The following is a 58438-nucleotide window of genomic DNA, read 5'->3' as shown; positions in this document are numbered from 1 at the left end:
TATTCCTATTTAACACTAAGGAATATTGAATGTTAAGAATGTTGGAAATCAGTAGCCTATGACATTAATAGTATGGATGTCAATGGCTACCAGTCTCCAACATTCTCCAAAACATCTTCTTTTGTGTTGACTGATGACAGGAATTCCATATCTGAGTGATCTGTCCCTTTAACATCTTCCTGTATTTGCATAATTAGTATGTTTTGTTTGGTAAGACATATCCAGTCTGGAAGCTTATGTATTTGCACACAAACCCAGTGACTCCTCCCTAAGACAGGCTCATACAGGAATCCGTATCTCAAGGCTATAGCGGAAAATAACAGCATCTCTAAGGAAACCCACATCACCGAGCAAACCTCAAGTCTCAACAGGTTGTGACACTTTTTATCTTTACTAAACCAGTGAACTGCCACTCCCTGAGAGGGGTCCCGGGTCCTGCTCTATTCTATTCTACTCTATTCTATTCTATTCTATTCTATTCTATACTTAAAAATCAGTTGCAAGAAATATATACCTCATTGAGTATAGAAATATTTTATTGAACTGTTCATTTTTCTTGTCCTCAAATGTCTCTGGCTTATTTTCCAAGTTGTTCTCAGTACTAAATCCTCACTGATTCATAAAACTACTGTTGGCTGTATTTTCCACTTTGTAGTCCACTACAGTGTGCTGCTGTATTTTCTTCCTTCTGGTCACAGAGCGCCATGGATTGGTGAGGACTTGAGTGGGTGACCAGGTGGTGCGTGGGCTCCAGCAAAATGACTAACGGTAATTATGGCTGTTTTTAGTTGACGCTGAATCATTCAGCAGCTCTCCGGACGATTATTAACATGCACCTCGGCTCCTCCGGAATTGTGTTCTTCTCCTGTCTACACTGCGATAACTGTGCTCTTAAAAGCATGGTTGAGAGAGGAACTTGTGGGTTCGTATTTGTGCTGAATTATTCAGTTTTTTGGTCAGTTTTAACTGAAGAAACTAAACTGGAATGCAACTTGTTTCTTATGTTACACAACATATCTACTTCAAGTTTTTATACATTTTTATATTATTATTTATATTATGTTGACACAACATGATACATTTTTATCAAAGTCATGCGCTTATCAAAAATCTAAACATTGACGTCTAAAAATACTAGCTTAAAAGAATCTATTTTACACAAAGGCCCCACCCTGTATCTTCATTTAATAAACCGTCTAATATCAAGCATAACATTGATTTATTTACTTTTTTATTACATTATTTACAGACATTTGACACTAAACATTTGCACTTAATTTAAAAGTATAAATCCCTAAATATATACTTAATATACACTCAAGGATTTCTACATTCTGAACCATTAGGTTGCCTCGCTTTTTGATTTGCTTGTGAGGAAAAAGTTTGAACTTTACCTTTATTTGCAGCTCTTTGAAAGAAGTCTCTAAGTTTCCTGCTGTTTGTGGTTTAGTCTCTTGACTTTTTTTCTTGAAGTTATTCTCCCACCTTGTGAAACCGTTACGTCCTTTGAAAGATGGTATGATGTGAGGATGTTTTTGTAGAGGAATGCAATGGGTGGAGAGAAATGAAACAGAGGCGGGTGCACGGGTAAAGAGGAAAAGGCCAGACTGGACTTGTTCTTTTTCTCCCTGCTGCTTTCTTTATTCCTTTGAATCTCACCTTCCTCGTTTTTGTGTCGTCCACCTTTGATATTTTCCCTCTTTTTTTTTATTTTTATAAAAAGTACTCTCACAGTTTATTTTCAAATACTCATCTTTGATAACTGCATTATTAAACCCCACATAGACTATATATAAACCGCTTTAAATTATGATCTCAGGTGATAATAAAATACTCTGTGCTTAAATTAGTGATATTGCACAACCATATTTTCATTGTACATCATGTTACCATGCTACCTAATGCAAACACATGCGTGAGGGTCCAACATCACGATACCATGAATCACCTCTGAAACGTCTGAGCCATGATGACGTCTCAAAAACACTCTGATCCCCTCTCCTCATAAGCTCTGCCAAGTCACTGCTGAAACCACATAGTGTATGACGAATAGAAACTGTCTTAAGTTAGAGTGGGTGGGCTGTAAGTTGTGTAACATTGGGATTGGGAGACACAACACAGACATGTTGGGCAAGAATGGACACATTCACTATGTGAATATGAGCTTGGAATAAAAATAGAGATTGGGATATTATAAAACAAAAACAGAGTCAGACTCAAGAGTAAAGGGAAGATCAAAGGATGACCCTGAGGCCAGAATCAAAACATTTTTAAAGTCTTGATGAAATCGTAAATTACAATGTCTTTTCTGTCAGCAAATATTAGTGTAAAGGTGAACTATTATAAAGCGCAAGTTAAGTTAAGCGCAGCGGATAAAATATTCCGTCCGCAACCCATCACTGGGAAACATCCATACACACTCATTCACACACATACACTACGGACAATTTAGCTTACCCAATTCACCTACCTTTTTCGCCACCGCGTCGCCCCTTTATAGTACAGTGTAAAACACAAGAAGTTATGGTAACTCAAACCGTTTGAGGAAACCGACTGCAACAAACCATTTAAGTTCAAACTATTCCTAATGAGTACTGTGAACTTAATCCATTTGATTAAATGAAGCAATTTGAGCACAGTAAAACCCAATAAATGAAGAGAACTCAAATCAACTGAGAACTGTACAACCCAGTAAGTTAAGGCAACTCAAACTATTTGAGGAAACTGATTGCTACAAACCATTTAAGTTAAAAAATTTATCTATATGACAACTGTGAACTTACTCCATTTAAGGTGAAGTAATGAGGGATTTAATTAACTCATTACCTTCAACATTGAGTTCAAAACTCGTTTCAAATGAGTAGAATTAACTTTAAGTAAATTTTGAGTTAACTACACTCATTTCATTTGATAAAGTTGGGTTTTAATGTATAAAATGCAAATATTTAGGTAAGTTTCCCTTAAAAAATAGTTTTAAGGCAAGATTTAAAAAAATAAAAGGTTTTACATTAATATTGTTCTGAATGATGACAGAACCTATGATGCAACTAATGATTATTTCACCACATTTTGCTATTTTATTTTCACAAAATGTATTTAGTAAAGTAGACTATTGGACATTCAAGTTACTTGCATTTAATATATGTCTTTCATTTGGTATTCCTCTTTTCACCTCAAGTAAAGTGAATGTGTTGTATACACATCGACCCAATGATGAAATATGAAATGTATATCTAAAATCATCTTTAGCCTAATAGTCTGCAAGAGACAGTGGTTTTGACTATAGGCTTTGACTGTGTCCAGGAAGAACAGACTGCGGTTTATGCACTGCTTCCTTCCTGCTGAACATTAAAAAACTGAATGTGAGTTGAGATGTCTCTAGTCTTTCTTGCAGATTATTTATTTATTTGTGTGTCTGTATGTGCATTTAATGTTTTGTTCTATGATAAATAATAAACTACACTTGTTCTCAAATGTTTTAAGTGCATATACAGCTGGCAGGAATTGAGAAATTTTGGAATTAATTAAAGCAGAATTGGCATCATGAAAACAATCTTTTATTTAAAGGGCATCATAAAAAATCTTTTGGAAGCTGTTTGGACAGTGTCCATTGTCATGTTGGAGTGTTATAAACATACAGTAAGTCATACAATGTTAAAATAGCATCCAAATCCCAGCAATTTTGAGACCCACTGCAGTGTGATGTAGCAGTGCAGTTTACAGTACCTGCCCACTGTTATTGATTGATGGGCACAGATTACTGTATAATATGTATAAACATGTGCACAAGACAGGATTTGCAAAGAAACTTGGATTGAAAGATCTGTTCCAATTTTCAGTGATTAAACTCAAGAAGCAGTAAGTGTTACGCTTTGTATTTTTATAGCATTTTAAACAATTTAGACTTTTTGAGCTACAAAATTCATGAATGCTGGAATAACCACAGCTCCATAGTGTACACAACTATGTGGATGCTACAGTCACACAACAGCAGTCCTGTTTGTGAACATTAAATGAGGTTTATTTTGTACAGTAACTTATGGCCCATTTCAACTAAGTGGTACAGTACAGTATGGTACGGGTCGGTAAGGGTCACCATTATCAGGCTTGCGTTTTCACTACCAAAAGGGTACTAATGATACGACAGAAAGTTTCAGTCAAAGTCATTTTCGCTTTTTACGCTTTCATAGGCTTTATACACATAAATACTTGTGTATAAATGTTCATTACTAACATTTCTATGAACATGATTTGATTATAACTGCAGATCAATGATGCGAAATAGCCTACTGTAATGATTGCAATTATATTAAATAAATAAATAAATTCAATATATATGAACACATAGACCCTTACAGTCTCCCATATGTTACCAATTACAAAAAACTACACAGCATACGTTTAGTCTTTATTTGGCTTCAAAAACAACACGCAACATATACGTCAGCCTACTGTCAGTGCAAACCTCTCATCTGTATCTTTAATCTACACCAGCACATGTAATCTCTGTTAGAGAGTAGTTCCGTCAATCCCAGTTCATAATAGTCCAAAAGGTGATGATAATTGTTAAACATGGCAGTGTGTTCATCTTTTAGGTTGCTGAAAGAATCATTCGCTCCTTTGTTTTTTCCAGCTTCTCCTTTTTTCGCACGTCAGTCTCGCGTTTGTTCGTTTCTGACAGGATTGGATGTCAGAAGCGCTTCAATGATCACGACCACGTTATTATCGTGAGCTCAAGAGGTTTGTTATTTCAAATATAGACACACAGCTTGCACTTTAGACGGCCTTGTAAACAACTAGGGCACAGAGTAGATTCTGCTCTTCTTCTTGGCTTTGTGGCTGTTCATCAAGACGACGACAAGGTTTGTTTGAGCTCAGGTCGACCATGTCTTGTTATTATATGGATATATTATTACGGTGTAATGTCTCGGCTGTGTATTTAAAACATGGCGCTTTCTTTGTTTGCATTCCCCTGCTTGTGTACATGCTGGTGACATTTCTCTGTAAACCATTAGCGTTTAGCTGCACGTCTTGCTCTGCCTTTTGTGTATCCGAAACGGTACACAAAAAGTGGAACGGTATGGTTCGCTTTTTGGTTACTTTTGACAGTGGAAACGGCTATAAAAGTGTACCAAACAGTATCGTACCACTCAGTGAAAATGGGCCAGCAAAATTTATCCAATTTACAAGGCGTCCTGTAAATTTGGGCCATGAGTAGATAAGAAAAAACACCACAACATATTAAAGGAGCATGTGTGTGTTTATGCACTTGCAGCGAATGCTGTAGCAGCATTTGTGTGTGGCTCATTCATATTACTCTGGTATTTGTGACTGCGGGTCTCTGTTTCATCATGTCTGAGTTCTGTTATTTTGCTGTGTTTATCTGACATCCGACCCTAGTTATCCTCTGACTAGAAAAGTCCCAAGAGTAGGTGGAGAAAACCTACTTTGAGAGGGCGGGGAGAACCAGCTCATTTTCATTTAAAAGCACAGGTGCAAAAACAGCTATAATTGACCCTTGGCAGGCAGTTTGATTGACATGCGATCTGGCAAATCATAACGCTGATATTCTGTCACTGCGTGCTGCTTAGACTAACCAGGTATAGTAGAGGAATTTCAGCAATTAAGATGGTGAAAATGTGCATGTATAGGTCTTACAATGCAGACAGCAAGCACCCAGAAAGGCTGTGCACATATTTAATATTTTCTTGAAACCTAGAAGTGAATGAAATGGACGCATTTGTGTGGATGTTAGCCTCAGCATCAATTGTCAATGAACTGTGCTGTCACTTGCTAATAGAATGACTCGAAACGCAAGTACTCAAGACAGACTAACCAAATTGTCTGGATTTAGACAGCCCACAAAGTTTTCATTTATGGAGATGTGATGTGACAATAGCCAGTGAATTCTCTGAGGACTCATAAAATGACAGGTGAGGTAAGCTAATTTAAACTGCGTAGCCTTGAGACCCAGATTAACAATGAATTTGATCAAATTGTGAACATTTCCTTCATATACATAATGCAGACCTTTATGTCTGCTTTTGTCTGGAATCGGAATGTAATTTGTACAGAAATCATTCACCATTTCCCTGGAGTGTGCACAAATTGATGGGGGAGCACATGGCTGAAACTGAAAGCATGTTGGAAAGTGAGAAGGGGCGGGGCTTTGCGAAGGGTCAATTTCCTCTGACCCCAAAATTGACATTTTCAACAGGGTAAAATAAAAGATCTGATGGGTATTTTCCCCTGAAACTTCACAGACACATTCTGGACACAAAATAAGACATCTTGTAAGAAGGCCAAACTTGAAACCCTTAAGAATAGTGGTCATTTGAAGGCATTTATTGTCATTTATCAGTTGTCTGGCTCTTATTTATATCAAAATGACAAGTTTATATATGTTGACACGGTGGTGCAGTGGGTATCGCTCTCGCCTCATAGCAATAAGGTCGCTGGGTCATTTGGCATTTCTGTGTGGAGTTTGCATATTCTCCCTGTGTACGTGTGGGTTTCCTCCGGGTCCTCCGGTTTCCCCCACCAAGTCCAAAGACATGCGCTAAAGGTGAATTGGGTAAGCTAAATTGGCTGTAGTGTATGAGTGTAAATGAGAACGTATGGGTGTTTCCCAGTGATGTGTTGCAGCTGGAAGGGCATCCGCTGCGTAAAACATATGCTGGATAAGATGATGGTTTATTCCGCTGTGGCGACCCCAGAATAATAAAGGGACTAAGCTGAAAAGAAAATTAATGAATGAATTCAGTTTATATGCTCTTGATTTTTTTTTTACCTTACAGATAGACAAAGGTGACACACAGTCTCCCACTCCTGTGTATTTTAAAATTTCTATTAGTGTCTGTGCATGACCTGTGATGATGTGTTAGCTCTTGTGTAGATGTAGGTTTGATACTGAAACATTGGAAGCAGATAAGAATGATCAAAAGACTGGCATAACAAGTTACTGGAAATGTTAAAATATGTAAAAAGGGTATAAAAAGATTAACAAAGCTTTGAAAATGCCAATCATGACTATTATCATTTATGAAAAGGGAAAAAATTTCACAAGTCTCTTGATACCAAGCCAAGATCAACTAGACCATGAAAGAATTCAGCCACAAATTCCAAACGAATTGTTCAAGAGACAAAGGAAATCCCACAGGTAAGCTGAAAATGGAAAAAAAAGTTTCAATGAGCTCAATACGAGGATACTTAAACAAAAATGTGCTCTATGGTTGAGCTGCCAGATAGAAATTCACAAGAAAAGCCTTTTTACCATATATCTGACTATTCCTTTGAATGTAAACTGGAGTTAAAACTATCCCACATGCCACATGACTAGTGCATTTCAAATGAAGGGCTCCGCTTCCAATTTGATGAACTTCCATTCAGAAGAACTGTAATCACTTCAGCTAATAAGGTTTTGCTACTAATAATCTATATACATATTGAAAATTTTGGCTTTATGCTTCATTTTTATATGTCAAGACATTTGTGAGAATTTAACTGCAACAAAAGTGTCATGCGGGAAATTCTGGGAAAGTTCATTTATGGTTATTCACATTATATATTTAGCAAACTTACTTTTAAAATCAGAGACTTATTTTTACAATGTACAGGTAAGAGATTGACTGGTAAATCTTTGGACTCAGCTCCTTCTTTACTGGAACAGACCAGTACATTGAACACATTACCAAGCTACAAGCTATATTGTATTTCCTACAGTATGGTAATATTCGACAGATTTGTGATATTGCAGGGGTATTCATGGTGCACTGTAAATTATTTACTAATTATAATAAGCTGTCTTTTAATTTTTAATGGATGAGCTGTGAGGAGAATAATGATAACTTGTTGCACCTGTTGTGCGAAATATATATATTGACTAACGGAGGGTCTAATATTTGTTTTGGCAATGTTGGTTTGTGTAAGATATATGCATGCTTCAGTAAAACACTCATATTTAATTCGATTACATCTCATTTTTAATCAAGCTTATTCATGTTTTCAGAGGTTTTGAGGCATGTATGCTGACCTACAGAAACCTTTGATTATTTGAACAATGAGATTCTCAGAGACCCTCTATTTTTTTAATTAATCAACTTGAAAAGTTTGCAGTCCTGCACCAATAAATGCATGACCAAAAAAAGATTGCACTTATTTTACTGTTTAACTTCCATGTGCCAGCGTAAAGTAGGTGTCTTATTCAATACAAACCATGGATATACTTTTAGGACATTACTTTTAGGCTATTTGTAGACAAAAATCCCTTTTTACAGTGACTATCTGTGTTTAAGATCTGCCGGTTTCAAACCGCTAACTGAATCAATATTTTCCCATGTATTTATATTATTTGTTATTTTAAAAATTAATAGTATTATTTAAGATAGATCAGAGCAAACTATATCTCACTAATGAAAGGCCTGACCCTCCAGAAAACTAAACAAAACTGGCAGACAATTTGCATTTTTTTTCTGGACAAAAGCTGTGTATAACAAGCTCTTGGATTTTCCATCTTGAATATGGCTCTATGTGCACAAGATGAATCTCTAGTTACACCAGAAAAAGATAAAGTTTCTGGAGTGGCCAACACAGTCTCCTGAACTTAATTACATCAAGCTGTACTGGGGAATATTCAGCTATACGGATCATGCAAGATAACGAAGACTTTGCATGACCTGGGAGGCTTTTGCCAGGTTGAATGGGAAGCGCCTCCCCAAAAAACAATTACTGTAAAATCAATAAACAAATATCAGCTCAAACCAAGAGTTTTAATTATGTCTGGCCATGCTAACCTTTAATGAAGTAACCTGATGATCTCATCTTGCAGGTCTGTTCGTGGAAAGTTAAATATATGGGTTTGATAATTATTTCAAGAAAAGATACCAATTTTGTACCTGTTGAAAAAAGAAACAACAAAAACAACCCTTACCTGTTTTGCTATTCTTGGTAAGTATAAGCTAGTCAGCTAAAAAGTGCCATACTGCACACTACAACCAGAAAAGCTAAGATCAACAAATCAGTACATGCTGGTTTAAACTGTTGTGTCAGCAAATATAGTCTCTAAAAATACATATTGGCTCATTTAATCACATTCCCAGTCTGAAACGGATAAGTTTTTGTTCGGTTTGTTTAACCTTCTGTTAATCTTGCGCTTGTGTGTGTGTTTGTAAAGTGAAATAATCCGTGCAATTTGCAAACTCTTTCTAGAAAAATGGTGTCTCGGTGTTCCGTCTAGAGGGCGCTGGTGTGTTAGAAAATAAAATCCCGTATAAAAATATAAACAAAACTGCTATTAACCAGTTAATATGGATAATGTGAGCGCATACATATTACATAATGTGCTAGTGAGCTATTATTTATCGTAATTGTATAGTCCAAAATCCTAAAGTACATTATAAGCGCCAGCAATTTCATAGTACGCGAACATCCCCTCACCCGCTCTTTCTTTTTTCACCCCATTGACGTCATTGCTTTACAACTCGGGGCGGAGCTCTGGAAATGAGATGTGTGTGAACATTAGCCAATGAACGACCACACCTTCGGTTCAAATGTTAGATGTAAGCCAATCATGTTCGTGTATTTAGAAGAGGGGGCGGGCCCTATCAACCTCCGTTGATTTCGCTCTTCAACAACACGGTCTTTTTTAAAGTTCCGTAGACGAAAAGAGAAAAGGGGCTGAGAGGACACCGAAAATAGGGACCGTTCGAGTATTTTAAATACTAACGGGACATAAGGAAAATCTAAGGAAGGCGTGAAGAGGTCTATCTGGGCGTTTTTGTACCACATTAACCGTTTCCTGGTGTTTAAATACGGGTAGGCAATTGCTAGCACCATCAGGCTAACGGCGTTAGCAGCTAGCGATCAACCAAATGACAAAGGAAATATAGCCAGTAAAACCACATTTCCGTAACGATATCTTTTATACGCGTTGCTTACTCGGATCGGGGCCTTATATTTTGACCGATCACCCAGATAACAGAAAACGGCACACACGATCTGTTTGAATAAACCCGACAAAAATCCACTAAAATGGCGGAGCCGGACAAATTAAACATTGACTCCATAATACAGCGTCTCCTGGAAGGTGAGAATTTCTTCACATCTCTCTAACATTGTTTCGTTATTCTGTAGATAAACGCACATAGCCAACAACACACGGAATTTGTGCATATGAGTTTGTGTGCATGCAAGTAATGTTTTGTCTTGCGTCTAAATCATATTTGTATCCTGGAAAAAAGCCGGGGAAGTGGGGCTAATTAGCAGTTGCTAGCCAACCATTTTAGGCTATTTTGATAGATTTTTGACCGCGAGTTTACAGCCAGAGTCACATTTCAGTTATTATATAGAAATGCTATAAATTACGATCAAATGTTTCCCCCACATACTCTTCATTTTAAGCCTGTTAGCGGAAAAGGGGCCAGTATTTCATTCATTGGTGTTCTCCAGGGGTTTCATTTCTTTATGTCCAGCTTAACGTTACATTTACTTTTTTGGTTACTGTCCATTACAGCAGAGGAAGTCCTGTGTCTAATTAAAACCTGCAGCAATAGGATTACTCCCAACTAATGAGGATGTAGTTAGTGGAGTGCAGCACTAACTAGATGATCTCCACAATAGAGGCCTTCACAACATGGCACAAGTCGCGGAAAACGTGACTTTATTTTTTTCATTGTTGCTGAAAAGAGTCTGAATTTGAACTTTTTGTTCAACGAAAAAAAAAAACGTATGTAAAAACAGAGATTTATTAATTTATAGCCTAAATGCGTTACCTCCCCAAATACAGGATTTCCTGAGAGTCCATGTTGTTCTGTGACAAAAGATGATTGCTGGGTTTAGTTTTATTGCTTTATTTATATAGTTTAAGGACTTGATTGCTAAGATTTAATTGCATAGTATTGTAGACCAGCTTGATCCTGTCTGATTTAGGGAGTCATATCATATTAGATGGTGCCACAGAGTTTCATCCATTTGGAAGACAACTCAACGCATTGTTGAGATTTTTTTTTTTCTTGTTTTGCAATTATTTCTGTTGAGTTAAAATATTTGTTTTGATCAAGAATTAATGCTACATCCTCCTCATTATTATAGCGGCCTTAAGACATTGGGAAGAGATTTTCGAGTCTCTCTTTGGTGGCATTAGGAATGTCTATTGTACTTTATGCTTTGCCGATGCTTACTGAGGGTAAACATTACAAAACACAGCACAGATGGGCTTAATAAACCTAAGCAAGCAGTTTATCAAATATCTGAATCACATCAAGCATGCGTGTTGCGTAATAGTAATGCTTCAGGCCTTTTTTTTTTTTGCAAACTATGTACCGTGTTTTCTGCCATTTCCGTAGCAAAGGGAGTAGTGCGAAAGGTCATAGGTAGGCACCCTGAAACCTTTATAGTTTCAGCAGAATTTATCATTCTTAAAATCTATAAATGCTCTCCTGTGTGTATTGGTGTAAAACATTTTTTTGGCTTGATTATGCTTTCAGTTCATGTTAACTTTTTTTTTTTGTCCAGGTCAAGTGTAGTAAAGGCTCAAAATTACAAATGGTCTAACTTTGCAAAATCTATTGACGTTTTTCTTTTTCTCCCCTATATTTTTATGCAAGAGAGGGGAAGGAAACGTGTAAAAAGGCACACAGACATCAAAAGAAAACAGATTTCCACATACCCCAGACCTTTTACCTTTTGGCGGCACTGGGTCCTGTTGGCAGGCTGTGTTAACCTCATTTTCTCTGCAAATTGTAGAAAAAAAGAATATAAACAAACAAACAAGCATAAATGGTTGTATTTAGATCACCTTATGTAATCTGCTGCTCTTTTTTTTTCCCTCAGAGCTTGATGTCTTTATCAGAAGTCCTGAACAACCTTAGGATAATATTACACATAAATATTATTTGAGATTTGAAACCAGTTTACTTTGAGGTGTTGAGAATATTTAGAAGATTTCTGGTATTTCAGGTCTAGGTTGTTGCTCATTTTGAGCAAAAAATATTGGCATTGTCAGTCTTTGCAAGGAAGTTGCACTCGACTCACAATTGTATTTTTTGAGTATATTTATACATGACACGATGTACTAAAAATGAGAAGTCCTATTGCAAAAGTTGCATACAGACAATATCACTGCAAAAATGATCCCTGTTCATACAGATCAATGACGGCGATCAAAATGCTTATTTATGCATGCCAGACCAGAAGTTGCCATGGGTTTTTTTTTTTTTTGTCTTCACAGTCCTCGAGTCCAGCGATGTTTTGGTGGTCAAGTTCTCAGCCTTGCTTCTAGACTGAACATGTAAAATGTATGCGCACATTAGGCATAGGACGATAACTGTTTTCAAGGTGTACCGAGGTTTGGAAAAGTGAAGGTTTCCGGTATTACCGTGCATAATAAAAAATTATGTTGTAAGGCTCAGACAACGTCACCAAACTGTTGGCTTGTGCCTAAACCATTCAGAAACTGAATACCGTATATGAGACCTTAGGTTCGTGGTCACCTGTTAATCTTGTTCATATTAGAGATCTGTGGGACGCTCCCTCTTACACACAAACTGCAGAGGTTGTGTTCTTTTTCGAGACCAGGTCAGTTGGTGCGCGACTCGACATTTTACCTAAACTCTCTCTCTCCGCCACACTGTCCCGTAATGACAATCACGCATACACATTTTTAGGCATTAAATAAATAATATTTAATATTTATTACTTGTCTCCTATATAAATGCAATGATTTTTATGATAGTATAACGGTATTGAAACTGACACCGTTGCTATTTTAAGATCCCGCGGTGTACCATATTACTATATTACCACCCAAGACTTATATATATATATATATATATATATATATATATATATATATATATATATATAATAAAATTATTATGCTTGGGTGGTAATACAGTAATATGGTATACCGGGGGATCTTATAATAGCAACAGTGTCAGTTTCAATATATATAATTATATTTTTTTTAGGACAACAGTATCTCCAGTAGAAGAGATATTCAAAGATGCTGTTTTAAATTGTAACTAATGAAGACCGAAGTCAATGATTCATTTTAATTATTTAGCCTGACTTGTTTTAGGACATACTGTTCCAAAATATTTTAAATGATTCTTAGAGTAAAATGTACTGGTCAAAGCAGAATGTTTTTTTTTTTTTTTAATTAATTTAACCGAGACATTTAAAACAACTTATTTAAGAGCAGTAATCACGATACCATGAAACCGTGAAATTTGTCTCCAAGGTTATCATCAGGATCTTATCCCGGCCCATGTCAAGCACACATGGTGCTGTCATGCAAATGAATGGCCAAAATATAGTCAGAGTTTTCAATTAAAAACTGTTTCAGGAAAATGTACATAGAGCTTCCTATTTAAGTTCTTTGTGTACTTGGGTTACTGTGCTTGTTGTTTGAAAATAATTACTATATTACATAACTTAATCCCCATTTTTAATGAACCCAGCGGTGCCTCTTTTCACAGGCAGTACCCTTTTTTTTTATTTAAATCCAGATCCCAACACTTCAGTGTAGAATGCTCAGAAATTCCAGCTTTTAACTTTTAAGTTGAGACCCTTTTGGTTCATGCTGTTCTGTACCGCAGCGCTGTTGTGCCCAAAGCCTCATGGCCAAACAACTGAAAATCAATTGTACTGATTACAGGTGACCTGAAGGAAACTTTTGCACACAGTCGGCTTTTTTTGGTTAGGTTTTGCTGGTTCATTTGTTTGACCATCATCTACTTGTGTTTGTGATTTCTGTTGAGGTGTCACATAAACAAGTTGTTTTCTTCTCCTCAGGTTGTCCCTCTATCTCATTGCCTTCATTGGATTAAGTGTAGAGGGTATCACCTGAAAACGCATGCATGTCCGTGTGATGACTGTCTGCGTGCCAAACTGATTAAATGTCGGACTGTTGATAGGAATTTGTTTCCCCAGTGCACGAGATGGCAAACGCGCGTAGACAGTTGATTGATTACTTCTGTTGTTCTCTGCACTGATATTTAAGGAACTTAACATGCCTGTGAGTTTGAGTGTTTCATGTGAACCACCCGAGGAGTTCTGTTACTGTTTTTAAATCTCTTCTTAAAACCCGCTTTCTTAATTTAGCCTTTAGCACAGAATTATATGTTAACATTTTGTATTTTATTTATTTGTATCTTAAACATATTGTTGGCACATTTGTACAACTTTTTTTTTAAGTGCGTTAAAAATATAATTGAACTGATTGTTAATCAACCAAGTACACCTCTAGATTTGTAGGCAGTTGAACAGTTCTCTGCCACACCTAACTTGGCACACCTACTGGTTATATTTGTGGTTTATTTGCTTGTTTGACATATAGGTCCACCCCCCAGCGTTGTGTTGGGTCTAAGCTCTGTGAAGCTTATTGGCCCCGTGACTAACTTTAGAGCAAGTGCTGTTAGGGCATTAGCCGGCCTTAATCTGGGTTTAAAGTGACGAGTGGCTGGATCCTATTTATACCCACTTTTCACTCTCTGAGCCGATGGACTTCCGGTCACTCTCCAGGCCCTCAGATCACTCATTTGCTTTTTTAAAGGCCACCTTTTTAGTGACCCTCCACACCTAACTATTAGACCACACCATTGATTCTTAATTGTATGGTAAAATCTTAAACATTTTATTAGTGGACTGTAATACTGCTACTTGTGTTTCATTGATATATTTTTCCAAGTAAATTCTAATTTAAACTAGCTTTTCTGAAGTTGTGATATGAATACAGTTTCACCAGATGGCTTAAATAGCTCTATTTTGAAAGAATTCCTTAATTTAAAGTAGTTTTGTAGTGGAGTGAATCTGTAAACATATATAATAAACGAAGCACAAGCATAGATAAATGCACTAATACTAAAATGTCCAGTCTGAATTATAGTGGACCATTAGCCACAGAATTGTAATTAATCACAGTATTTGTTTGATTTATGCAACAAAAACCTCTAAATTTTCACTTATCTCTTCAGACGGTGAAGACCAAACAATATTTCTACTTGGTCTTTTAATATTTGGACTAGAAACAAGACAAAAAAAAAATAACACCAAGTAAGAAAAGCATTTTTTTTGGCATTGTGATTATTCAATTTATCTACCTGAAAACTTTTAGACTCCACAGAAACGTGTCAAATAGAGCTATTCAAACTATTTTTTTGAAACTGCAATCATATTGCAATATTTAATGCAGAAAAAACAAATTATCGCAATTAGGGCTGTGTGATTAATCAAATTGCAATTTGAAACATTGCAATTAGTTAATCGCAAGAGGCTGCCATTTATACAAATATGTATTAAGTTGTTATTATTATAATTTTTTTTTTACAGACATTTAAGGGTGCTTTCACACCTAGATTTTTGTTTCCGAACCTGGCACGTTTCCCCAGTTAGGGCGGTTTGTTTTGCATATGTGAATCCAGCAATCGCGTTCAAATCCACGGCAAAACTATGTGAAAGCAACCTAAAAATAACTATTTTTGGAGCATTAATCACAATACCGTGAAACCGTGATATTTTTATCCAAGGGTATCATACAGTCAGAATCTTATACCGGCCCATGCCCATCTTTGTGTGACAGTCTTACTAGCCAATTGAGTGAACACACTTTCGTTCTGCCCAATCAAAATTGCGCAACCAAACTATGTGGAATGCCCACAATAAAAAAAGAAAACAAACAGGAAAGTGCGAACAAGTGGGATAATGGCATCTGTTTCTTCAGAAGCAATAATAGACGAATTAATAGTGAAGAAAAACAGCATTGGTAATTTGGGAATATTTTGGTTTCAAACTCATCGAACAAAAACAGGCAATTTTTAAGAGCTGTCGTGGAGAGCTGAAGCTTGACTACAAAATTAAATTGCAAATCAAATTGCAATCGCAATATGTCAGCAAAAAAAACACAATTAGATATTTTCCCCAAATTGCACAGCCCTAGTCGCAGTATCAGATTCTTCCAATAAATTATACAGCCCTATTTTATCGTCTTCTGTGAATCTAACAGTATTTGGGTACAGAAATTAAATTAATTAAATTGAATCTCTATTAAAGTTAACAAACATTATAATTTTGTGTTTGCATGTTTTAAGCTCACTTAAAAAGCTCATACAGTCACAGGCCTTAAAAGCACATGCAAATGATTAAACTTTCACACCATTATGTTTAAACTCTGAATTGTGTCTGAAGTGTAATCCGAACTTGACGTTGCGTGTCCTGCAGTGTGAACATTGCAGATGCACACCATGAATACATCCATAGAAGTTGTCATTATGCAACGATGGATGAAATCAAGGAAGCCAATAACCTTTAAAAGTCACCTATTAAATTTAAACGTGGGTATTTTGCATTAGTTATTGGTTCCGTATTGTGGAACAAGTGATTTGCATTTAAGGGAAGTCCAATTCAGGTTATTCAGTTCACTTTCTTTTGTTGTGGAACAGAGAAATTGAATTGTTGCTTCCCAGGTAACTTCAATGCAAACATAAACTGTTCGTGACAGGGCAGTAAACCATACAATGTACAAACAATAAACCTGAGGCAAGATAAATACAGAGCTGAAATGCAAATAACCTCATCAGACTATTTATTACTCTAATTTTTTTATTTTTTTTACTTTATTGTTTTAGACATTCAAACACGACTTACAAATTTGGACCAACTAGCATTTACACAACAATTGACAATAAAACATGCAATATACAAACAATACCTACAGAAGTGATAATAGATTAAAACAATAATAATAAAAAAATACAAAAAGTAAACGGTAATAAGTAAAATAAATGCATAAATAAACAACAAAATACTCACCTTCTATTTTAATCTAATCCTCTTCAATGTAACTTTCTTGCAGAATTAGTTTTTTGCCAGATTTTATAAAACGTGTTGCCAGAATCAGATTTTCTCTAGTTCCAAATGTTTCATTACATCCCTCATTAGATGTATATATGCAGGAGCAGCTTTCTGTTTCCGGTTTAGTTATATTAACTTCCGTGCTAGTAGACAGACAAATGGAACATTTTTGTTTTGTACTGTTCTCTGCAAAACAGTAATGCCTAGAACTGCGATACGGGGATCTTTTGGTTTTTTTGAGAATGTTAAAAATATATTTTCTCAGTACAATGATAATTTTGGGCAGCTCTAAAACATATGAGAAGTGAAGTGGTTTTAATTGTGTTCTCAGTAGGTATTGGAAAAAATTGACATGGCAATATTTTTTTTGGTTTGCAAGTAGAGCTATTCAAGACTACTAGTGAATTTGTCTTCATATCGCAATATCGCAAAGTCATTTATTTAGATTTATTGGGATGATTTTGTATTGGAGTGAAACATAAATATCTTTATTAAACTACAGTCATAAACCCAATGGAGCAAACATTACAGTAAATAACCACTGCTTTTTCCATTATGGTTTTCTGGGAAGAGTCTAACAGTATTCGGGTACAGAAATTGAGTAATAAAATGTAAAATAACATTGCATAGTCTTCATTATACAAATAGTGCAATAATGTTAATCTTTATTAAACTACTTTTATGCGCTATTAAAATGCTTTTAAACTCAGTTAAAATTAAGGATGCACCGATACCATTATTTGGATCTGATCCTGACACAAATTCTGAGTATCTACCGATACAGATCTGATCCTAATACTGTGCCAATAAAAAAAAAAACATAATCCAGTTTCTATAGTTCTTGTGATTAAACTCAAATAACATATCTTTAGTAAAAATAACAGACCCATAGGTACGCCCACACAGAATCTGCGCACGCAGATTTTTAGCCCATCTTTAATTCTGTTTATTTATTGAGTAAATGTGTGTAAATCTATATTTGTTCAGTTTTTAAATTAATTACAGTAATATTATTGACTAATATGAAAATGTTCATCTGATTTATGTACAATGCAGTTTGTACAGTAATATTTTCTGTCTTTTAGTAGATATATGAGAGACTTGCTTTATTTACCAAATAAAGTGGATCTAATTGTATTTGCAATTTAATCATTAAATAAAAGTAAAAAAAAAACTATTTAATCATAATTAATAATATCCCAAAATAATTCCGCAGAAATCCACAGATTTTAACCAAACTTCTCTGCAGAAATAGCAAAAAACAGCTGCAGATTCCGTCTGGCCCTACCCATAGGCCTACTTATGAAACATAAGTAAAAATCTAACTAAAAACATGATGCATGCTACATTATTTGAGCATTCGTTATGACATGGATGTGATCTGTTATGGTCCAGCTTATGTTTCCTTTTTTTAATACTAAGATTTAAAAAAAAAAAAAAAATTTAATCTGTAATAGTCTACCACTATTGACCCTAATTGTTGGTAAAACAACCAGCCTTGTAGCAAAGCCTGATATTTTCCTCCAGGTTTGATGCAGACTAAACTGTTTGAGGCCAGTTTAACTTAAACACTCCCTCGCCAAATCTCGCCGTCGGTGAGATGGAGAAAATGAAAGCACATCACAGAGAAAAAATCAGATGCTCAAGACCTAATCTTTAAAATAATGCCTTATATTAAACATGTAGCAAACATATGAGAGGTTTGTGATACAACAATTGCAGTGGAGCATGAATGAAATCTTTATTTTCCATGGAGCAAAGCAAATAATCCACCCACACAGTTGTTCATTGTTCATCTATTTTTGTCTGAAAAAGTATCTTTTTGGAACAAATTTAATTTGGTATAATTTGTATCTTAATTTCGGTGGTCAGTTATCTACAAAATAAACAAGAAGATTTGAGGTAAAGAGCTTCAAAACAAAGTCCTCTAATATGCTTCAGCGCCAAAACACAAACTGCTCTGTTAATAATAGGCTCCCTTTATGGCTTTTGTTGGCTTATAAATTACACTGAATATAGCGCATGCGCAAGCTTGGATTTGGATTGGTACCAGCTGTCCGATACCCGATCCAGCAAAAATATGCTGTGTCAAATCAATATCCAGTCCAAGTATCGGGATCAGTGCATTGCTAATTAAAATGCTCACATAGTCACAGGCCTTAAAAACACTCTATCTCACTCTGTTATACTTAAATCTGCTGGGACTCCACCAATTTCATGAGTTTTAACTTGTGGTTCCTGCTCATCTATAATCCCAACTCAACATTGCATATCTTGTCATGTGACTTGTGGACGTACACATTGCGGTATTGATGCTAAAGCGATAAATTGTGTAGCAATTAGTTTTTGAATTGCAAATGTTCAATAATATGTGATTACGTATAATAAATTGATATTGAAAATTGTGAAATTGCAGGCATCAAATTCAAAGGAAATGTGACCAGCATTATTGCGTACAGATATTTGGCTTTTTGCACTGTGACCGGCCGTCTTGTGGGTCTCTTTAAACAGCTGCACAAATATGTTTGTTGTGTGGGTGAAGATTCAGTCAGCCAGCTGTTTCTCTTTAGACTGTCATGATGAATGAGACATCTTCCGTTCTGCTGCTTTAAATTGAAAGGGATGGGTGGATGCAGAAAAGCATGCTCTCTTTCCCAGCCCTTTGTCATGCACCGTAAAATTGTTTTGGCGGTAAACATTGTTTGCTTAGCATGAAGCTGGCATTGTGATGTCACAATTTTTTTTTCAGCGCTGACTATTTGTGTCCTTGGTTAATCCGTGTGAAACTGCATGCTTTAAACATTTATTTAGAGGTGTAGGCCGGTTGAATCGATTTTGCGACTGCACAAATAAGCCATCTCTGAAATCCTTGCATAACCGCCCGATTATGTGAGTCACCGGGATACGCTCTGTACTATATTTCCTGCCTCAAGCCAACCATGTGAAATGTATATTTAAAACCCAGCAACTGCTTGAATACAACTGCAGGGCTGTCTCTGGGGTTTTTTAATCTTGCCGTTCTGAACATCTCATGCATGGATGCAGCACTTGTGATGTATGGCCACTGTGGCCTCGCAGACGTCAGCTTCAGCTCTGGCCTGTCCAATATTTCTCCTCTCCAGATACATCATACGGTCTTTCTTTCATCTGCCGCTGCCAGCTAAGCCCCCTGAACAGCGTGTCATGCAGCCAGTCTAAAAGGGCATGTTTGAATAATACCGCAGGTCTGCGTTGTGTGAGATGACAGTCTGTTTAGACCCTGCAAACCTTCTGTCACAGCACAGCAGCAAATCTCTTTGGGTCTCTCTCTCGCTCTCTCTCTCTTTTTTTAAGGGAGTTCAAGAGCGCAAGATCTGTTGACCCATGTTTGGTTGTTTTGTCATGAATATTTGACTTAATTCTGTCTGAAGTTCAAAGGCACGTCATCTGCCGTCCTTCAATATAAAGATCTTAACCTGTATTGTCGTTTGTTACAGTCGCATGCATAGTTGTTCTAGTTTGTGTTTGACGAGCACAGAGGAGTGCTGTAACAAATCTGCTAAATTCTGTTAATACTTCAGGGTGTCTGCAGGATCTTAAAGTATTAAAAGTTGATAAATCAGTGTAGAGAAATTTAAGGCCCTTAGTTTAAAGTCTTTAATGCTATTTTGCAAGGTATTAGGTTTTATAGAGGTGTGAACCTATACTAGTCTCACGGTTCGGTTACGATTTATCATGTCATCGATTTGGTTCAATTTGATTTCACGGTGCACTGACGATGCTTTCAGTCTTTAATTTTACCTGCTCACAGAAAACAATCTTTTTGAATGCATCTAACAAAACTCAAGTACACACACAGAACAACATCAGCATGTAAAGCAAATAAACAAACGTAAATCTTATCCTACTTTTTGAGCATTTTCGAGTGAGTTGGTAATATGATTGGTCACGCGCTCAACATAAAGGGCTACGATTGGCTCTGGCGCTGCCCACTGATAAACGGCAGCAGCAATCACAGCTGATCCATGGTAGCAGCTGAGAGGAAACATCATGCCAACAGGTCAAACGGATCTGAGTGACTGAGAAATGGAGTTTACTTTCATTTTCTCCAGCAGTGAAGGGGCTTCTGCTGTCACTTCAGTGTCAGTAAATGACTGTCCAGCAAACACACACAGTGAATTGTGCAGAGTTTCTGCGTTTGAATTCCTTTGCTCGCCTCCCTCGCCATAGTATTCTACCGCAACATACGCATATGAGATTAATGACGTCAGAATATAATAGCCGGTTAGGAGCTTTTACTGATCTAATACCGAATTGACCACTTCTGCATCGCAGTATACCAAAGAAACAATTCTTTTTGACACCCCGAACATTTTATATCATTTTTGATTATGCAATGTATGATTGTATGCTAAAGTTTGCCTGAATTAAATCTGAGAATATCAGGATGCTGTGTAGTTAACCATTATAGACAACACCATTATTTCTGCAGTTCTATAGGCGCCAACCTGCTGACCGTAGCAAGATTTAATAGATTTTTATTCAGTATATGAATGATGTTTTAGTTTCTTATGTTAATGTTTAGTAAATATACTGCAAGTTAAAATCTCGCCAGTGTTTTCGGTTGAAACCTAAAGTGCTTTTAAGGTCTTAATGTATGGAAAGAGTCTTAAAAGGTAATGAATTTCACTCTCTTATTCCTGTATATACTCTGTTGTCCAGGGTTAGCACGGTTGGGGTGCATTCTTTTAGTAGAGACATGTGATACACTGTTTGGGTGCGCTGACGTCCGTGTTGGACATCTCATAGTTTCAGAAAGCTTCTTGAGTTATCTTCTAGAAAGCACACGGTTTTCCCAGAACTGGTGCATATGCTTTTCTGTTTTGGCTTGTTTCCTGCTGTTCTCATTTTGTCTGTTTTTGTTTGTGTTTCTCCAGTTAAAGGCTCCAGGCCAGGCAAGAACGTACAGCTGACAGAGAGCGAAATCCGTGGCCTCTGTCTCAAATCGAGGGAAATTTCCTCAGCCAGCCAATCCTGCTGGAGCTGGAAGCACCGCTCAAGATCTGTGGTATGTTTAGGGTCAGGGATGGAATCTGCGCGTGCAGAAGTCTGCAGATTTTTTTTTTGCCAATCCTTGAATCTAATCAATTACTTGTGTTAATGGGTGTATTTTATATTATTCAGTTTTTAAATTATCTTCATTTTATTGACATATGAAAATGTTTATATGGTTTATTTACATTACAGTTTGTAAAGTAATATTTTCTGTTTTGTAGTAGAGATATTATATGAGAGACTTGCTTTGTTTACCAAATAAGTGGATCTAGGGATCTAGTTGGATTTTCATTGTAAACATTAAATAAGAGTATATTAAAATATATATTTTTTTTAGTTTCCTGTAAGTTTTTAGTTAAGATGCTTTCAAAATCGTTCTGCATAAAACCGCAGATTTAAATAATCTCTGCAGAAATAGCAAAAAAGTCCACAGATTTTGTCATGGGATAAGGGTAATTAAGGTCTGAAAGATTTGTGGAAATATCCAGACTGATATTTTTGTTTTTTTAAATCTGCAGGTGATGTTCATGGTCAGTACTATGATCTTCTTCGTCTGTTCGAGTATGGGGGCTTTCCTCCTGAGAGTAACTACTTGTTCCTGGGGGACTATGTGGACAGAGGGAAGCAGTCCCTAGAGACAATCTGCCTCCTGTTGGCCTACAAAGTCAAATATCCTGAAAACTTCTTCCTGCTGCGTGGCAACCACGAGTGCGCCTCCATCAATCGTATATATGGCTTCTATGATGAGTGTTAGTATCAGTTTAAATACTGAATTAGATTTTCTACAAAAGACACCCTTCAGTATTCACATGTCATATTGATCTGTTCAGGTAAGCGGCGGTATAACATTAAGCTGTGGAAGACCTTCACGGACTGTTTCAACTGTTTACCTGTGGCTGCCATTGTAGACGAGAAGATCTTCTGTTGCCATGGAGGTGAGTGCAGCCGGAGGTCTTCTGTCCCCATGACAATTTTAATGTCCGCCATAACTCCTTTATTGATTCTTGCAATTTCCCTGGAGAAGTATAAATATAACCGTTTATAGCCACATCACTGGAAGATCATAAAGTTTGGTTCACTTGACTTTTACAAAAATCCAGGGAACCACTAGGGGACTTAGAGTCCTCATAAAAAGATGTTGAGTGTACATTACATGTGAACTGCTGTGTGCTTTGTCGATGACGTGGGAGTAATCTGTTCTGGAAGTGAACCATAATTAATTTTATTTGATTTTTCTTTCTTTTTTTTTCTTTCTGTGAATCGGTAGTCGTATCTTGAAAATAATGGCTGTGCTTAGCAAATGAGATGCCGCAGACAAAGACCTCAGATGGGGGAGGTAATTCTTATTGCTTCAAGCAACACATTAAAACTATTGATGCCACTAAAAGGGCTTTTAATCTTTAAGAAACTGGTGATAAGATGCACGCTGTGATGTAAGGGAAAACACAAAAACTTATCCGAAAACATGCCTTTATCTATTATTTTGGTCCATATCACGACCATATGGGTGTTTATAATGTGTGTGTGTGTGTGTATATGTATATATGTTTGTGTATGCATTAGGGCTGGGCCGATAAACGATATTATATCAAATCACGATAAAATCTTTCAACAGCAGTGATAGGCTCTGAACTTTTTTTTACTCTATATTGATGGAGCAATGTTATGCGCAACCAATGAATGCGAATCTGAAAGTGTGTTGATATTAGAGATGTACCGAATTTCTGGCCAGCAAAAATTTATCCGTCAAATGTTATGCCTCTAAATGGACCCTCTAATTTTTGTGGCTTCAATCATTGTTGGGGTACTCTTTTAAACCTGGAAGCATTAACAACTTGTATTGAAATGTATATCGTTATCGTTCAATATGGAAAATGATCAAGATTGAATTTTTGGCAAATTCGCCAGGCCTAGGATGCATTTATTCTCATCTTTTTAACCAGTGCAAAAAAAAGTGTTGCTTCCTGTTTATCACTTAAACACTTATACCATGGCAAAACCATCTAGCCTAATCAACAGACTTCAAACATACTCACCCACAACATATACAAAAATAGTAGCTGAAATCTACTGAAGTTGAACCATCTGAACTGTGGTTGGCTGGATTAGTTTTATTAGTATTTACACAATGAGGATGGAATCAAACTCATTGTGGCCTCAGATCATGCCACTAACCTGTTCATGTTTGGTGAACTTTGTGCAACTGCAACAAGCACCAGGTTTATCCATTGACCTTGAAATTGTTTGCTATAGTGGTGTAACGGATCACAAACCTCACGGTTCGGATCACACTGCGGTTTTTGAGTCATGGATCGGACCATTTTTCGGATCAATTTTGATGGTGGTTAGTCGGCAACTTTTGGCTAAACAATGCAAGTGCTTCATCATTCACCAGTGTCAAGTTCCATTTAAACAGTGATTTTAATCTTTACCGTGAACATTTGAACTACAAATTGTTGTCCCAGTACTTCTGTGTTATTCAAAACTAAATCTCTCTCTCTCAAATGCAGATTCGATTACATCATTATGCATATTAATGAGTCATTATTGTTTATCATGTTGCACGAGTTTGAATTGAGATCACGATCTTTTAATGTTTAACTGTGCAGCTTTACACTGAATGCATTAGTGCAGGCTAAACAAACAGTGACAGAAAACTTCAATAACCTAAGAAATCATTTGGGTCCCACCGCACCTTTTTCTGTCATCATATTTTACAGGGAGACCAAAATGCTTTCAAACACATGATTTGAATTATGCGGGAGGCGATCTCTCGGCAATTGTTATAAATGTTGGATTAACCTACAAGTTTAAAAAACTACAAGTTCTTAATCTGCGGGACAAGTGCGTTCAGAACTGTGGGTTATGGCAACTGTGATCCGTTACACCCATGGTTTGCTATACTTTTGTTTCCAGAAGTTGGTGGTTCTAATAGCGTTTCGTTTGTCAGCAAAGACATGAAAATAGCTTTATCAATAGTACCAAATTAAGGCATAATATATTTTGATGAACAACTTTACAATTACATTTCCTTATCAGTTTGCTATGAGTGAATCCGGATCTGGTCATACAGTGTCCGAGTCAGTGTCAGTGCGAGAGAGCTGAAATGCATCTCATGTAATCACTGAATCAGTGTTTTAACCACAGCAAGATGTACATGTCGGTTAAATAAAATAAAGCTTTAGTTTACACTGCAGAAAGACAATAATTATAAGTTTTATTGTTTCACTGTATAATTATTTACGATAAAATGTTAGATTTGATCTTACATTGTCCCATAGCAACATTAGTATAGAATAATATACAACATTGTCATAGTGTATTCAATTTAGTACCCATTTCATTGAATATTGAAAGTATCCAAGCATCTCTTGACACTTTTCTTTTGAAAAGTACCATTACTTTCCCTGTTATTTAGCTACTTTTCTAAGGATGTAATTTGGTTAATATTTGTGAAACGTAACAGTATTTACATAAAATAATGAAGCAGTTTGTAAGCTGATATGCTTTTTGACACAACAAACAGTCAAAATGTCGTAATTTGACACTGTGAATATCATAAATACAGTTGAAGTCAGAATCATAAGCCCCCCTGTTTATTTTTTTTCCTTAATTTCTGTTTAACAGACTTTTTTTTTCAGCACATTTCTAAACATAATAGTTTCAATAACTCGTTTCTAACAACAAATTTATTTTATTTTTGCCATTTTTGACAGTACATAATATTTTACTAGATATTTTACAAGACACTTCTATACAACTTAGTTACATTTAAAGGCATAACTAGGCTAATTAGGTTAGGCAGGTTAGGGTAATTGGGCAAATTATTGTTTGTTCTATAGACTATCGAAAAAAAATAGCTTAAAGGGGCTAATACTTTTGTCCCCAAAATGGTATTTAAAAAATTTAAAACTGCTTTTATTCTAGCCAAAATAAAACAAATAAGACTTTCTCCTGAAGATAAAATATTATCAGACATACTGTGAGAATTTCTTTGCTCTGTTAAACACAAAATTCAAAGGGAGGCAAATAATTCTGACTTTAACTGTATGTCAAAAATAATATGTAGTCTAAACCTGACCAAAGAAGTGCACAGTGAAACATGAAGCATTGTTTTTGCTGCAGGCCTCTCTCCAGACCTGCAGTCAATGGAGCAGGTGCGGCGTGTCATGCGGCCCACGGACGTGCCTGACCAGGGGCTGCTTTGTGACCTGCTTTGGGCTGACCCAGACAAAGACGTGCTGGGATGGGGAGAGAATGACCGCGGCGTGTCCTTCACCTTCGGTGCAGACGTGGTGGCCAAATTTCTTCACAAACATGACATGGACCTAATATGTAGGGCGCATCAGGTTCGTATACATTCTGTGATGGTTGGACTGCTTGCGTAAACAGTTGCAGCATGAAAAATCCAAATAAAATGTGACATTATCTTCATGTGCAGGTGGTGGAAGACGGTTATGAGTTTTTCGCAAAGAGACAGTTAGTCACCCTGTTCTCCGCTCCTAACTACTGTGGCGAGTTTGATAACGCGGGGGCCATGATGAGTGTGGATGAGACACTCATGTGTTCCTTCCAGGTGAGTGAAGAAGAGCTTTCATTTCCTTGACTTTACAAGACCTTTCAGTTATTCTGCAAGTATACAAACCATACAAGTCTAAAAGGCATAGTTCACCCAGAAATGTAAATCATCATTTTCTCACCATTCACTTGTTCCAAACCTGTCTGAGTTGGTTTGTTCTTTTGAATACTAAAGATGTTTTGACAAGCTGAAACCCTGTAATCATTAACTTCCACAGTGTTTTCTACAGACTACAGATGTTAGTGGTTACAGGTTTTCAGCTTCCTTCAAAATATCATCTTCTGTGTCCATTAGAAGAAATTCATTCCACTGATTTGATTCCAAATTCATTCCACTTCCACTGTAAGTTTGAATTAGATCAAGGTTTGGCTTCACGTTTTTTTTCTTCCAAAACCTAGTAGACTGCCTACAGATGTTTTAAAGCATCATGGGAAGACACTCAGTGCAAGCCAAAAACCTAGCTATTTAAATAATTCTTAATTTTACTTTTGCAATCATATGAATAACATTTCTGTGATTTATTTTGTGGCAAAAGGCAAATCATTTGTCTCTTCATTTTCTCACTTTATTGTAGTATTCTATTCCAGTGTTTTTTTAATGGGAAAATTGCAGATTTTATTACTTTAAGAACTTTTACTGACCCTATGCACTCATCTGCCACTTTATCAGGTACACCTGTCCAACTGCTTGTTAACGCAAATTTCTAATCAGCCAATCACATGGCAGCAACTCTGTGCATTTAGACATGTAGACATGGTCAAGACTATCTTCTGCAGTTCAAGACGAGCATCAGAATGGGGAAGAAAAGTGATTTAAGTAACTTTGAATGTGGTATGGTTGTTGGTGCCAGATGGGCTGGTCTGAATATTTCAGAAACTGCTGATCTACTTGGATTTTCATGCACAACGATCTCTAGGGTTTACAGAGAATGGTCAGAAAAAGAGAAAATATCCAGTGATTGGCAATTCTTTGACCTGGCAATTAAGGCATTTGCGCGCAGAGGAGAAGGGCCAGACTGCTTTGAGCTGATAGAAAGGCAACAGTTTTTCAAATAACCACTTGTTACAACCGAGGTATGCAGAAGATCATCTCTGAACGCACAACACGTCCAGCCTTGAGATGGATGGGCTACAACAGAAGACCACACTGGGTGCCACTCTTGTCAGCTAAGAACTGGAAACTGAGGCTACAATTCACGCACGCTCACCAAAATTGGACAATAGAAGATTGAATAAACGTTTCCTGGTCTGAGTCTTGATTTCTGCTGCGGATGATGGGGTCAGAATTTGGCGTCAACAACATAAAAGCATGGATTCATCCTGCCTTATATCAACGTTTTAGGCTGGTTGGTGTTAATGGTGTGGGGGATATTTTCTTGGCACACTTTGGGCCCATTAGTACCAAATGAGCATCGTGTCAATGCCACAGCCTGCATGAGTATGGTTGCTGACCATGTCCATCCCTTTAGGACCACAGTGCACCCATCTTCTGATGGCTACTTCCAGCAGGATAACGCACCATGTCATAAAGCGTGAATCATCTCAGGCTGGATTCCGGAATATGACAATGAGTTCACTGTACCCAAGTGGCCTCCACAGTCTTCAGATCTCAATCCAATAGAGCGCCTTTGGGATGTGGTGGAATGTGAGATTTGCATCATTGATTGTGCAGCCGACAAATCTGCAGCAACTGCGTGATGCTATCATGACAAATCTCAAATATATAGGTCAATGGACCAAAATCTCTGAGGAATATTTGCAGTACCTTGTTGAATCTATGCCACAAATGTTTAATACAGTTCTGAAGGCAAAAGGGGGTCCAACCCGGTACTATTAAGGTGTACCTAATAAAGTGGTTGGTGAGTGTAATCCAATGTATTAAATGTATTTGTAAGATGTCTTCACTATATTTGATTCAAGGTAAGAACTATTACGCTGCTCTTGTTTTGAGTGAGTGCATTTTAAATATTGGTTTTATGCAACTGTTGACATACAAGTACTCCATATTGAGCAAGACACATTGGTAAAAGTTTTGTCAATGAAATTGTTTCAAGCAAAGAAAGATTAGGTTAATAAATGAAATCATTTGAGTCAATGCTGTGAATTTCTAACCTATGTGTTGGCAAAAGTGTGGTGTGTAATGACCCAGGATAAGATCTCACAAAAGACTGCTGTTGTCTCAGCTTGAAAAATAAATCCATTTAACATGTGGAATGTTTGAGGGGTGTAAAGTGAAATAAATGTGAGGGGTGTAAAATGTATTCTACATATCTTTTGTTTCAAATTTGGTTTTATCAGTCTTAAAATGTGTTTTGAGTTGAGTGCCCTTTGCTGTGTGTCCAAAATAATTTACTTATGGTCTCGCTCAGATTAATGTCCACAGAGCTTTCAAAGGAGGCTTGGCCCTGTGGGATTGTGTTATGAGTTTGACAGTTGCTCTTCTGCCTCACCGTTCAACTTATCCATATGCTGTTGTGCACTGTTTGTGTGGACACATTTGGCTTCAAACAGGCATCCCCACAATTCTGATTGGGAAAAAATAAGTATTAAAATCAGTTGTGAGTCTTTGAATTGTACTTTAAAGGTTGGTTCACATGTGGTGTTGTCAAGCAGCTCAGCATGAAAGTGTCTTTATTGACGGTAGATATCACTGGTGCTGAGCAGAGTATATAAAAGTGGTCAATTGTGAGATTCCATGACGGTTAAGTTTTGGAGCAGATCTTCTGCATTGCTCACTATATGTACTGAAGCTATCTCTCTGTGGGCGGACGCATCTATATTTGGAAATGCGCTGTTGCTTATTCTCATCCTCTGTCTTTCTTCTTCAGATCCTCAAGCCAGCCGATAAGAAGCTGTACTACGGTGGAGGTGGAGGAATGGGCTCAGGTCGCCCGGTCACCCCGCCGCGAAATTCAGCCAAGAGTGGAAAAGCCAAGAAATAACACCCGCTGGATGACCCCCACCACCCTCCCAACGTCCTCTCCTTATATTCCCTATTCTCACCCCACTCTTTTTCTCTACCTCCCTCCTTTCTTTCCGTCTCCAAACAGCTATAAAGCGAAACAGTACCCAGGGTTGAAGTCCTTCTCTCTCTCTTTTTTTTTTTTTTGGTTCCTCATGTATCTTTACAAATGTGTGTTTATATATGAGACTGCGTGTGTGAGCGTCGGTTCTGTTTGTTACGCTCTTTGTGTTCGTCTTTCCACCCATCCTTCCCTCCACCGCTCATCGCCCCCATCTCTCCACCTGTCTCTGTGTCAGGGAGTGTCCGATGAAGCCTCCATGCAAATGCCCAGCCAGACTCTGTGAAAGATAGAGACAGACAGAAGGGTTAAAGGGGCGGGCGGGCGGGTCGAGAGGTGCGGGTAAAGCCCCCCTCACTGTTTGTCCTAAATGGTTTTAAACACAGAACTTGCACATCCTGCATTAGTTAGAGAGCCAGTCTGAGTGAAATGTGATACATGTACTCGCGTGCGCGCGCACACACACACACACACACACGCAGGGAGAATGGATGTGCAGAGAAAGCGTGAGGTAAAGAGAGACTGTCACAGGTGCATAATTTCCATTTAGAGATCCAGTGATTCGAAACAAACAATCATGTTGGAACTTTTTACTTTTTTTGTAGATGGATCACAACAAAAGCTTTGAAATTCTTTGCTTACTATGTGTGTTTTTTTTAGTGTCTTTTTGAAAGACAATTATCAATAAAGAGAACTTTATTTAATCTTCCTGTACTATCTATCTTACTGTGTCCTGCTCTCCCAAGTTACCAATCTCTTCCTCAGGTGTAAGTTTACAGTCGTGAATCTGTTTTCTGGTTTGCTTTCATTTGACTGAAGAGGACTGAATGTAGTCTTTCAGGGTTGACCAAAGTTGATCTTTTCTGAGAAGGACCGAGAATGTGCACCTAGTCCATTTGTTTTTTTTCTGTCTGTCTCCAGCTTGCTTGCTTGCTGCCTCTCTTTCTCTCTCTGCTTCCTCTAATCATTCAGCTCAGTATCTTTTTTTTCCTCCATTTATTTTTTTTAAATAACTTAATTACTCTTATCTGTCCTAATTGGTCTGTCTATCCCTCTTTTCACTCTTTACTATTTACCATAATCTGGGTTTTTAAACACCAGACGTCACATCCAGCTCCTGGACCTTGCCAGCTCAGCTCGTCCATTTCCTCTAGAGATCTGTTGTCCTTTTCATTCCCCTCCCTCCATTTCAAACTGTGTGTTTTGAGTTTTCGGGCAGGATTTTAAGTTTGATCCTTTTCAATCTCAGAGGAGTTGCTACTGTAATTAGCGCTTATGAGTTCTTCTGCCTGCCTCACAAACTCTTCTCACGGGTTCCAGCAGATGGCGCGTATCACTGAGTGAGTTACTTCTGCTTCAGTGTGTTCCTAGGAAATAAGAATATTGCAAAGCAATACACTAGTGTCCTCTGCTGGCTCAAAGACACACTGACAGGTTGTTTTTTTTCTTACTGTAGTGGCCTGCATCATATGTTCTGAGATGAATAGTTTTGTAATTTGAAAGAGTAGTAATTTCCACAGTTGTTTGAATTCAAGCAATTTTTTGATTAAGCTTGTAGCTGAAATACTGTCTTTTAAAACATGAATAAAGTATGGTGACCTAGTTAAGGACAAAAAGGTATGTCTAAGGTAAACTTGCTGCGTCCCAATTCGCACACTACTTTTTGTATGAAGGAAAAATAAATTCTTTTGAGTGTGTAAAAGAAGCATGCAGGATTTGGGGCATACTATTTCCTCGTTATTTAGTTCTGAGCCCTGTCAATCATCCACATTCCTGTCATAATTAATTTCCTACTTTATTGGAGAAGCAGCAGCAGGTTAATCTTTCTTTCACAAGTCTTTCACGCAGAGAAATCTCCTCAGGTCTTTGGATAATTAAGCCTTCAGACGGTACTGTCCAAACACGTTTTTATAGAAGTTCAGTATTGTTGTTGCAGATGAAATGCAACACGGAAAACGCGATTTTAATAATGACCAGTTGGCTAGATATTCATTCAAACATCTTTACCAAAGACTCTATATTTGACGGTTCGCCTCGCGCGTCATGTTTGTAGTTAATTCACACTCCTCACCTGCGTTTGTAGTTCTATTTGAACGCGCAATGTATTGTGGGCAACATCAGTGATTAGTGCAGGGCTGCTCGAACTCGGTCCTGGAGGGCCGGTGTTCTGCTGATTTTAGTTCCAACTTGCCTTAACACGCCTGCAGGGATATTTCTAGAAAGCCTAGTAAGAAATTGAATAGCTAGCCCAGGTGTATCAGATTGGGGTTGGAGTTAAACACCAGGACTCCGGACCTCCAGAACCAAGTTTGCACACCACTGGGTTAGAGCATAGACGGTTCTGCACTTAATTTTTACTGAAAATAGAAAACCATACGGGAACCTTTGGCATACTCTTTACAACTACGATTTGGGACATACTAATTCTATTTTTCAAATACTATTTAGGACGGATAGTATGTTAATTGGGATGCAGCATATGCTTTAGATCAGTGATTTCAAACTACTGAATTCCTGGAGGGCCGCAGCTCTGCATAGCTTAGCTCCAAGCACTTCCAACTCACACCTGCTTAATAGTCTCTAGTAGTCTTGAATACATTGATTAGTTAGATCAGCTGTGCTTGAGTAGGGTTGGAGCAAATCTGTGGCTCTCCAGGAATTGACTTTGAGACCTTTGCTTTAGATGCTTGCTAGGAAAGGCATCCCATAATTGAGGTCTTCATTTTAAGGCGTTTCATTGTTGATTTAACATTTGTCAATCTTGGTGACTAGCACTGAATAATTAGGGAAATAATGACAAGCGTAGTGGCCATAGACCTACTCATGAATGGCTTTCTAGCATATCAGAACTATTTGTCTCATACAGAACATAACAGTGATGACAAAACATGAGCGATTGTTGCCATTCATCATCTGCTATCTGATGGTCATTTTCAAAACTCATACTAATCATATAAAAAACAACAATATAACCATAGTACTGCTGTTTTCTGATAGATCTTGTATATGTTTTATGGGGCAGGGAGGATTTTTAATGAATTGAGTATGTGAGCAATCCAAAAAAAAATTGATGTATTTCTATTGGTTGATGGCCTTTCGATTATCTCTGATCTCTTCAGCAAGGCTGGTAGATTTGTGCACATCATATTTGCTTTACAGCAGCACTGAGATTAAGATTTTATTAGTGGTAGAGTTGTTGTTTAATAATACATAATGTACTTTTGTTTTACTTGACAGAGAGCAGGATATTTAGATGTGTTTTTTTCTTTTTTCTTCTATAAAAGCAATCAGGGATGTTTTTCCTTATGTATCGTAGTACATTATTTCAACTGTACTATAGTGAGAAATAAGCCAATTAGAGGTTTCAGGAGAAAAAAAAAATTCAATTTATTTATTTTTTTTTTCAATGAAATTTGATTTCGATCCAAAAATCCTGTTTCTCAGCTACTGGAAACAAAAAATAAAACTGTATTTGTACTGGTGTTTTTTTATTTTTATACTTGCATCTTTTTATTGACGATTTAACTATTAACCACAAAACACATTAAAACAAACCAACACACATACATACATACATACATACATACATACATACATATATATATATATGTATATATATATATATATATATATATATATATATATATATATATATATATATATATATATATTCCTAATTAATAAAGTATTTATAATAATACATAAAAAATTGTAATAAAAATATATAAGTAAATAAAATGTATTTATTATTTTTATCTTTATTTCATTCAATTATGATATACCATAACTCAAAATACCACTAGAAAAAAACACCAATAAAATTCAAGTAAGAAGTCCAGACTTGATGAAAAGCCTTAGTACTGATTGTTTTTGAAATTCCTTACAATTAATGTGTTATATGAAAGATTTTCCACATGTAAGTAGGGTTTCAGTAGCTAATACAAGCTGTTTTTAAATAATGAAACCTGATTCTTGTTTACACACACACACACACACACACACACACACACACACACACACATATATATATATATATATATATATATATATATATATATATATATATATATATATTGGCCTTGAAATAACGTTCAGTCAAAAATGATTAGATAAAGCAACACATGACCTTGAAGCAAAACTTGCAGGTCTAGAAAACAATCTAAGCATACTGCTGGTCTGTATGTTCCAGTCTTTAATACAGTATTCAAGCCCTTGACTACAGGTGTGCCTTTAATGATATACATTATCATATACTTTCGATATACTTCAGTACACACTTGCAAAGAAAGTTTGCAGTATATCTCAAAAACTTTAATACAGGAAGCAATTCCCTTTGTTCTGGAATAAAAGTAATTACTTCTCTAGGGTGATACACTTGTTTAGAAAACACAGCAAAGCATTTCTTCTATTATATCAACATTTAGGCAGTCTGCCCAGGGTTGTTCTCCAAGGCCATAGCTCCATAGCTGATGAAGAATATCTTCCTGTGAAGATAACACTCCCAAGCTTCTAGCTTTCGGGTGTAGTAGCTGGTTAGTCGTGTCATCTGAACCATCTCCTCTATTGCCAGCAGAAAACTGACCCGCTTGTATACGTTTTCCTTGACCTTTTTAAAATTATAGGAATATCTGAATATGCAAGTGATGATTTGTGTGTCTTACAATTAATGTCATTAAACCATCCAGACATCCCAATATTTAAGAATTTTACAGACAACACAGCAGCACATTAATTACTGTGTTCCTCATGATTTTTGAAAATAAACAATTATTCAAATTTTGGTTCTTAAAACATATTTAAAAAAAAGTTGGAACAGGAAAGCATTTACCACTTTGTAATGTTGCCATTTCTTTTCACAACACCTAAAAGACATTTAGGGACTGAAGACACAAAGTGATAGTGTTTCAGGTGTAATTTTGTCCCATTCTTCCTGCAAAACAAAGTACAAAAAAGGTCTTAATTGTTTCATTTTGTGCTTCAAAATGCACCACACATTCTCTATTGCAGACAAGTCAGGACTGCAGACAGGCCAGTCAAGTACCTTCATCCTCTTCCTCTGCGGCCAGGACTTTGTAATGTGAGCAAAATGTGGTTTTGCATTGTCTTGTTGTAATATGCATGGGCGTCCCTGGACAAAAAGGCAGCATATTGTGCTCCAAAATTTCTATGTACTCTTTAGCATAAATGACGCCATCACAGAAGTGCTAGTTACCTTTGCCAAAGACACTGACACAGCCTCATACCATGAGAAGACCCTGGCTTTTGGACTTTTTGCTGGAAACAGTCTGGATGATCCTTCTCTTCTTTTTTCGCTTTTCCTGTTTTTTTCATTTACAAATTAACTGAAGTTGACAAGACATAACATGAAATATTTTGCGTTCATATTGTCTGCAATGAAATAGAAGTCAGAGTAAATTTGGAAATAACTACTTTCATTATTTATTTGCGTTTTCCATACTGTCCCAACTTTTTCTGATTTGGCGTTGTGTCAGAACATGCACCCAAAATTCCAAACCTCACATTCGAAACAACATGCAGCACCAAAAATATTACATTAAATATTACAGTTAAACAGTGCAAGGCAACGCCGAGGGTAATATTTAATCATACGATCAAAGCAGAAGAAAAAAACAACCTTAATCCCATCAAGAATGCATTTTACCAAACATACAGGATGATATTGCATTGCCTAACTTTAGGAGGTCAACGGGACACGGTTAAAGAGATAAGGCGGGAAGTATGGCCTTTTCTCGGCCGCTGATTGGTTGAAGTGCGTGGTATTTTCTACATCTGCAGTCCCATAGGTCAATCTCTACGCCGTATAACTTGGCTAGCCAATGGAATAAGGCGAATAACGCCGAGATCCCTGCAAGAGTTCACAATACCCAATAGGAGCGCGATTGTGGATGTAAAGGATTGGTTGAATTCACCTCCAGGACGATAGTTCTAGGTTCGAAAACAAACGCAGTAACGAAAAATTAATGTTCGTATTATACGCGAATCGTTTTATCCAGACCGTGCGTTTATTAATTTTGTAGTGTTTTAAGCGCAGTAGGACCTTAAAAGCATGGATTATGGGAATGGCAGGAGCAGATGGCAGCGACCATCGTAGCCAACAGGAAAAGCTAGCCTGCTAGCTTTCAGACGAAATTACTACGGACAAATCGACCTGAAATTTCAAGTAAAGCCCGTCAGGTAAATATATTCTGCTCTTTATTTTAAAATATGTTTAGCTTATGCTCCCACCCTTTTGATAAACGTTTTTTATTCGATGTAATCCATATATATCGCGTTTAAGGCTTTAACTTTGACCGAGTGGATCTGCTCATAATGTCCAGCGAGCTAACGTTAACTGGACCCGAATGGTTTGGGTGAAGTCCGTTAACTCGACTTCCTGACAGTGACACATGTTCCCCCAAGACTGAGACAAATAACAATCGACAGTAATGAATGGGAAAAATAATTTATCTTCTGACCTGCATGCAATCAGGAGTGTTGTTGTTTAGTAACTGCTAACATAATTGGCGCGATCAAAACGGATTCAGGATGTCAGCGTGAAAACATGCGGAATGTATTAATCTACTGTAAGAACATTTTACAAAACGTTTGAGTGTCATTTTTATTTGCATTTTATTTTTCTCGTCGATGTAATCTCTGGGGTGTCGACTCGTGTTGGCAGGCGTTCCCGGGGCTCTTATTTTTTACGTTTGCTCAAGTTACTGCTCGAACTCGATTACAACTCAAATGCTCAAGTGTTTTCCGGCTGAATAGCTCGTTGTGGCGTGACTCCTGACCTGTCAGTGGACAGATGGATTATACGTGTATTAATCTCAAGAGGAGGATATTTGCTGGCAAAACAGCAGCAACATGGTTACAATGCACAGTACTAACGTTATCCAACAGACATTATGTAATTCAATATACAGTAGTGTTACTAAATTGGGTAAAGCAGCTGCATTGAACAGTGAATTTCTTGTCACAAAACAAGCCAAACTGTTGCCACTTAGCATTAGCACGGGAGTTTTTTTTATTATCTTTGTTTGTTTGTGTGTTTGTCTAGAATTTGATGCTTTATTAAAAACATTTGAGACATTAGCTTGTCTCAAGTAGACTATGCAGAAATAAAAAAGCATTTTTTAGTGAGAATTAGTAGCCAAAAACGTTTAGGCCCACCAAGAAATTTCTAGAACTTTGGCTCTAAAGGCAGACTTTATGCTGTTTTCTATTTTTTTTTTTTTCATTTTCTGACATTAACATTACATCTAAATTAAAATAAAAAAAAAAATGAATCATTTATATCAGACACATGATTAATATTCTTCACATTAAATTATGCAAATTTACATTTTATGCTGGTTTTGCTTTAAAAAAGTCTTTCAGTTTTGGCATTACATTAGGCATGGGCTGGTATACATTTCTGACGGTATGATAATTTTGGGTAAAAATACCATGGTATTGTGATTAATGCTCTAAATAAGTTATTCTTAAATCTCTGGATGAAACAATCAAAAAACGTTTTTCCTATTGGACACGGTATATTTAATTTTAGGGAACATTAAACATGTCAGGCTAAATTGTTATAATAAATAATTGATTTTGCTTTCTTCATTTGTTTCAAAAACACATTTTTTTCACAATACAAAAATACATTAAAAACCCTTACATGTATATCTTAGGAACACTATTACAGATAATTTTAGTGGTTTTAAAACCTTGACTATTCCAAACCACGGTAAACCTTGAAACCGTTTATCGGTTACACAATTTACAAGGCCTCTATTTTTGTTTCCATATAAACATTTGCTTAAAAACAGAAACAAAAAAAATTGTATCTTGTTTTCTAAACTAATATGAACAAAACTAAGAATGTCTGTTTAAAATATTATTTTGTCATAAAAGGACTTGAAGTCTTACACTTTTAAAGGCTTCCTTGAATGTTAAGGCCCCTCTGAAGGCTGCACCTCCAGCTGAGAATCAGTTTATAGCTCTGAACTCAACAGTTAGTGCTATTGCTTTATATATGATAAGTGCACCTTTGGAAACAAAGACGTCAGGGATAACGACTGTGTGCCATTAGTTACTTTACATTACAATGAAACAAATACTTAACAATGATATAACAACTGCACTATGCAAACATCCAAGTAGTCCTTTAGCAGTAACCATGTTATTCATTCTTGCTGCAATGCATGTTGGAAACTCTTATTAACTAATATTTCAGCATGGTTTTTCATTTTAAAATGCTCTGCTTAGACAGCTGTGCTTGGTGATATAAATGAATATGTTGAGTAGTTTGCCCTGTGAGTAATTTATATGATAGTTGTTAGGAAAAACAATTTGTACTGTTAGATCAATTGGGATGATTCTCCAGTGGATCTCCATATAGTCTAATAAACAATCTATACAGTTTTGGAGGTCCCCTGACACTTTTTCATTGTGGTCTGTGCTATTTACAGTGCATTTCTGTATTTGCATGTGTTGTGAGTATTTTCCTGCATAACAATCTATAAATACAGTCAAGAAAAAGATACAATTGAAATGGAAGTGTTTTATTGTTCCCTGACTGAATGTTAAAAATATAAATAGTTCAATAAAATGAATCGTAATAAAGTCACAAATGGTAAATTTTCTCATACCTGAATGCTTTTATAATCACTATGCACAGGTATCACTATGCACAGGCATCAAAAACACATGCAAATGATAAATCATAATACAAACTCGATGTCACTATTGCGAATGATCACATTGCGATATCGATGCTCAAGCGATATATTGTGCTGCCCTAGTAGTTGTAATAAGAATTTTATGACTTTTTAAAATGTATAGACATATTAACATTATATTGAAACAACTGATTGTTTTCCAAAACAACTAACCACAGAGTTATGGGATCAGAAAAATATAAATCCGCAAGCATTTTTACATTTTAAATGAGGAAAATAAACGTGCATTATAGATGTGACAAAAAAGTATGCGAGCTTACAGTAGGCAACATACTTTTGTAGAAATTCTGTGAATTAAACTACACAACCCAAATGAAACCATGCTAATCAAAAGGATAAGAGTTGGCTCTCTGTAGAACAAGTATGATTGATTTTATTTTATTTGACATTTTTACTTAACAATGATATAACAATGAAACAATGAAATTTTTGCATTTATGAGGGAAAAGCTTTGTTATGGATGTGACACTTGTATGTTATGGATGTGACAGATGTAAAATTGCCCCTTGTGTGACTTTGGTAAATCAAATTGAATTGTTTGAAAACATTGACAGATACATTATTGAGTATTTTTAAGGTACTGTAAAATACTTGCTTACACAAAAAATATAGAAACGGTTTCTCTATTTTTGTGAACTTTTTTTCATGGCAAAGTTGACATGTATATATCGGGCAGCTGGAGATTTTGGTAGCCCGACTGAAAAAAGCAAAGCCGGATTTTGCAAGCCCTGATAACTGATTGAGGGATATGGGTATAGATACCACTTAGATATTTGCTTTACCCATCATGTCTGACAGCAAAAGCCAGGTTCACACATACTCTATTTTTAGTGTGTGTGTATTACAGTATGTTGTATATTCTGCTGTTTTCTGTTAACATTTTAGAGAAATTGAATCATATAGACTCCACATGCATGTTTTCTGAAGTGGAAATGCTTTCCAACACTGGTGGGATTGGTCCACAAAGTTTGCTGTGCTGCATGACATTGACTTGTTTGAAATGAACACAGATGACTAGGAAAAAAACAGTATGTTCACTATAAATGTACATGGTGAAGGTCTTGCATGTTCTGAAGTTAACACAATAAAAGGATAAGTACTCTCAGCTAAACAAAGTAACTTGATGGATGTTTTTTGTTTATGACTGCAGGGTTTCTTGTAATACAGATTTAAATGTAAATGAAGAGGCGCTGCAGTCCACAGTAATTGTGTTAATGCAAAGTTGTAATTTATATTTTGTGATATCCTACTACTCTTTATTTTAAGAAGGGCTATAAGCTATGTTTTGCCACCCTGCTTGAGCAACTTAATGTGTAAATGTATAGATAAGAAAAAACTATGACTATATAACTATGTTCGGTGAGTCCCAGTTCACATACTCGTATGCCATGCACTATTTTGTGGGGTTTTTTTTTAATTTTTTTTAAATATTTTTTCATAGTGCATAGAGATGTAGAAACTAGTAACTTTTTAGAAACTTCAGTCATTTTTATTATTCTGGCAGGTAGGTTAGTACTATAATTATTTAATTATTGTTGCTAAACAATACTTCATCAGTTTTACAGTGCTACACTGAAAAAAATGATGTCTGCAAAATTGTTGCAAACAATTTATACGTAAAAAAAAAAAAAGATACTTAAAAATAATAAAAATCGAAAATCCAAAAAATCATCTTTGAATTATTTTTTTCAGTGTACATATTACTGTGTAACCAGCTACCCAGGGTTAGGCTGTGATCTGTGGGATCTTTAGCTTTGATTGTTGTGTGTATTGGAAAGTTCAGTAACCTTATGCAATGACATTTCCCGTTCTTTTTTTGCCTGAGAACTGGACTGGTGGTCTATAATATTTGGAAATTGGATTAAACCATTTAATTCTAGTGAATCTTAGCGTGATGGTTCACCCAAAAATGAAGTGCCTCATTGTTTACTCTCTCTCATGTAGTTTTAAACCTTTATGAGTTTCCTTTTGTTGAATAAAAAAAACCTTTTGAAGAATGCAGGTTGCTGTCACCCATCATTTTCTTTTACAATGAAAGTCAATGGGTGGCAGCTACCAGCATTTTTATAAAGATCTTCTTTTGTTTTCAACAGAAAAAGACAATCAAAGGGTGAAAAATGATAGCAGAATGTTCATTTTAATGGGTAAATTTTCCATCTAAATATTTCCTACTATGATATATGTCTTCCCAAACTAAAATATATACTCTTCATAAGTTCATATCCTGCCAGAATTATATTTATCATATTGTCAAGGCATGCTCTTGGTTGCTTTAGTTTGCTTGTATAATTTGTAGTAAATCTTTCGTCTTACTTTTGGACATCACTCTCAGTTATTTTTCTTCTGGGAAAGGAAGATTAGATTTGATGCTGCTATTGTAGAATGTTTTGCAGCTGTTTTAATATGTAACTCTACAGCTTCATTTTTTTTGTTCCAGCATGTTGATGGTGGGCGACCATGGAGGGATCTTATAGAATGAGTGTGAGAGAGCTTTGTGAGACAGATGATCTGGCCACGAGTCTGGTGCTGGATCCCTTACTGGGGTTCAGCACCCATAAGATGAATATCAGGTAATTATTCTGATTTATACATCGAAAATGATTTACTTATTCTGTTTCATACACAAAAATATACAACCTGCACTGAAGACATGTCAAAGAGGCCACTGAGTTCAGTTTTGGTTGTCTATTTTATACAATTATACAGTTTAAAACAACTATTTTCTTTTTAAATACCGGTAAATGTAAAAATCTAATTTATTCCTGTGGTGATAAAACTGAATTTTCAGCAACAACAGGATTTTTTGCATAATTAAATAGGGCGTTCAATCAAAAATGAACTTTCTGTCATCATTTATTCATTCTCAACTTGTTACAAACCTTTTTGGGTTTTCTTCTGTTAAACACAAAGGAAGATATTTAATGAATGTTGTGGGGAAAAAAGAAGCCATTGCCATCAATAGTATTTTTTGTTCCTACATTTTATGTCAATGGGTGTTTTTCCTCCAACATTCTGTAGAATATCTTGCTTTGTGTTCAACAGAAGTAAGAAATACATGAGTAATTATAATACATAACAAGTTTAGTTGACTAGTTGAGTGTGAATGAACTTAAAACAATAGCATTTTGGATAAACTATCTGTTTAAAATGTCTTCAATCAGGGTATATACAATGCACAATACAAAAAAAAAAATAAAAGAATGAAGTCTCCTCTGTGTCTTGTTTTACAATGCAAATATTTAAACATTAAATCAAGGTTAAATGATTTATATGTATTTATGAATGTATTATATCATCTTTGCTTTAAATTACAAAAAAACTAATTACCGCTTGCGCCATGCGTTTCTAATGCAGCATCTATGGGGTAGGACAGTAATTTGACATTATTCTCTCCTCTGGCTGTCGTCATCAGTTCCACACAGGTTTTTTTTGTTTTTCCCTTTTACTGTAAAGTCTTTAAAACCTCTGCGTGGAGTTTTTCTTTTATTATTTGAGCAAATAAGATTGAAAAAAAAAAATTAATTTGTTGTACTCTCCCATTTACTGCGCTCTTAAGTTTTCCCAACTACGCTTTTGTTACTGAGAAACCCGGAAATGTGAAAAGGGTCTATTTACTGGAGATTAAAAACAACAACCTAAAAATAAAATGAAATTAACGAAACAAATCGATTTTAAGCTTCATGAGCAAAAGTGTGAATGATTTTCCTCAACTCACTGCCAGGTATTTGTTTATTAATTATGAGCTGTGTTTAATCTATTTGTGAGAAACATGAATACATACAAACACACAGTACATTTTGGGAAAAATTCATTTAAATTAAGTCTATTTCCAAAAACGTATTCTTATATTAAGGCTTTTAAAAATTTGATGCATAATAAATGTTATCTCTATTTATAATTCTTTTTTTGATGTAAGTACTCCCCCTGAGATCCGGCGATGGGGGTACCTCAGAGAGACACTCCTGCGGTTCAAGCGCACACATGACTTCCAAGCCACCTTTGATGCTCTTTTGGATGGAGAGTGGGTCAGCGACTATTTCGCTGGGCTGGGTTCACACCGTCAGGAGCTGTTGAAGCAGCATGTGAGTATCATGTTTAATCTAGAACAGCTTAACAATCATCCTTTCCTGTTTCTACACGCTTAAAAAGTTTTGAATATATTAATTATTAAGTCTAGTGTTGTAAATGATGGTTTGACTTTAATGTTAGACTTTGGTGGATAAGGTATTTACTGTCTTGATGGATACAGTCTCTTCACTTATTATTTATATGGGTTGTATAGAACTGAATTTATTTGCAGTCTTTAATTGCACAATTTTCCCAGAACAGAACATTTATGGGACAGGATTAGACTTTTACTGTTATAAAATCTTTTACTGAGCACCCAAGATACCACAGAACAGAAGAGAATCCTTTCTTTCTTTGTTTTTTCCTTTTTTATTCTTCTGCTAGTCAGTTTGTTTTGTGCTCGCTCAATAAGCGATGCGGGTTCCTTGTATAATTTACTTTAGTTGTTGTCAACCAGAAGGCATCAGCAGACTTGCTAGGAGGCCTTTAGATGACTTAAGAAAGATGAAAGTTTTTTCTTTGAAAAACTTGAGTATACGAGGAAGCGTAAGAGTATTTGCTTTAGATTTAGTTTCCAGGTCTAGGGAGGAAAAAAAAAACAAAGTCTTCATTTTTATGTGCATTTTAAAATATTAAAGAATACCCTTCTAGTTAAGAGCATGTAAAATGTTTTAGAAATGATGAATACAAAAAATAAAATAAATAAATGTGTGTCCATCCATCCATCCATCCATCCATCCATCCATCCATCCATCCATGATTCTGGCTAAAATTAGAATCGCAATATTTTTTTTTATGTATTTTTTTGCCTAAAATAAAGATCACGATTGTGTAGATGTAAAATAAAGGTTAATATGAGGGGGCTATTATTATTGTTCTTGCTCAAACATATGGTAAAAGAACTGTATTAATATTATATGTAGGTCTACCGTTTATTCTCATGCACAACACTGTGTTCGCTAGGAAAGAAAAAAGCATATCAAATGCTTGTCGTAGCCTAATCATAACTCTATAATGCCATATGATTATTTAAATGTTGTGCATGCTTTCGGTTTCATTTTCACTTCTAAGTGCGGTTCATACTTCCCGTGCGGCTCTCAAACAATCACTCTGTTCCACAAACTCAATGGTTTTTACAACTTTATTACCTGTTATTCACTGCCTATGCAGGTTCTGTTCACTAAAGTAGACTTCATTCACCCTCTCTGTGGTAGCAGGTCACGTCACGTGTGGTATCGCGGCCGTGAATACATCTTTTCATGAAAACAGAAATGGCATTTTTAGGAATTATACCTTATAAATACAGTATGTGACTCTTTCAACACCATAAATAGCCTAGGTAATATATTAACATCATCAGATTAATAAAAGAATCAGCAAATAAGAAATAAATGACAAAAATGAATAAAAATAGATAATATCTCTAATAAATCAAATTTTTACTAGATTAAAACTTGTACATTATTTAAATAAGCAAAATGCATTGATTAACCATCACTAATAGTGTACATGTATTCTGCAGCCAGTTTAGACCAGTCATTTTGTTCTCTCCGAGTATAAAGTTTTTCTGAGTCATTTAGATTTAAAGAATCTATTATTTACTTTTTCTCTCGGTGTTACGGCTGTCCACACTGTCCAAGCAAGCGGAAAGTAGTCAACAAGCTTTAGAAAGCAAAAGCAAAAGTTGAATCCCGGACATTTTAGGAGATTCAGAAACCCGGGCCAGACTAGTTTTTAAGTCTCAAAAAGGCGCATCTCGGTTGGTCTGCAAAGCACATGAGCCTCTCTGTGGGATGAAACACAGAATGAAACGGGTAGAGAAGATTTTCCCCTACTTCATTTATCGCGGATGTTTGGTTAAATTGGGCAGATACAAAAAGTTTAAAAGGATGTTAATAATAGTAAAAAAAAAGTGTCACTAAGTATACTTGGGTGGCTGTTAATATACCTGGGTTGCCCGCCCGAGTAAAGTCTATGTCGGATGCACTGAAATCACTAAATGTAAAAGTTGTGGGCCTTAGAATCACTAAGTTTGATGACTGCTGAGTTCGATTAATAAAGGAATTAGTTTACCCCATTTATTCTTCCTAGTGGTTTTACACCATTGTGTTTTTCTTCTATTAAACACACAAGAAGATATTTTGAAAAATGCTGGTTGCTGGCACCCATCAACTTCCATAGTAATGAAATAAAAAAATGCTATGGTAGTCAATGTGTACCAGCTACAGCATCTCAAAATTATTTTTTCTGGTTCAATAAATGAAAGAAACTTAATATGATTGGACAAAGTGAAGGCTTAGTAAATGATGGCAGGGTTTTTCACTTTGGGTATAGTATCACTTTAGTAGTGTGTGTATGAAGGAGAGTCCCTTTCATAAATGAGCAAAATGAACAAACAATATTCTCTCTTGCGATTGTCTTGTTATGTATTACATTCTTTCAAACACATAAAAAAATGACTGAATCACTTATTCCAGGCTTTTGCTAGTCCTAGTAACAGATGGCAAAATCCCAAAAGGATCTGAAACTATCAAACTAAGAGCTTGTGAATCACAATTGAATTAATTTAAGAAGTCTGCAACAATATACTGCCTTGAGAAAAAACTACAGAAATATGTATGTATGTATGTATGTGTTTTTACTACAGTTTGACAGTTGACTGAATACATGTAACATAATTTGGCTCCAGTATTAAAAAGTAGAAATGTCTGAGCTGGAGGCTTTGGGGTTTTAATGTGGTAAAATGAATCCTGTCCTAAAAACAATTTAACGTAATCATTTCTTTTCTTTAGATGTATCGCTACATGACAGCATTTCTGTTGGAAAGTGGAGTGAACATTGAGCCTTGTAACCGCTATTCCTCTGAGACCAATGGAGCCAAAATCACATCCACCCGACACTGGTTCGGATCACTTCTTTCTTTTTTTTATGTTAAACTATAATGCAAATTATTTAAACAGAATTTCACTAATAGTTTAATCATCAAGTGTAATAAACCGTTTGGCCCAGTCATGTGATCACAGTAGCTGATGATATGTTAATTTCCTCAGGTTAGTGGGAGAGCGTGTAGAGGTACTGCAGGGCTGCATAGCAGAGCTGAGCCCTGAGGATAGTGCTGTTCTCAGAGCAGGAGTGAACGACTTCAGTGTAATGTACTCCACACGCAAGAGATGTGCTCAGCTTTGGTTGGGGCCTGCTGCCTTTATCAATCACGGTGAGAGAGACTGAATGCAGATCAGTAGTTCTTGTTTTGAAATGTGTGTTTTTGTATGGTACAGGGTCTGATCATGCTTTTTTTTTTTTTTTTTTCTCACTTTGAGCGCAGACTGCAGACCCAACTGTAAGGTAAGATACCATTATTACTTAAGCTATTGTGTGGAATCTTTTGAATTGATTAGTTTTTAATATATCGACTGACAAAATGTATTAACATAATTTGATACCTGAGATGTTTTTAGTTTATGTAATACCTAAAAGTCATGTTCAAATGCCCATCTTGGCATCTTGACTGTAAATAGACAGAATAATAACTGAAAGGTCACAATGCGGTCTTGCAGTGTGAATGCAGCTTAATAGACCTGTCACGGTTTTAGTCTGTAATAATTATTAGACCACAGTATAGACAAGATAAAGACAAAACCACTTACTGCTTTTGTCTGGATCACTTTAGTAGCTTTAATAAGCCCTCTGCAGTTAATGCAGAACACTGTCAAGCACACTTTGTTCTGTTCCATATCATTTGTTTTGATTTTCATTTAATTGCTTGTCTTCAGTTGAGAAGGCAGTGTTTATCTAATTGAAAAACACTTTAAGGCTACATGACACTGTTTTAAATTATTGTTTATTTTGATGTTAAGGACTGTGTTGTGCTGAACAGTATTGCTATGGATCTGAAATTTTCATAACATTTCACTGATTATGGATTGTATAAAATCTGGTGTCATGACAGTCCCCAACAATGATAGTAATGCCTTTAGAAATTATGGTATTTTTTTAACATGACAATATGCTACTGATTAAAATAAATGTACTACTAAAATGCATGTAAAACATCTCTTTTTTTTTAACAATCATGCATAAAATAATAAAGGCACGGTAACTTAATTTATGTTGTATTAAAAAATATTTCTGATAAAAGTGCTAATGAAATAAAAATGCCTGAGTATGTATGTATGTATGTATGTTTGTTTGTTTGTTTGTTTGGGGTGTAATGGATCACAGTTAATCTGTGATTCGTATGGATAACAACTCCCCTGGTTCGGAACACGCTTGACCTGCGGATTAATGTTTTTTTTTTTTTTTTTTTTTTTTTTTTACTGGTAGATTAATCCTAAATTTGTAAAAATCACAGAGAGATCGCCTCTCGAGTCAGTCAAATCACATGTATGAAAGCATTAAGGCTTTCCTGCAATATATAGTGATGATGGAGATTGTGGTAGGTTATTCGGGATATGGTGGGCTTCAATAAATGTGTTTTCTGTCACTTTTTGTTTAACCTGCATCGATGCATTGTGTAAGCTGCACGCTTAATAAAATTATCGGGATCTCAACATCCACGCAACAAACTATAAAGGATGGAGATTTGCATATGTTTCGAATCGCTGCATTGAAATGTGTTTGAAAAATGCAAAAATCAAGAAAGATTCAGTCTTTAGTCTTTTGAGTTAGTTGTGAAGTTCCAAAATTGACATTATTCTGATGATTCAAATGTTTTCCTTTTTAGTTTATATTATCCATTTTAAAATGATTCCATCTTTGTTGAATCTGTAAATCTGACATCAGTCCTAACAGACCATCACCCACTCCTTTTTTTAATTGCATTTCCTTAATTTGTTTTACTTGTTTCCTGGCATATGACTAAATGAATTACATTCAAACAGTTTATACTGAAAAGTAATTTGCTTATTATGTTTGTTTCTGTTCCCGCTATTAGTTTGTTCCTGGAGATAAGAATGGAGCTTGTGTGAAAGTGATGCGGCCCATCTCACCGGGAGAAGAGATTACATGTTACTATGGGGACAGCTTTTTTGGGGAGAATAATGAAATGTGTGAATGTTGCACATGTGAGAGGTGAGGGGAAAAAAGTAGATGGTGCTTTAAGGCCATCTGCCTTGCATGTCATAGTGATGTTGGATCGATAACACGTAATTATCTCAGTGAATGCTTGTAATTAGTCTGAGCTGTATTATGTTTTAATGTCATTTCGGTTTCTAATGGAAGATTTTAAAAGCTCTCATACATCTAGTTTTATCACAAGTCTAATGATGCTAAATTATTTCAGGAGAGGAGAGGGATCGTTCAAGAAGAGAGACCAGTCCCCAGATTTGGCTTGCTCTGGGGATCCTTCAGGACAGAAATATGAATTCAGAGAGACTGATCTAAGGCTTAACAGGAGTAGAGGAAATGGCACTCCAAAGCCATTTCTTGCTGTTTCAAACTCTGGTATGTTTGCCATGCCATTCATTTTTGCTTTTTGAAATGAATGTGTGTGTACTTCTGTAAATTATAAATGTTCTAATTGTGAAATTAGAATGGACATAATTAAGCATTCCATTCCAATTTTGTAAAACATCGTTTAAAAGAAGTGTTGCATTGTAACCATTACCAACCACTTACTCTGGCTGTCTATTCTTCTTGTCTCATTGTCTGTCAGCCTTGCCAATTAGGAATATGTTTTCCCAACGGACAAAGAGGAACGCCCTTGTTTTGAGCAAGATGAGAAAGACTGATAGACGAAAGAGGGAGGAGCAATGTAAACAGGTGGAAAAAAGAATGCAAAACCTCTTATCATCTTTTCCTCACCTCAAGCTAAAGGAGCTGAGCATCTGCCTTCATCAGCACAGCATAAATTTCCTATTACGATGTAAGGACCCCTTAAGCAAAGAAAGGGCCCTGCTGTATCTAATTGAGAAAGAGCGACCAAAATCTGAGTGGATCACAAACGACAGCAAATCTGCCTCTTCACCACTTAATAATGCTAACTTAAAGGGACCAGAAGAAAGAGAGGACGAGGATGGAGAAATGTTAAATGGAGACTCTGTCATTCAATTTCAACCATTTACTCTTGGATGCGTTTCCATTGTACATGAAAGAGACGAGATGAAGACCGAGGGACATAACACTGATGCGTCGTCTGTCAGAATTATCCACCAGGGCATTTCCTCAAGGACCAGGAATATACTTTGTGGTCGTCTAAGCAGTCTCCGAGCAAAGACTCGACCTAAACTCTCCAGATTTAAAAGGAGGAGGACCAGACTGATTAAATCAAACTCTAAATCTTCTAAAGTCCGAAATGAATGCTCTGGCACCCAAACAAAAGATGGAAAGTGGCAAAAAGAAAATGAAGTTGAGTCTAGGGACATTATTGATCCTCTGTTAGTCTCTCCAGGTAAACCATGTACTGATAAAAATGTACACCTCGATGAAGATGCTGGAACTAACAATGACAAATCATTACGAACAGAGAGTACAGTGATCATAGAGACACAGCAGAGAGTCTTTAGGGATCGCCTCAGGGAAGTGGCAGGTGACGTGAAACACATCTGTGGTTCTATTGCTCCTAGGGAAGGTGATGTTAGTTCTTGTGCAGCTTCAGAGACCTCAGGGGATGACAAGAAAATCCACAGGCAGCCTGTCTCTTCTAGTTCTGTAAGCGTTATGCCCTGCTTGTCTTCACCATCTCTTACCAGCCCTGTCTCTTTCCTCTCAGGGTTAAATCGTCACCTCAGAGTCAGTCTGATCAGGGTGTCTATCCCAGGAAAACCAGAGGTTGAAAGTACAGGGCAGGCAGAGAGAGACAGTAGAGACAACGGTACAGCAGCAGCATCAGTGCGGCAAAGCACAAAGTTAGATGGGAGTGAAGAATGCAATAAACAAGGTAAGAAAGGGGTGAAGGAGTTATATTTCACACCAGTAAATGTGGAAAGTGCAGATAAGTACTTAAAAGTAACATGCGATTTAGAGATTGGCAAAAATGTAGTCACACAGCCTGTTGTGACAGAATTAGTTGATGTCTGTGGTAAGGATAGCCTCAGTGAGTGTGAAATTGAAGGAAAAAAGGATGATAATGTTGTAACGGTTGCATCTGTTGAAGTTACAATTCCCCAAAATTCTGAAAATGCTGTAACGAAACGAAAAGAACGAGAAAAGAATGCGAAACAAACACGTGTTGAGGGCATACCTCAGGTGCTAGATAAAGAAAGCAGAGTTATAAAGAAAGGGGATATAATTGCTGATGGTAATGACTTGAAAAAGAAAGTGTTAACAGCGCGTTTTGGGAGCAGGACTATTGTTGTTAATGAGGCAAGAGTGCTGCTGACAGATATTAGAAAGAGTGGCAATTTTAGTCAAGATGCTATTTACCACCAACCTCCATGTAGTTACAGTGATAAACGAAAAGCTTGTAATATGAAGACACTATCCCTTGCTGTCAATAAAGAGAAAAAAGGCAAGCATGATACACTTAAAAACAAATGTGAGCATCCTAGTCAGGGACTCGCTGCAGCTAATCAGCCAAATAAAGATGACACTTCAATTTCCTTGGAGCCTTCATCCATGTGCATGGTGTCTCTGGATAATAGTCCGCAGAGCAGTATTCCCCTAAAGAAACGTCAGTTTCGAGAATCAGTGGACACCGACCCAGAACAGGATGTTAATGTACCTGCAACACAGTGTACAGATGGCAGTAATGACACTGAGCCCAACTCGGACAATCTGTTACCTAAGCTTAGTGGAGGCGGCAATTTTGAATCAAGTTTAACTCATAAAGACAATGTTGGTGTTGAGTCCAAAAAATGTGGCTCGTCCAAGTTGTTAAAGACTTTTCCCAAACGATGTTGTAAAGGTCTTCAAGGTTCTCATGACTGTGTACCCATTTGTGAGCAGACAATCAATGACCCTAGAAGTGAAACATCCAAAAATAAGAAAAGAGTCAAATACAACATGGAAGAGGATAACCAAGTGGAAAATGAGAAAGGAAGAACAAAGGCACCTGGGAACTCTAAGACTGGGCATTATATAGAAGATGCCAGAAATGAGTCGACTACCTCAGATGACAAGTCTGAAGAAGATCAGAGGTCAAATGTCAGAATCCGCCTTAAGAGAAAAAGGGGGAAGGAGTGGGAAATGGAGAGTACGGACGAAGCAGAAGGTGTTGTAGACAAATCAAACCCTTTGTCTTTAGTTGACCCCTTTAGGGCCATTTTGGATTCAGTCTCAATTTTAAATGCAGAAATGGAGAGGATTCGGGGTCACGGGGAGGCAGATAATGGTGTAGGTTTGGAGAAAGCCACCAAAGCAGTCCAAGATGTGCTAGAGCATTGTAGAAAAGAATGTGCAACTAAGCCATGTAAAAGACAGCAAAAAGTGTCAACTGTTGGCATTCGAAAAAGAAATGTTAGCACACCAAAAGAACCTGTTCAAGACAGTAGTACTGTTACAGATGCTGTAAGAAGCTCAACTGGTCCAAAATCTGAGGTGAATGTTGATGATTTAAAACCATTACCTCCACTTAAATTGTGCAGGAAAGGTGAAGGCAAGTGGGAGGTGGAGTGGAAAGAAGCTCAGAAGGAAGTTCAGAGCATTGATATGGTGTACAGGGAGCCAAAGAAATTGGCATCAGTCTCTTCTAAACCAGCAATACTGGAACAGTCACCGCTGTGTAAAGTTAAAGAGGAAAAGCCGTCTCCATGTCAGAGAATAATGGCAGCTCGTAGCAGCACCAAGGGTACAGAGACATTCAAAGATCCAGTGAGTTTTGAGACTTCACCTTTACCATTATCCCTTTCGCCTTTGTCACTTTACTCTCCCTGTTATGATGGACTCACGGGAGTTGGTAAAGTCAGTGGGAGTGTTCAAGCAAAAGAGAATGAAAACAAAGGAAAGAATGACACTTCCTTGAGTCACAATTTGCTTCAGATTAATAAAAGTCTGTCAAGACTTCAAGCTCTGAGTCAGCCACAGGTATGTGAGAAAAGTATGCCAACTAACACTAGTGCAACCTCTTCTCAGATTCAGTCCCCTCCTATCTCTCCATTTACAACAGAGTGCAGCTTTAGTAACTATTCTGAGGATGTACTTGACTTTCCTTGTTTAAATCTGGAAAGCTACGATCAGATGCCTGCACAAAACAGCTTGGCTAACACCTTAATTGATTACTGCCCCGGCGAACCCCATAATACAGGATCCTTCAGTAGCCCTTTCTCCCAAAGTCCTGCTGATGCATGGAATCCAGAGACTCCTTACCTTGGATCCCCAAGTCCAGTGAGTAACTTTAGTAGTGGTGATGACCTAAACTTCCCAGACATTGTCTTCGCTCAGTCTGAAACATCCTCTTCTGTTGGTGCTCCTCAAATGGTCTTCAAAGATAGATTATGTAATTCCACCACAAGTTCTGCTCCTCTTCAAGACCCTGAGAAAAATCTGTACTTATCTGATGGTGAGTTGTCCAAAAGTCCTATAGAGCTCCAGGTCCAGGAAAATTCAGCAACAGCATTTTTTCCAAAAGACTTGACAATATTTAACAATGCAAATGTTAAACAGGCCATTCACACAACTGGGCGTTTTTATCCTCAGGATAGAAAGTTAAACTTTCTTGATTCAATTGTTAAGTCTTCAGAGGCAAGCCTTGCTAAAATTGAGGCTAGAGATAAAACTCACAGACCCCTCAATTTGCATAACTCGAGTGCAAAATCTGAATCTGTCTTTCCAAACCAGACAACACAAAGCCTGCATGCTGCTGGACCTCAGAGTAACCCTGTTACACCCTTCCATTCGCTTCATGTAGGAAATAAGTCCACCTCACTTACGGAGTATCCGGGTGCATTCAACTCTGGTAATGCACTTTTCCGTAGCCATGACAAGAAGCTTCCTTTTTTTCCAAACCAGAAGAATCTCTTGAAAACAGAGGGTGGCCAGAATGCTTGTCGAATTTCTGTTGCTGCAGGCAGCGGCAAGTCTCACAACAATATGGAAAGCACTTTTGTTTGTCCAGGTCCTTCAGGTTCTCAGAGTGGAAAAAATCCTTCTGCTAGGTATTCTAATACTGGATCAAGAATGGCTGAAAATCTACAAAAAATCTCAAAGAACATCCCTTCCAAACAGTACCCTACTAATCCTGGACTTCAAGGTGATCGCATTCACCCTGTTTATTTTGTCAGCTCCAGCAACACCACAACAAATGCGTTCAAGAATATTACAGGTCTGAAGCCTCGCATCTCAAGGAATGATAAAGATCTACCCCTACCCTCCACATTTTTATGTTCCTCAACTCAAGGTTCTCAATGTTACAGCACAACACAAAACAAACTCTCAAAATTAGAGAAACCCCATGCTGTTGTGGCTCCCACCCAAAACACTCAACATACTGGAGTGATCCAAACCCACAAGAGTCAGACTTGTGCAAATATTTCTCACTGTGATCCTTCTGATTATAACTTCAGCTCCTCTCTTACATCTCCTGCGTCACAGCACAACAGTCCTCATCTGGGCTACAGAGAATCTCTAATCCACGAGGCCCCACTAAATAAAACGCAGTCATCCACCTTTGAAAACAGTCAGCCTCCTCAACAGTCTTATGTTGTGAACTTCACTGGAGATCATTCTCTCACTCTTGGATACAGCGAGGATGGCGAACGCTCGAATTACACTGGTTCAGGTCCTGCAAATTACACATATCATTGTCTTATGGAGCCTTCAGGAACTCAAGGAAGGCTGGTTGTTGAAGCGTGTGGTCCCTCAAACTTCTCACCTTCTACACCTGTGAGCAGGTGTCCTGGGTCTAAAGTCCATGGAGGCCAAATTTGTAAAGATCCTCAGCAGACTCAGCAGCTTGGAACTCACCCATATAATTCTGTACACTTTACCACCTCCCACTCACAAAGCACCCCCATAACAGATCGCAAGCCTAAGAGACTGAGGCTTGTGGTGACTGACGGTACAGTGGATCTGGACCTACAATATACCGATTAATAATGACGTCCTTTGTTGATATGCTGACATTTATTTATTTAAATCGACTTCAGTGTAATAAGGTGTTCTGTTTATTTTTCATTAAACTTGTATGGATCGTCCAGTTCTTAGCATTAAAGCAGAATTTTTCTTGAAATATTTAAAGACATATTTTTATTAGCAAACTTGATTGCTTAATTACTTGTATGCTGCATTTAATGTTTTAGTAATTTACATATAGAGATCATATTTTTCATGCTAGTGGTTCCTGTAAATATTATAACAGGAAAAATGGATGTTCTGTTCACTCTGTAGTACATGATACTTGCCACATGATGGTGGTGCGGTTCTCCACCACGTGGAAATTCACTCGATTTCCTCATAGCCTTTTGAGTTCAAAGTTTGTAATCTAGATTGCTGTTGTTAAGAGTTTGTATGTGTGGCAACTTTCATAGTTCAGTGGGTTTGCACATGAAGGACCAGAGCATGGTTCATGTGATTTCTTAAATTTAGGATTGTTTCTATGTCCATCTGTCAAGTTGAATAAGAGTGTGCAGGCAGTGGTGCGTATGACAAACATGCTCTTAGAGCAGCTCTCAGGTGTCCTGTATTTGGCTTTGGGGATTCCTGAATGTCATGTAAGAGAACTGTTGCAGCTGCTACATGAAGTGCATGTCAAACTAATTTCTCTATTCTAGCATACCATCTTTTCACTCAAATCTCAAACACTCTGCAAGCACAAATGTGTTTTAATGATGGTTGCTTCTTTTTTTTTTTTTTTTGTAATCACCAAACATTTGTCTGTATTCGCTTAATGGATTTTTGTATCATATTGGGTATTGCTTTGGTACATTGGCCCAATGCATAATTTACTAGCTACTGCTTGTATTACTCTAGAGAGATGTTTAGTGCCCTTTGGAGCTGATCTTTAATCAGACTCACTTTACACTTGATAGAATATTGTTACAACAATGTACTGTAGCCCTGTAGGACACCAAGATCCAAAACCTCAAGACATCTCCAACCCTTACGATGTGTTTATATTTTTTTGTTTTTCTTTTCACCCCAGTCCATGTAAAAGATTGGAAGCGTTCTCTGTTTCAGCTCTTGCAGATATGAGAGTGCCCTGGGATGTCCAACATGGTTATGACGTAGTTGTGTTAAGCCTTGCCTTGGTCTATATAAAGCCAGTGTATTAATTATATTTATTTTAATATGTTCCTAACATGGTGCTTCAATATAACTTAATTTTTTGATTGTACTGAATTCAATGTATTTTATCGGGTTTTTAATCTACAATTCAGATGTCTTTTTTCTGGTGTGTCTTGTACGGCCATCCTGTTTGTTACTTAGGACATTTGAGATAAATTTTAAATTGTAATGTTCCACTGTAAAATTGTATAAAATGAAATTAATGCAATTAAAATAAAACAATTTTAAAAATGGTCTTGTTTTAGCAAACAGAAATATGACACAATTATATTTTGTTTTTGTGTGCTATACATCTGTCCATCATTTTGAAAAGAAGCAGTCTTAATATATTTGTGTAAGACAAGTTAGAATCTATTGATTAGGATTGTGCAGTTTGATCAGAACCTTAATATTGCTGAAGGGTCTATGAAATGGATTTCTCTTTTTCAACTCCACTGATTAAACCAGCTAAGCTCCTTCAACATTTTCAAAGAATACTACTAGTATGCATTTCTTCAAGGTTGCAGGTATTTTCTGCAGTGTTTGATTTGGCATAATTTCCTCAAAGACCTTTAATTTACTTTTAATTTTTTTTATTTTATTTTTTTTGAAGACTGAAGGGAATATAAAAGTGAGTTACATATTATCTACTCCCAAACAAATGCATACAAATTGTGTATTTGATTATGCGTTTGTGGCACAGCACACATATTGCATCTTTATCTCTTCAGTGTTCTGCCAGTCACTGCAGCTTATTTGTGTTTAGCTATCTTTTGTTCCCCCAGTTAATTTTTTATTTTGTTTATACTATTTCCATTATCATTATTAGTAGAGAATCGGGATGCTCTGATCGGTCGGCCGATAATCGCTTTTAATGATTCAATCGGTACTTGTTGGTCTGGCCGATCTCATGAACCGATCGCAAGTGTTTGTTTACCAGTTTACAAGCCGAGGAAGACGCATCCAGGTTATTGTAAAATGCACCTTCCTTTCTCATAGCTTACAGACCCAGCAGGCAACTTTCCAATGTTTTTTCTCCCTCTTTTCTTTTTAAATATTTCTTTCTAATATATTTTTAGCATTCATTATGTATTATGCATAACTGCTTTCACCTTTTATTTATTACTCACATATTGGGTTAGACTCCCCTTTCCTGTTTGAGCTGCACTAATTGTTCATTGCGTAGATTCAACAATCATATTATTGATTTTAGGTATAGATTGACACAATGGTATTATGCAGTCACTCTAGATTTATGGGCTGCACATCCATGATGTAAATCTCCTGTTCCAGTACATCCCAAAGGTGCTCTAATAAAGGACTGAGAGCTGGTGGAGGCCAATTATATTGAACTATTTGCAGATGATTTGAGCTTTGTGACAGGGTTTCTTGCTGCAAGCATCCATGGTAAGATGGGAACACTGTGGTCATAAAGGCATGTACATTGTCAGCAACAATACTTTCGTAGACTATAAACATAAATTCTGCCAAAAAAGTTCCATTACACGTTTTTTAAATGAACATCAAATTCCAACTTTGCCATCTTAATGTTACATCACAAACCAAAATTATTAGATCAGGCTAGTGCGTTGTGTTGTTTGAAGACCAATGTCCTCTTCTGTTGCTTATCTGCTTTAAGATTTGACATGCTGTATTTTCAAAGATTCTCCTGTGCAATCCTCAGTTGTAACAAGTGATTGTTTGAATTGAAGTTGCCTTTCTATCGACACGAACCACTCTGATAATGCTCATCTGACCTCTGCCATCAAAAAGGTATTTTCACCCACACAACTGGATAGATATAATGGACTTTTTTTTGCTGACCATTCTCTGTAAACCCAGGAGATGATTGTGCGTGAAATCTCGAGTAGGTCAGCAGTTTCTCAAATGCTCAGATCAGCCTGCCTGGCACCAACAATCACCGTGCTTTGTCACATTAATCACATATTTTTTTTGCTATTCTGAAGCTTATTTTTGGAAAGTGATAATTTTGACCGTGTTTACAGGCCTAAATGCATTGAGTTCTGCCATGTGCTTGGCTCATCACATATTCTGTTTAATGAGCATTTGAATAGGTGCACCCAATGAAGTTGCCGGTGAGTGTATTTGTTTAACCATTCATTTTTTTATTGCTTATTCATTCTCTTCTTCCCTTGTGACCCATTTTCTCTTTTTTTTCAGCAGTGAGCAGAGGGTTAAGTCTGAAGCCAAGTGGAACAGCCTTTTTCATAACGAGGACACAGGCAGCAAGGCAGTGGATAGAGAGTGAGGCGGTGAAAGGCTGAACCTTTGAGGCACTGCGGAAAAAAACTAAGATCCACAACCTCGCTGTATTACCATGACTTTCATTCAAAATTCACAAACCACAGTTATTTTAAAGCAGGTGGCAAAAGACCACAACACGTAATTCATGCTGTAGACTCTGATATGAAGACCCAAGGTTTTGTTTCTTTTGATGCCGTTTCCTCGCACACTGGCAAATGGTATACAGTCGGATTAGTGTGACAAAAGAGATGTGGAGTAGCATCCTCCATTTTATTGTGCTCATGTGAGGCAGGCAGTAGCCTGCTTGATTCATCTGTGCATTCTTCTCTTTTTGAATTATTCAGTAATCCTTTCCTACACCCAACCATCTTTCCTCAATCCCTCCCACCTTCCTGTGCATGTAATGTTGCTTAACATTAAGAGTTTCGAATGCTAAAATCAACCCTTCCATCTGTGTAGATGGCTACTCAATCTCTTCATTTCTCATTTCTTATTTATGATCATGCTAAGGATAATCTTATGTTGTATTTATAAGTTAATCCGTTATAAAAACATGTTCAGTTAAGAGGTCATATGAAGGGGATAGTTCACCCAAAACTGAGAATTATTTATTCAACCTTTTCTTGTTCTAAACCAGTTTTTTCTTTTTCTTTTTAAACATAAATAGATATTTAGAAGATACCTGTAAATCAATAACCATTGACTTCCATAGTATTTGTTTTTCCTACTATGGAAGTTGATGGTTTTCAACTTTCGTCAAAATATGTACTTTAGTTTTCAACAGAGTAAAGAAACTCATAAAGATTTAGAACCACGTGAGGGAGAGTAAGTGGTGAATAAATGTTCATTTTTGTGTGAACTAACTCTTTCTGCCAAAAGACTCTACTTCCTAAAAGGCGTATAATATGTTCTTAATGAAGTCCCAGCGACCTAACTTAGAGAACTGTGCATGTGAGGCTATTTACAGTCACCCAGGGCATCTTAATAGCTTGTTGTCATCTCTGTAGATGGTGGATATGGATGGATGATAGTTTAGGACAGTAAACAGAAGGGACACTTTCACACCTTTAGATTTAAAATGAGCAAAGCTGACAAACTGCCACATTATTTGGGTCTGAAGGGATTAAAACGTTTTCATCATTATTTTTTATAATTTAATTTGTGTACAGTTAATTTCAAGCTGCCTTTTTGTTTAGTTTTGTCTAGGGTAAATGTCAGATTAAAAATTATTAATCGAAACCGATTGTTCTGTGATGAAAGACATTGGAGACTGCTATGAATCAGTCTTGAGAGTTTGAGTAAAACAGTCAGCTAGTACAGAGAGAATAGATGGAAAAAGGAAAGATGTATGGGGGAGTTTTGGAAACATGGTACCTGGTGCTATAAAACAAAGTAAATGGTAGGAGTGGTGAAAGCTTCATGGCAAAATTGGATGGAAATCATGAGCGTCAAAGTTAGGAGTTTTTAGATGGAAATTAAATTTAATCGATGTTAAAGGACTGCAAAGTAAAGACATTTCTATCTTAGAAATATTTGGCCAGTTAGCATGAGTAACAAAGAGATAGAGCCACGAAGACCAGACTTTGTTTTGGAGATTGTTTTGAAAATATCAGGATAAAAATGCACAAATGTATGTCATATGTTGTCTACTGCACCATTAGACTGCGAGATATCGGCAACATTAAGTATTGTTGAGAGACTGCTCTGGCTAAATAACCATGACAAACAATTTTATAGTCTGTCTTACAGGTTACATGT

The 58438-nt window shown here is 36.7% G+C and overlaps 3 protein-coding genes across 3 annotated transcripts in view; 2 read left to right on the top strand and 1 right to left on the bottom strand.

The window, feature by feature from the left end:
* Positions 1-1521, bottom strand: part of cldni (claudin i) — a 4462-nt gene extending 2941 nt beyond the window's left edge. The window contains exon 1 of the mRNA XM_056453606.1: positions 1395-1521. The gene's annotated coding sequence lies outside the window, so the exon portion shown is untranslated. The remainder of the gene's footprint in view (positions 1-1394) is intronic.
* Positions 1522-9597: 8076 nt separating this feature from the next.
* Positions 9598-30187, top strand: ppp1caa (protein phosphatase 1, catalytic subunit, alpha isozyme a). Its single transcript, XM_056453604.1, is given in 8 exon segments — positions 9598-10084; positions 21765-21839; positions 21842-21895; positions 22401-22631; positions 22713-22817; positions 26008-26231; positions 26324-26458; positions 29289-30187. Coding segments are annotated over 8 exon segments (993 nt in total). The 5' UTR covers positions 9598-10029; the 3' UTR covers positions 29403-30187.
* Positions 30188-35397: 5210 nt separating this feature from the next.
* On the top strand, positions 35398-54670 carry kmt5c (lysine methyltransferase 5C). Its single transcript, XM_056453603.1, has 9 exons — positions 35398-35678; positions 40647-40779; positions 42126-42291; positions 45070-45179; positions 45328-45491; positions 45603-45622; positions 47211-47347; positions 47559-47719; positions 47931-54670. The coding sequence occupies exons 2-9, from the start codon at positions 40667-40669 to the stop codon at positions 53243-53245; spliced, it is 6186 nt and encodes a 2061-aa protein (XP_056309578.1). The 5' UTR covers positions 35398-35678; positions 40647-40666; the 3' UTR covers positions 53246-54670.
* Positions 54671-58438: the final 3768 nt, after the last annotated feature.

This window comes from Danio aesculapii, chromosome 3, assembly GCF_903798145.1.
Source record: "Danio aesculapii chromosome 3, fDanAes4.1, whole genome shotgun sequence".
Classification (NCBI taxonomy): Eukaryota; Metazoa; Chordata; class Actinopteri; order Cypriniformes; family Danionidae; genus Danio; species Danio aesculapii.
The sequence above is the reverse complement of the archived record's forward strand: the minus strand, read 5'-3'. Positions and strand labels throughout refer to the sequence as shown.

Excerpts from the sequence above, each read along its gene's own strand:
- kmt5c (XM_056453603.1), top strand. The coding sequence starts at position 40,667 with ATGGAGGGATCTTATAGAATGAGTGTGAGAGAGCTTTGTGAGACAGAT. Across the intron at positions 45,492-45,602 it reads TGCTGCCTTTATCAATCACG|ACTGCAGACCCAACTGTAAG; the intron begins GTGAGAGAGACT and ends CTTTGAGCGCAG. Across the intron at positions 47,348-47,558 it reads GAATGTTGCACATGTGAGAG|GAGAGGAGAGGGATCGTTCA; the intron begins GTGAGGGGAAAA and ends AAATTATTTCAG.